Here is a 72,089-nt window from a genome sequence, read left to right on the forward strand (position 1 = left end):
GCTTACAAAGCAGTGAGTGCCAAATAATGTTTTATTATTTTGATAGGCTACTCAAAATCAAAATCTCAGGGCAAACATTTAGTTGTCATATTATCCAGAGATGCAAAGTCAACATCATGATGAATGTTATAAAAGAATGTTTTGTTTATGAACCCAAAACTTTATGCAGTACACACACTTATTGTCTTGACTTTACCCTTTCAAACGTTTCTAATATGTACAATTTAGGTCCAATATTATGTACCTTATTATGCAAAGTACAAAAGTGAATCATTTGTACAGCTTTTGTAGGGGAGAGCGGGGCACAAAGTAACGCTTTTTGACTTTCTCAGTTTGTGTAAATCTACTTATAGTTCAGACTCAGAGTATTTATTTTTTCCCACATTCATTTCCCACATGTCTACTACAATTATGTGTTTTTGTTTTATCAATACAGTGTATACTTTTTTCTTGATATACCCCGAAAGAATGGAAGTGAAATGTGACAACATGCCCCATAGGTGGGGTACATTGTAACATGTGCAGGGGCACATTGTAACATGACCATATGACAGCTTAAAATGTTATCTGATCTAATAAAAAAAATATACAAAACAATCTAAAATATTTTCTAAATAAAATACAATTAAAAAAAAAAATTCTTATAAAATAATGGCAATTTTTAATAATTAAATATAAACTCATTTTTGAGTTTTGACTACGAACACATGAAAACACAGCTATACAACATAGTTCAAAACAAATAAATAATTAGTAATTTCTGAACATTGACTCTCAGTCTTTATTCACCTTTTTCTCACGTTTTCTCAATAAAATTAATAAACGTATAGAATATAATAGCATATTTCTAATAGGGGCACATTGTAACGCAGTGTTACAACATGCCCCCGCCTGCACAACTGGGATTTAAACCCTGCTAGTGTCTTCTGCTAGTTAGCGGAGCATTAAATAACTATCTCAACTGTTAAATAACATCTTGGAGATTAAAATAATATCAGATTTGTCTTATTTAAAATAAACACAAAAAATAGAGATGAAAAATTAACTTAAGTAAGAAATTTACTTTTGCTATGGTTTAATAAATGTCTATGAATATCTTCCAAAATAGAAATAATTTTGGCGGATTTTTTTTTCTATGTAGTGTTGATATGGCAACTAGTAAATACACAAAGTTCCGTCATCCAAGCATGTGCGGAAGTATTTAAAACAAGCGTGTTACAACTAACCCCGCGTTAGGTTGTGCCCCGCGCTCCCCTACCTTTTTTCTCTGCGAGTGTATGTCTTACTATTTCCTTTAATTGTTAAATCATCAAAATCTATATATTAAAAGTTGGATATATATAGCGTATGTGTCCTACTTTACTGCGATCCCACAATGAATAGCATTTAATTTCAGAATGTTGACTGTAAATCATTTAGTGAACCTCTCCTATTAAGAGATTGTAAAATGGCCTAATGTTTACTTTAAATTGTGACAACACATATAACATTAAAACAGGAAATACGATTAATTTTATGAGCAACCCTTTTCACATTTCCGGGTTTCTCAGAAGCAGAAGTCGTCATGGTTGGGTAAACTTCTAACGGTGAATGAGAGACTAGCCTACATTAAATATATTTTTCGTGTTGCAAATTCTATTCTATTCTATTCAAATTCCAATTTGCTTAAATACCCCCCAAAAAAACAACAACAAAAAAGAAAAAAAAGAAGAATAAAAAATAGAGAGAGATCGATAATGGCAGTCAGAACAGAAGAGAGAAAGATGCCAAATTTACGCCACTCCCACAGCCACTGTTTTTTATTTATTTGATGTAAAGGTAATATAAAACAAAGTATAGTGTTATCAATGTAGGCCTACATACATAAAAAAAAAAATTTAAATATAAAAAACTTTGCAGGAATTATGATGATGACCGTTAAAACGCGTCGTCACAGTCTGTGAAAAAGGTCCAACGTTGGGTTTAAATTTTAATTAATAAATTAAACCAACAGTTATTTGACCCAAACATGGGTTGAAACACCCAGCACATTTGTTATATGTGTTCAAATGAGATCTGAAATGATCTCCAGTTAATTTAAGTAGTATATATTTTAAAATATGTTCCTTAAAAAGTACTAAACGATTCGAGCCGACAGAAACTTTTCTCTGACTCAACGTCAAAACTCCTCCCTATCAGCAATCACACACCACACGACCACGAGCAGGCTGAAGATACGGTAACGGAGCTGTAGTAGTAAGCAACCGGCCAGCAGGAGAGAGAGAGAGAGAGAGAGAGCGAGAGACACCGTCAACAAACGATCACACGGAAGAGAGAGAGAGACCCCCGCTGAACACGCTCACAACAGAAACACGGATAGACAGGAGTGTCCGCTCCACATCACGCACTCATGGCACTGTGTAACGGGGATACCAAGGTCAGTAAACCGGCCTAAGCATGGCTCAGAACCCAAACTCTTCTGCCCGTCCTTGTGCGTATCACCGGTTCTCGCTACCGGTTTTCCCCGTTCACACGCGGCCTGTCTGCGCTGGGAAACTTAAAGCGCGCGGCGACCCGGCTGATTTTCCTACTTTTATTAATGCGCATTTGCCCTTATGGATGATTTATATGCTCGGTCTTTGCCTACAGCACTCTACCGGCTGATGTCGTGGTGCTGGATGTGATATTACTGAGAACATCACATGCCCCGGGCGAAGCTCGCAGCGCGCGCAGCTCAGCTCGCGCATTCGGTTAGCCGGGGCTCGAGCGCACAAGCTAATGCTAGTTAGCCTCAATCAATGTGACATGCTGAGCTTCCACTGCTAATGGGGTTTTAAAGCTGTGGCTGAAATCAACAGCCACCTGTGAAACACCTATGAGTTTCATGCAGCTGCAAAGCATTTATCGCGTTTATCACTGTGAAAAGTTGAGCTGTTCTGTGTTAACATGCTAGTGTGAGTGTGTACAGGCCAGTGCATTTCCATACTGGAGAGGGTCATGTTTGCTTTATTTGTTTTATCTTTGCATATACATGACTGTTAGTTAATGCCTTCACTCTTTCAAGTGTTTATATAAATATTGTTTTGTTGCGTTTTTCCGGCATTTTATACTCTTTTGAGTCAGTTATAAAGTGTTGTTTTCTTGCGCTCGCAAACCACGTGGGAGCGTTTCGTACTTATAAACTATAGTAAGAGATACATGAGTTCGTAGTGCGTACACTCTGTCTTTTCTGAAATTATGGCTGATCTATTTTTACCTTAGGGTTCTGAGTTCAAATTGATCATACTTGATACTATACAAGTATATACTCCATATTTGGAGGCCATAAAATAATAAAGTAAAATGTGTAATAATAATAATAATGATGTAGAAATATTACCAACCATAGGCAGTTTTTTTTACTTTAGAAAAAAAGTAGTGTGGTTTATGCCAAAAATGGCCAGTATGATATCTAAATAGTAGGCTGTAAATTTTATTGCTGATTGAATAAAAAAAAAATATATATATATATGTGTGTGTGTGTGTGTATATATATATATATATATATGTGTGTGTGTGTGTATATATATATATATATATATATATATATATATATATATGTAAATTTATATTTACAAACAAATATACTACAAAATAAATATATACAAAATGTGTATGTGTGTGTATATATATATATATGTGTGTGTGTGTATATATATATATATATATATATATATATATATATATATATATATATATATATATATATATATAAAAATTTATATTTACAAACAAATATACTACAAAATAAATATATATAAAATGTGTATGTGTGTGTATATATATATGTGTGTGTGTGTGTGTGTGTGTGTATATATATATATATATATATATATATATATATATATATATATATATATATATATATATATATATATATATATATATAAAAAAAATTATATTTACAAACAAATATACTACAAAATAAATATATATAAAATGTGTGTGTGTATATATATATATATATATATATATATATATATATATATATATATATATATATATATATATATATATATATACAATTATTTATTATTATTTTTTTTTTTGTGTGTGTGTGTGTGTGTGTGTTGGTACTTTTTAATTATGTTTTAAATTATTAAAACATTACTAAAGTTTTTAATTATGGCAAAATATTGGCTGATTAATATGCCACATGCCTAATATCACACATTTTTAAGAAAGATTGCATTCAAAACATTGTGTCTGCATTAAAGGGGTTCTATTATGCCGTTTTTGAAGTCTTGATTTTGTTTTTTGGGGTGTATTAGAATATGTTTTCATGCTTGTTCAAAAAGCGTATTATTTTTCACATAGGCCTATTTGATATTTTTACAGCTTCTCCTCTCCCCAGTCTGGTTGACAGGTCGTTTTCGATGAAGCCCCTCCTTCCGAAATATTAAATGTGCTGTGATTGGTTTGCTGGCCAGTGTGTTGTGATTGGCACCGCGAGCTCTACTCGGATGTAAATAGTGGCGTAAATTTCAAACAGTTTCGAGCCTGATTCAGACCCTGACAATGTTAACGAACAAGCGGATCGTGCTGAACGGATTTGAAGCACAGACTTTGACATGGACAAACTTTTTCCGGGGTGGAAATCTTCTCTTCATCTTCTCTCACTCTTTTATTGCGTGTCCCATGGGTGGAGATTATTTAAATGAGGAACATTATGACTTCACAAGATCCGGAAAAAACGCATTGTAGTCCAAATGAGCCGTTCGTTGTCGTTCTCGAAAAGTGGATTCTGTTAAATAAAATCTCTCCGTTTGAAGTGAACTTTGAGCTTTGTAACCTTGCAGATCTTTTTTTATGCACAAACAGCAACATAATACACAAACTAAAGTGAAAAAGTGAAAAAGCATAATAGGACCCCTTTAATTCACACACTGGTTGTGTCCGAAAACTTAAAAATGCGTTCAAATCTAATGTCCTCATCTTCATCTCATCGATTTTGAAGGCAGAATAAATGCATCCTTCGCTGACTTTTGATATCCCACAATCCTGTGCTTTCCATTTTGTGACAGTTGAGCTAAAAAATAAAGATGGCGTCTGAAAGTTGCGTTTGTGTGTACAGTAAATGTATGTTTTTGACCAACGTTTTCCACTTCGGATGTCATTTCTAGCGGATGTCATATATATTAGCTCATTTATCACCAAAGCTTGCTCTATTTTGCTGTAGATCATTAAAAAGTTACACTGCCTCAGAAGTCATCAGTTTCGTGAGGTGCCTTCGTGCGCAAACGCTGCCTGCATTGCCAACAAGTCAGCTGCCTAAGTTTTCGGACGCAGCCACAAAGTGCAGGGTCAGGCTGTAACGGTTATAGATGCATTACATGCAACATTACCTTCCTGGGAGTCATGTGACTACATTTATCAGAAGCAGCACATCTGTAGTCTCCAGTCACATGCAAACATGTGCCTTTAAATGCATCCCAAATTACATTAGTAGCGTTTTATTGCCTAACATGGGGACTTATGTAACACGTGTTCTTCATTGTGTATCTGCAGCTGGATATCGTGGGAGAGCCTAAAGATGGTTTGTGTTCCTACGAGGGTGCCGTGGTGATCCTAGATGCGGGAGCGCAGTATGGGAAAGTGATTGACAGGCGGGTGCGCGAGCTGTTTGTCCAGTCTGAGATTCTGCCTCTGGAGACGCCAGCCTTCGCCATCAGAGAGCAGGGTTTCAGGTGAGCCCATCCGTGCCAAGTCTTGTCAGTAGATGCTGTTCGGTTCTCATGTTGAAAAGTGCCATGGAAGCCTAATTGAATTGCAAAGCAGACATGTTTGATATGGTAACCGACAGGCTTTAGTATCTGAACTAACACTGTGAATCAAAGGCTTTCTTCCCTTTAAATGCAGAAGACATCAGAATTATTAACCATCATTGCTTGAAGCGCAATTTTTGAAGGCACTGTTGGAGACTGCAAACTCTGGAAGCTTGTTTCCGCCACAGAATAAAACATTTTAAAAGATAAGTGCGACTTTTTATCTCACAATTGCGAGTTTACATCTTGCAATTCTGACTTTATTACTCAGAATTGTGAGATATAAAGTCAGAATTGCGTGAAATAAAGTTGCAATTGCTTGTTATAAAGTCAGAATTGCGAGATATGAAGTCAGAATTGCGTGAAATAAAGTCGCTTTTTTTCTTACAATTGCGAGTTTACATCTCACAATTCTGACTTTTTATCTCAGAATTACGTGATATAAAGTCGCAATTGCAGGTTATAAAGTCAGAACTGCGATATAAAGTCGCAGTTGTGTGTTAAGTCAAAATTGCGTGATATAAAATCGCAATTGCAGGTTATTAAGTCAAAATTGCGTGATATAAAGTCGCAATTGCGTGTTATAAAGTCAGAATTATGAGATATAAACTCGCAATTGCGAGAAATATACTTGAAATTCTGACTTTTTTTTCTCAGAATTGCATGTTTATATCTCACAATTCTGACTTTATAATATGCAATTGGGAGATATAAAGTCAGAATTGTGAGATATAAACTATTCTGAGGTAAAAAAAAAAGTCAGTCTTTTTATTCCTTAGAATTGGACTTTATATCTCACAATTCTGAGAAAAGATGTCAGAATTGCGAGATATAAACTCGCAATTATGGTATAAAGTCAGAATTGCGTGATATAAAGTTGCAATTGCGAGAAAAAAACTCAGAATTCTGACTTTATAACACGCAATTGCGACTTTATTTCACGCAATTCTGACTTTATAAAACGCAATTGCGACTTTATTTATTGAGAAATAAAGTAAGAATTGCGAGATGTAAACTCTCAATTGTGAGATAAAAAGTTGCAATTATCTTTTAAAAGGTTTTATTCTGTGTGAAACAAGCTTCCATACAAACATATTTTGTTATTGTACAGTTATAATCATCCAGCTGCTGCTCTTTTAAAACCAATTCTAGAAATGTGTGAAACACCATTCGGTAAAGATAAACCGTCATAAGTCAGTTTGTCCTTGAGAGAACACAGTGTGAGTTCACTGAGTGCCGTGCGTTCCCCCTGTGAGAACCTAAAAGGAAACAAAGCTGATGTTTTCCTGAAGCGGTGAACATTGAGACTGAGAGAAAGACAGAGAAACCCACAAGTTGGAGAGATAAGTGGATCACATGATCTGGCCTTTGCATTAGAACTTTCCCAGTCTCAGTGATTCGACAGTCACAGACTCTTTCCATCTTTCACAGCCATTTGATGTTTTTGTAATTATATTTTGGTTAAGATAAATTGGTTTATTATCAGTATATCAAATTATTGTCTGCTATGTTAGGGCCATTATTATATCCGGAGGACCGAACTCTGTCTATGCTGAAGATGCGCCCTGGTTTGATCCGGCCATATTCACCATCGGGAAACCAGTTCTTGGAATCTGCTATGGAATGCAGGTGAGAAACAAATTATTAATATTATTAATAATACAAATTATTATCATTATTTAGTTTCAAATTATTTTTTTTATATTTTATTATGAATGATAACAATAAAATCAAATTAATGAAATGCACTACCAAATACACTAGTCAGTAAGATTTTTGAATGCTTTTGAATTCTCTTCTGCTCACTAAAGGTGCATTTGTTTTATCACAAATACAGTAAAAACAGTAATCTTGTGTTTTCTATTGTTATATATTTTAAAGTGTAATTTATTCCTGTGATCAAAGCTGAATTTTCAGCATCATTTCTCCAGTCTTCAGTGTCACATGATCCTTCAGAAATCATTCTAACATGATGATTTGCTGCTCAAGAAACATTTATGATTATTATCAGTGTTGAAAACAGTTGTGCTGCTTATTATTTTTGAGGAAACTATGATGCATTTTTTCAGGATTGTTTGATAAACAGAAAAAAAATTAAATAGAACAGCAATTATACGAAATAGAATATTACGTTTACTATATTATTATTATTATATATATATAATATATTATTATACTAGAATATTATTTTTGTCACTTTTGATCAATTTAATGTGCCCTCGCTGGAAACAAAAATATTAACAAAACAAAAACAAAAATCCTACTGACCCCAAACTTTTGAATGGCAGTAGTTAAGTTCTACAAAAAATTTATAAAATAAATACACTTAGTATGTCACAACATATTTTTATATATATTTGTATTAATGGACAAGGTTTCTCCTGGAATAATTGTAGAATTTCTATCATATATTAAAGTGAAAGATTATATGTAATTATTGTTATTATTACTGTTGTTGTTGGTGGTATACATGTATGTTTTTGTATATTGATTATTTTTAAGACAAATTATTGTTAAATTATTGTAAACAATGTATTGAAGTCATATTGTAATCATAGTTATTTTTTTTTATTAAAAATAATGTTGATTGCCATTAATATATCCATAACTGCTGATGTGGCGATAAATCATAAATAAATAAATACAATTAGTGTTTTTTAAGACAAATTATTGTAAACAATGTATTGAAGTGATATTGTAATCATAGTTATTTATTTAAATTAAAATGTTGATTGCTAGTAATATATCCATAACTGCTGATGTGGCGATAAATCATAAATAAATAAATACACTTAGTGTTTTTTAAGACAAATTATTGCAAATGTATTGAAGTGATATTGTAATCATAGTTATTTATTTAAATTACAATAATGTTGTTTGCCAGTAATATGTCCATTACTGCTGATGTGGCGATAAATCAATAAATACACTTAGTATGTCAAAGGCTAACTGTTTTTCTGTGTCCGCCAGATGATGAATAAAGTTTTCGGAGGTACGGTGCACAGGAAGAGTGTGAGGGAGGACGGTGTCTTTGACATTGCGTTGGACAATTCCTGCTCTCTCTTCAGGTACGCGTCCCTTTATGATGTCAGCGAGCAGGTTTTTGTGCTGTCGTAAACAACGCCCCCCACGGAGAAGTGAGGATAAATATGCAATATCTTGTGCTGAAACTCTTTTGTGTGTTTCAAGGGGGTTGCAAAAGGAGGAACCCGTTCTGCTGACACATGGAGACAGTGTTGACAAAGTAGCAGAAGGATTCAAGATTGTTGCACAGTCTGGAAACATCGTTGCAGGTGGGTGGACCTGAGGACTTCCTGGACGTGCTTCATATCCTAAAAAGGCATTCCTGAGCGTGCTTTGTTATTGCTTGTGAGTGTTTGTGGTTTAAGACATTTCCCGCGTCCATCTCTGTCTCAGGCATTGCTAATGAGCAGAAGAAACTTTACGGCACTCAGTTTCACCCAGAGGTGGATCTGACCGAGAGGGGGACGGACATGCTACGCAACTTCTTGTTTGAGATTGCCGGCTGCAGCAGCAACTTCACCGTACAGAACCGTCAGCAGTCCTGCATCAGGGAGATTAAAGAGAAGGTGGACAAATCCAAAGTTCTGGTATGTACCGTCAATCCCTTCAACCTGACATTTAAAACAATCATTGGTCAGTTATAGACCCCTTTTCAGTTGGTAAACATGGTGACGTTTTTTGTGGGCGGAGCTTAGGTGGAGGCAGAACGATCCCTCTGGCCGCTTCACTAACATTAGTTTGCAAGTTTTGTTAGCTTGTTTTTTAACAATGACTGGAGAAAATCCGATTTTATTTTAAAGGTCCCGTTCTTCGTGATCCCATGTTTCAAACTTTAGTTAGTGTGTAATGTTGCTATTAGAGCATAAATAATATCTGTAAAATTATAAAGCTCAAAGTTCAATGCCAAGCGAGATATTTTATTTAACAGAAGTCGCCTACATCGAACAGCTCGTTTGGACTACATCCGTCTACTTCCTTCTTTAATGACGTCATTAAAACCGTTTTTTGACTAACCTCCGCCCACAGGAATGCTCCCTCAACTCTACTGGCGCACTTCTAATAACTTACTGTGTTTACTCAGCTCTTACGGTGATTTTCTGAAGTAAAACTGACGCTTCATCTTTTGTGTGATGTACAATAAACTTTATTAAACTCATCAGTATATGTTTGATCATCATTCAGACAGCAGACTTGTAGGCTATTAATAAATAATGGATACATACAAGCAGATGACAAATACGTTATAATAACCGTAATTAAACTACTAAACTATACCTGTTTCATCTCTATACAGCACTTTGACTCTGTAGGCATTATTGTCCGACTCGAAATGAACACCGTTACTGAGAGTTTCTGATATTATCATCATTCCATGAGATGAGATTGTCCTGAGAGACTGTGCGCCGAGCTTGTGAAGCTCCGCCCCCTGTGCCGTCCAGCAGCAGCTCATTTGCATTTAAAGGGCACACACTAAAACAGCGCGTTTTTCTGAGCCCCAAAAAAATGTCAATTTAAACATGCTGTAAAAAATGATCTGTTGGGTGTTTTGAGCTGAAACTTCACATACACACTCTGGGGACATCAGAGACTTATTTTACATCTTGTGAAAAGGGGCATAATACGGGACCTTTAATGTGCAAGGTCACTCACTGTCCAGGACCGCTTGATTGTTATTTGCAAAAGTTCATTTTAACGGACATCCCAAATTGGCTGACCCGGCATACACGCTCATTCAATGGATGATCTATAACTGTACTAAATGGTCACAAGACTTGTGTGGTAGCCTACGATCCGCAGTTCTGCCAAGGCCAGACAGAAGACGACAATGTAAAGAGTGACATTACAGTGCAATTTTAATGATGTGAATATTTTCTAGAAATAAAAATTCCAGATACAGCATATTAATTTTTTAACTATGTATTTGATTACACTTTCTTAACAGGTTCTTCAAAAAGTCTACTAGTCACAATCAATCAAAACAATGTATACAATCATAGATGATTCACAAATAATCATGATAATTTAAAAAACATTATGCGATAAAATTTCAAATTGGAGCCTGTACTCCGTCGATTCTTGCACCCAACAACACAACAAGATGACATTTAATAACAATAATAATAATTTAAGCTCCTTATTATGTAGCCGAATCTGTGCTGGTTTGTATTGGCCGCCTCCAGTTTTCCCTTTGTTTTACCGTGTCAATAACTGTGACGTCGGCTCAAAATTGGTCTATACAGGGCTGTCACTTTATGTTCGAAAATCGATTGCACAATCGATCGGACCAACCAACACAAGTTTCGAAAACAAAAATAGGGGATCGATTTTAACAGCCTTCTCTCGGAGCTCGTCCAGCTCGTCACGATACACAAACGCAAAGGCTCTGACAAACACACATAACAGCAAATTACACTTCTGCATAATGTGTCTCTTTTTACAACAAAACTGAATTCTGCCGGTATTCAGACAGTCTCATGCATAAAGATACAGATTTGGGCTACGGTCTACAATCGCCTTCGTAGGTGAAATTTATTTGACATTTCTAATCATAAACACAGCCATGCTGAAGACTGCAGTAATGTTGTTCATTGATGTTATGGCAGTCCATTCTGCTTATTGTTTTCCGAGAATGTTGCACTCCTGTTTGTCATTGTGCACGAAACTTCATGCCAATAAATCATCAGGAATATTTGCTGATTTGTGCCAAGCGCCCCCTCTTTACGTTCGTCCTAATGCCTGTTAGTTGTCCGTGGATTTGCCCATATTTGGCGTTTAAAATGGAAACGTCTTTAGACATGGAAAATCGATTCAATGAACACTTATGTCTCAAAAATCGAACAGGATTTTTTCACAAAACTGACAGCCCTAGTCAGTTACAGGTGAAGTGGTAACACTTTATTTTAAGGTGACATAAGCACTATTCGCCCGGGATTAGTATTATCTGGGGACCTCGTGTGATTTAGAAATTACCCACCCACATCTGTGTGGCGCATTCGCACAGGATAACCGAAGCCTGTGATTTTACTCGAATTTACTGACTTATCTCCCGGATATGATGTTAATAGGCTATTGCTTGTCTTATTATAGGTCTAGCTGAATGATGTATCATAAACAGAAGAACGTTCCTTACCACATGTTGCTATACATGTCATTCATCTCCATCTTTAGCTCTTCTTAAGGTTTTCAGCTTTCTCTTTCTGCAAATTGTGTATCGTATCATGGTGTATAGCGATATGACCCAGCACCCAAAATACTATCAAAACACTCCAACACAGCCTCCATTCTTCAGGAAAGATGGATAAAAAAAAGCACACAGAAAACAAAAACCTTGAAACAATTATAAACGACCCCGCCAAATCACAGAGATGGCGATTCGCACGGGACTAATATTATCACCGGACCTCGGTGTTCGGCGAAATATGGTTTGGTCATTTGCGGGGTGAATTTTTACTTTACAAATTACAGACATGGCCGATTCGCACGGGATTAAGATCACAGACAACCTCCGCAATTATTACAAATTACTAGAGGTCACCAGGTAATGCTTATCCCGTGTGAATAGGGCTATAGTTACTACATGCACTTACTATAGTAATAACAGTAAATTATGCATAATTACAAGTAACTAACCATAAACCAAACCTTAACCGTAACTCTATAGTAAGTACATAGTAAGTAAGTACATAGTAGTATAGTAAGTACTCAGTGGTTGTTTGAGCAAGTGCAATGTGTCAACGTCACCTTAATATAAAGTGTAACCCTCTTTGTTATGTGGACCGATGGCAGATGGGAGCGTGTCTCAAGAAACTTTCATTGCACTAAAATCACTATATGTGATCGCAAAGATAGTGTTGTTATTGTTAACTAAAGCTATTAAAAATCAATTTTTGACTGAATAAAATATAAATATTAGATAAAAAAACTTAAACTTAAAAAATCCTGCCTTGGCAACTAACTGAAATAACTTTTAAGTTGAATTTACTAAATCTAAAACTAAAATAAAGCTTAATTGGATTTTCCGAAAAAGTCAGACATGTCTGTCTATATGCAAACTGAACAGAAATCATTCTCTAATTATAATAATTAACAGACTGGTATTGAGTAAAAGCTTTGATTTTAATTGGTTAGTGTGCGTGTGTGTGTGTGTGTGTGTGTGTGTGTGTGTGTGTGTGTGTGTGTGTGTGTGTGGGGGGGGGGGGGGGTACTGTTATTGTGGGCTCAATACAATATTGATCTTCCTTTATCTATTAAAGGCCTTTTTGTTTGATTGAAGGCACATATGTGATTAGTGCCATAATACTCTAATTTGTCTAATTCTCTGTTAATTGCTGTTGCTCCAGGCTGTGTGTGTGTGTGTGTGTGTGTGCGAGAGCAACTAATTAAAAATGCCAATTAGTTACTGCTCTTTCCTAAAGCAAGGTGATTTCCTCTCTGAGCTTCTGCCAAGTGGGTCTTCTCTCTAGAGAGTGAACTGACGATTAATATTGGATTATAATCTATTAATGTACATAATATTATAGCAAAGTCATCTCTGGTGTACTGTTTATTCTGTCTATTTGAACACTTGTGTCTATTGGATGTCTTGTTTACAGTTACAGACCAAAGTGAGTCCTAAATCATGATGTGTGTGTGTGCAGGTGTTATTGAGTGGTGGTGTGGATTCCACCGTGTGCACGGCCCTGTTGAATAAAGCCCTGAACCAGGAGCAAGTGATCGCTGTTCACATCGACAACGGCTTCATGAGAAAGAGAGAGAGTCAGAGTGTTGAGGAAGCCTTGACTAAACTCGGCATCAAACTCAAAGGTAACATTCAGAAGATTCCTTTTGGTTAAATTAATTAATATATGTATTACATTGTTTATTCATGCATTATTCAAATGTATTTATTGCATTTTATTAAAGTCTACTTATTAATTTAATTAATATTTTTTTACTAGAAATGCACAATACCAGTTATTCAGAACAATATCTCTCAATAATCTGTCGCGATACATTTAGGAGCATCAATTTATTGCCATTTATGAATTTTGTGATAAAATGGAAGTAATTTGAAAGCTAAGACTCCTATCAGAAGTAACAGAGCAAAAAGCTCTTTTTAATTATTGGATGGGAACATTATGCAAATAATGCACTATTGTCGCATTAACTTCGACAGCATTAAATTCAACACGAGACATTTTCTTTACACACAGTACGAGTTGCAGTCTGACATGTTTTCCATCCCCTTTTGATTGACAGATAATTGGCAGTTTTTAAACAATAGTGAAAATAATTGCTTTTGTCGGCTGATGATGATTCTTGCCCGATACGTCGGTGCATCCCTTCATTTTAACTTTTTCTGAAACACACATCAGTGTAACTATAGCATCACTCTCTCTGCTTCACAGTTGTAAACGCAGCACACACCTTTTACAACGGCACGACGACCCTGCCAATATCAGAAGAGGACCGCACGCCCAGGAAACGCATCAGCAAAACACTCAACATGACCACCAATCCAGAAGAGAAGCGGAAGATCATTGGGGATACATTTGTAAAAGTGTGTAGCTCTGCTTTTGTAGATGACTATCTGTCCGGCAGTAACTGAATTGATGTCGTCAGATGGTCTTGTAATGATATTAGTGTAGGGATCTGTCGACTTCAGTATTGATTCGCCTAAAATGTCTTGTGTACACATTAAACAAGACTTCGCCTGGAGAATAAACCTATTATAGAGCTATTATAAGTCTCTTGAGTTGCGAAGTGATCTGAATGTGTAGTGGACTATAATATGAGCAAGTATGGAGCAGAACAGTGAGTCCTGGATGTGCTGTCTCTCACAGGTGGCGAATGAGGTGATTGGAGAGATGAATCTGAAGCCAGAGGATGTGTTCTTGGCGCAAGGAACGCTCAGGCCAGATCTTATCGAGAGTGCGTCTCACCTTGCGAGTGGGAAGGCAGAAATGATCAAAACTCACCACAACGACACAGAGCTCATCCGCAAACTCAGAGACGAGGTAAAGATTTAACATCAGCCAATTTTGTGTTGTGCAATGGTGCCAACATGGCGTTTGCAGGTTCGAGTCCTGCCTGCAACATGTCCTAATGCAAGGCAAACCTGTCTTTCCTCATTAATGTCCTGTAACTCTCCATTGTTTCATTTCCTAATGATTTTTTTAAATAGATAAACAGTGTATTTATAAATGGTTAGATATTTGCATGTCATATTATTAGCATTTTACCAAAAATCAAGCTCAAATGAAGTTAAAAGGTTTTTGATCCATGAATGTCAGACATATGGATTTTGTCCTGTCATTAGAACGCAAAAATTTCATTGGGCGCTCAGTTTTTTCTGTCATGTGTCCAAAAACTAAAAAGATTTAAGACAGATTGACTATCGACAACAAATGCTGGACTAAGACACTCTTCTCTGTTCCTCAAATACTTAAAACATTAGCCTTTATATAATAGTGTTTCTTGAGTAAATAAAACACTGTATTTGTTCAAACAACCAGTTCTTTATTTTCCCTCGTTACACTTCATTCACGATTTGACTGACAGGTTAAGAATCCAATGGAGTTACGAAGTTTAGTCACAAGCTCTTTTTAATATTTTTCATTGGTTAAATATTTGAAAAACCCACAGGCAGGCATAAAGGGTGACCAATAGTAATGATTTATGAAAAAATAAAGAATATGGAGAGGTTTCTACCTGACTGCGATGATAATTTAACTTTTTAAACAGTGTTTTAGCATTAGAGTGAAAAAATAATAATTAAAATAAAATATTCTTTCTCCTCACCCCTCCCCTTTAGCTTGGTAACTGTATACTCCTTAAATTTCTTTAGCTCTGATGCATGTGAATTATAATTTTTAATTTTATATTTTTACATTTATGCAGTTTCTTTTGTCCATATAGGTGAACTCAAGCAGGGAAAGTGTTTTTATGTTGTGTTTGGCTGCAGTATATTCAGAGCCCCTGCGGTGTGACAGAATAGAGGCACGCGATAGGGCGTCTCTTCCTCTTCATGTTGAAGAAACTGTTCATAACTGTTATTTGCTGATTCTTCTGAACTCTTCAGGGTAAAGTAATCGAACCACTGAAGGATTTCCACAAGGATGAAGTTAGAGCACTAGGTCGAGAGCTGGGACTCCCTGAAGAGATCGTCTCCCGACACCCCTTCCCTGGTAAGACCATCACAAACCTCCAAATCCCTGTTTTTGTATTTGCTTCACTTCCACTAATAAGTAGTTAAAACAAATTGCATTAGTTGTCAATTTTAAGTGTACCTTTCGGATGTACTTCATACGCCATGTTGTCATTATCATGTGACCTACCAGCGTCAATTATGTCGCTTTACTGTCATTCACAAGTCATTATAATCATATAATTAATCAAATCTACAAAGAGCATTCCCACATTTTATTTAGCAAGGATGCATTTCATTTAATAATTTAAAGTGACTAAGACTTTTATAAAAAAAAAAAATATTTTAAAATAATGCTGTTATTTTGAACTTTCTATTTAACCAAGAATCCTGAAAAAATGTGTTATAGTTTCCACAAAAAGCAGTAAAAGCATTTACAATATTGGTAATAATCAGAAATGTTTTTTGAGCATCAAATCTTTATTAGCATGATTTCTGAAGGATCATGTGACGCTGAAGACTGGAGTAAAGATGCTGATCAGCTTTGATCACATTACAGTTTAAAATATATTCACATAGAAAACGATATTTCACAATATTACAGTTTTTACTGTATTTTTGTTCAAATAAAAGCAGGCTTTGCAAGACTTCTTTCTAAAACAAAGATCTTACTGTGACCCCCAACATTTTTTAATGCAAGTGTACATTTTGAACGTTTCATGTAGCGATTAACGACCTCTGAAATGTGCTTTGCTGAGACTGTGTGTGATGTGTTGCAGGTCCGGGTCTGGCCATCAGAGTGATCTGTGCTGATGAGCCTTACGTCTGTAAAGACTTCGCCGAGACCAACAACGTCCTGAAAATCATCACAGACTTCTCCGCCATGGTCAAAAAGGTGTGTGTGTGTGTGTGTGTGTGTGTTTAAACATTGTTTCTTGTTGGCTCTGACCTTACATAATTTATCTTTTCAACTTCATGGTGCAGTAAACGATTTCTGAGAAACACTGTTGATATCTGAAATCTACTTCTTCCGATTATATTCCTCTGACCTTTCTCTCCACCCTCTTCATGAGTGGACACGCCCCCTATTGCTGATTGGCTAAAAGAGTTTTGTGGTGCTCAGTCTGTTTGGTCCGGTCCACTTTGTTTTTTTTCTCCTATTTACACAGCCAGGACTATGTACAAACACAGTATTTTTTTCAGAACAGACATCTAGCAAGCATTCACAAAACTGTTTTGTTTTTGTGTTGATTTGAGGCGTTTCTCAGAAATCGCTCACTGCGCCTTTAACAGTAAGTTTTCCGATTAAGTTGAAAGTGGACACTTGAAAGCACACACAGTCGTTCCTTTGGATTATAAATAGCATGCTATAAAATATCAATCCTTCTGATGTTAATCCATCCAGCCTCACACCCTTCTTCAAAGAGTGAAGTCATGCATATCAGATGAGGAGGAAGAGAAACTCATGCAGATCACCAGCCTTCATTCACTAAATGCCTTTCTGCTGCCAATCAAAACTGTCGGTGTACAGGTAAGCCTTGTCATCCACCAGTACTTTCAAACATAATGAGCATAAGAATGATTCACATTATTTTATGTTTGTTGCATTGAACAATATGTCTTTCACTGGCACTGACACATAGTGGTGTGCATGCAGTCTCACTTTTCAATTACAGATGGTATTGTAGAATTGCACTTAGAGTCAGCCATGATTCATTTATTCCACATGCAAACAGGGCAGGACATGGTGGTGACTCTTTCCATGTCAAATTAACTCGCTTTTATGAGGTTACTATTTGACTTGAGTCTTAATCACTGATCTATATAAAAGACTCGGTTGCTTATTACGTTCTAAACTGCCGGCAGGCAAATTCTCTGGCTTTTAACTAGCATGTCAGTGTGCATAGGAATTAAGTGTTATATACTGATGAGCCAAAATATTATGACCTGTCACAGATGAAGCAAGATCTCCTAACAAGACCACATATTAAGGTCTGGGTAAATTAGATGGTAAGCAAAAAAATCAGCTCTCGTACTCAACAGATTGTTATGGCAAGGCGACTGGGTTAGAGTATCTCTGAAACGCCAAGGCTTGTGTGTTGCTCTTGGTGATTTTTTTAAAATAGTTAAACACCGTGTATTTATAAATGGTTAGATATTAGCATGTCATATTATTATCATTTTACCAAAAATCAAGCTCAAATGAAGTTAAAAGGTTTTTGATCCATGAATGTCGGACATATGGATTTTGTCCCGTAATTAGAACGCAGCAATTTCATCAATGTACAGGTTTAGAAAAGTTCACTGTTGCAATGTGGGCGCTCAGTTTTTTCTGTCGTTTGTCCAAAATCTCCCAAAAAAAGATTTAAGACAGATTGGCTATCGACAACAAATGCTGGACTAAAACACTCTTCTCTGTTCCTCAAATACTTAAAACATTAGCCTTTATATAATAGTGTTTCTTGAGTAAACAAAACTCTGTATTTATTCAAACAACCAGTTCTTTATTTTCCCCGCGTCACACTTCATTCACGATAGAGGCGGAGTTATGAGGTTTGACTGACAGGTTAAGAATCCAATGGAGTTACGTCTAGTCACAGGCTCTTTTTAATATTTTTCATTGGTTAAATATTTGAAAAACGCACAGGCAGGCATAAAGGGTGACCAATAGTAATGATTTATGAAAAGATAAAGAATATGGAGAGGTTTCTACCTGACTGCGATGATAAACGCCAAGGCTTGTGTGTTGCTCTCGGTCAGCAGTGGTGAGAGTTTACCAACAAACCACAAACCGGTGACCAGAACCCAAGGCTCATCGATGCACAAGGATAACGAAGGCTATCCCATCTGGTCTGAGCCAACAGAAGGTCAACACTAAAGCCGCTTTCTGACCAAGTAGTTACAGGAACTTAGTTCTAGGAACTGTCCACTTCTAAACAGTTCTAAGAACTACTCTCCCCCAAACTCGGTTTTGCTGTTTGCGTTCGCACTGGCCAAGTGGCCATAGGAACTGGTAGGAGGGGTAAGGGAGTGACGCAAGCACGGCGACTTTTATTTTGACGGCGCGACAGACCTTTATTTTGGCGGCGCTGAGAACGCCAGAGCAAACAATGCTGGCATTCTCTGTGTTTATTAGTCTAACAGTGCTGTTTAACATGTTATTAGATAGAACTGTTATAGAAAGTAGACAGTATATAAAAAAAAAGGTTATTAGCCTATGCCGTGTGGTTGATGTCCAGTGTTGCTAGCTGGGCAGATAAACATAATCATGTTTGGCTTGGTCCCCTCAAAGTTGCGTTGGATTTTCTCTTCAGCGTAAAGGTTTAGAGACCCATCTATAAGCCGCTTTCCGACCGGAGGAACCTTTTCACAGTTCCTAGAACTATTGGCTAAAGTACCCGGATGTCTGCGTGTTCGCACCGCAGCAACTAGGAATGATTTTAGTTCTAGGAACTCCATTTGGAGGAACTAATTTAGGTCCTACTTCAGAGTCGGTCTAAACCAGCACTATAGGAACTACCCGTGACGTTAGTGTACGCTGATTGGCCGAACGCACGCGGAACACCAGCACCCGCCATTTTTAAAACAGCTAGAATGTAAACACACAGATTATAGCCTATATATTTACTCCAGAAACTAACTATACAAACATAGAAAACAGTGATAGATGGGTCTCTAAACCTTTACGCTGAAGAGAAAATCCAACGCAACTTTGAGGGGACCAAGCCAAACATGATTATGTATTTCTGCCTAGCTAGCAACACTGGACATCAACCACACGGCATAGGCTAATAACCTTTTTTTCATTTACTGTCTACTTTCTATAACAGTTCTATCTAATAACATATTAAACAGTACTGTTAGACAGATCGCTAACTAATAAACACAGAGAATGCGAGCATTGTTTGCTCTGGCGTTCTCAGCGCCGTCAAAATAAAGGTCCGTCGCGCCGTCAAAATAAAAGTCAGCGTGCTTGCGTCACTCCCTTACCCCTCCTACCAGTTTCTATGGCCACTGGGCCAGTGCGAACGCAAACAGCAAAACCGAGTTTGGGGGAGAGTAGTTCATAGAACTGTTTAGAAATGGACAGTTCCTAGAACTAAGTTCCTTTAACTACTTGGTCGGAAAGCGGCTTATCACTGTTTTTCATGTTTGTACAGTTAGTTTATGGAGTAAATATATAGGCTATAATCTACGTGTTTACATTCTAGCTGTTTTAAAAATGGCGGGTGCTGGTGTTCCGCGTGCGTTCGATCTATCAGCGTACACTAACGTCACGGGTAGTTCCTATAGTGCTGGTTTAGACCTAGCCTGACTACGTCAGACTTCCTACTTCCGCTCAATTTCATTTCGCTTCTGTAGTCAGTCTGAGATAGCAGCCTATCTTTCAGTTTTCCAGCGGCCTTCGGATGGCCGGGCCAATCAACGTACAGAGGGCGGGCTGAGAGCCGTGACGTAGACGCTGATTGTACCGTGGATGCGTAGATTTACTTCACATAATCTGCAAAAATCGTTCACAGCCATGTTTACTCCGGTATTTTGCTTGATGGTTTTGTTTTCGCATCATACATGTGTTTACAGTGGAAGTTAGATGCGGCTGAGCATGCGCAGAACACATGCCATGACCAAACGTCATGTGATTGGCTTACGGGTAACCAATGATTTTAAACTTCAGACAAGCGCCCCCTAGCAAGAGAGAAAACACTTCTCTGTTATGCCATTCCAGACTCTGTCTACGAAGCAAAGCGAAGTAGCAGAGTTTGGTATTACCAGGCTTGTTTAGACCCTACTCTGAAGTAGGACCTAAATTAGTTCCTCCAAATGGAGTTCCTAGAACTAAAATTGTTCCTAGTTCCTGCGGTGCGAACACGCCGACATCCGGGTACTTTAGCCAATAGTTCTAGGAACTGTGAAAAGGTTCCTCCGGTTGGAAAGCGGCTTAAGTCACAAAATTTTAATGATAGCTATGAGAGGAATGCGTCACAACACAGTGCATTGCACTCTGTGTCTAATGTGTAGCTGCAGACCAATCAGAGAGCCTACGATGACCCCTGTCCAACACTGCTCACTTGTTTCAGGTTCAGTTTATATCGTCTCCAAAACAACAAACTCTAACTCTGTCTGGAAGACAGAATGACCTGTCTGGCTGCATAGCAACAAAATGTCAAAATTTCTGTGGTTAGCCTTTCAAACATACTCTTTCATTCCACATACACACACATTCTTGTACATCTATCTTAATGAGGACATTCATTGACACAATGCAGTCTCTAGCCGCTTACCCTAACCTTACCCATCACAACTAAGTGCCGAACCCTGACCCTAAACCGACCCTTAACCTCATTATAACCTTATCCTTAAAACCAAGTCTTGACCCTCAAACAGGCCTTTAAAAGTGTCCTCACTTTACTCTCTTTGACCTCGGTCTAAAACTCAAGATACAAGTACACACACACACACACAGTGTTGCTTATTCGCTCTACTGCTTTGTTAAATTTTGATGTTATTTATAGTTCTGATGAGAATGTCAAAGAGCTGTGCTTTCAGTGCAGGACAGTCTGTATCATATCAGCATATAGAGTGAGCGTTCCTCTGCTGACATGTGCACGGCTCATGATGTTTGTATTTATAAACAGGTTTTCAATCCTAGTGCTAGAGGAGGCTGGTTTACTTCTGTTCTCACTCACTGGTCCAGACAGAGCCGTCTGCGTCTCGCCACATTGGCTGATGATGCATGGCTGGGTGTTCCTCTTACAAACAGCCGTCTCCTAAACCACGGCTGTGCTAAAATTACCCCGGTCTCCAGACTCTGAGCTGGGACATGCTGACACACACGGGGCCAGAGAGTTTTAAATACCGTGCACTGTATTTATGCATGTTGTTGTTGCTAATGGTTTATAGTTAAACAGTTGGTGTGTCTTCTCCACACTTCTGCACAAATGTTTAAAATGGATATTTTTGTCTTTTCTGAGATGTTGGGCTGAACATGATTCCATATGATCCGTGTGTACAGGGCGACTCCCGGTCGTACAGTTACGTGTGTGGGGTGAGCAGTAAAGAGGCTCCTCACTGGGATTCACTGATGTTCCTGGCCAGACTCATCCCACGGATCTGTCACTCCATCAACAGGTAATGACACATCCGTATGTCACTTTGCTCCACCAACCATGTTGAAGAACTATGGGAGTATTCATTGTCCCCTCATATCCCACTGTCTCATCCACCCCTTCATTGTCCTTAATACTTTTATTTAGAAAGGATGCATTAAATTGATCAAAAGACATTTATTATGTTACAAAAGCTTTCCGTTATCAAAAAAACCTGAAAAGAATGTATCATGCTTTGCACGAAAAGATGAAGCAGCACAACTGTTTTCAATATTCATAATAATCATAAATGTTTCTTGATCATCAAATCATCATATTAGAATGATTTCTGAAGGATCATGTGACACTGAAGACTGGAGTAATGATGCTGAAAATTCAGCTTTGATCACAGGAATAAATTACAGTTTAAAATATTATTAAAGTTTCACAATATGATGAATTTTTTATCAAATATCAAGAGAATGAAATCTTTTTTTCAAACATATTAAAAAAGTTATTTATGTGTGAAATAGTCCTTTAATATGTGTCTTTAAGGGATAGTTCACCCAAAACAGAAATTCTGTCACCATTTAATCACTAGCCTGGTTAAAACCAGACTATTATGGTCTGGCAAAGCTTCATTAATAACTCATTTCCAAAGGGGCGTCACCAACGGACGTCACTCAAATGCCTCTAGGCGCAATTGGCTAGACCTAAAACCAATCAGAGCGATCATCATCGTGTAAAGCCATATGCTGCGTCCCAATTCGCCTAAGTTACACTATGCCATAAAAGTACGTACTCTTTTTGTGAAGAAAAGGTATTTACTTTTGAATGTGTAGCAAAAAAGTAGGCAAGCTTTGGGACGTACTACTTCGTCATCTTTATCGGACGGATCTAATTAATATGTCTTTATGTCGTTCCAAACCCGTTCATCTTCGAAACACAAATAAAGATATTTGTAATGAAATCAGAAAGTTTTCTGTCCCTCCATTGACAGCTACGCAACTACCACTCTGACGCTTCAAAAAGTTAGGGTTAGGGTTAGGGTTAGGGTTAAACTAATCCATATGAATTGAGTGGTTTAGTCCAAATTTTCTGAAGGGACTCGTTCGCTTTATATGATGAACAGATTTAATTTTAGGCTTTTCACATGAACTATCCCTTTATTATGTTTTCTGACGATGTCCCTCTTGTGTCCCTTGTTCATCTCTTCCTTTGCAGAGTTGTTTACGTCTTTGGGTCACATGTTAAGGAGCCGCCCACTGACATCACGCCCACCTTCCTGACCACTGGTGTCCTGAGCACGCTGAGACAGGCAGATTTTGTAGCACACTCCATTTTAAGGGAGTCCGGTAAGAGATGGCTGTCTCCACTGTCTGCTTTATTATTGTCATAACCTTTACATGTGTAAACACTCCCACCACAGCTATGGCTACTGCGAGCGCTGTGTAAACACTTGCACCACAGTTACGTCTCGAGGGGGAAATCTGCTTGGTTATGGACAACAAATGTCAAAGACAACAAATGTTACTGTTGTTCTGTTTTTATACCTATTTAAAGTTATGATTATCATCTGGTGTGAACAGGCATCCAAAAAAAGTCCCACACTGACAAGCCACATTTTTTTTGGATGCTTGTGGACTTGTGGATCTCCTCCATAATGATTCTGTGTGGCAGTAGTATCTACACATGACATCATCATTGTCTTTTTCCCATTTTATGACGGGTGGCAACCAGCATTAAAGGAATAGTTCAGCCAAAAATGAAACCTATCCCATGATTTACTCTCCCTCAAGCCATCCTAGGTGTATATAACTTTCTTCTCTCAGCCGAACATAATCAGAGTTATATTAAATAATATCCTGGCTCTTCCAAGCTTCATAACTGCAGTGAATAGTGTCTTTAAAAAGCGCATCCATCCATCATAAAAGTAATCTTTCTGCCGAAACTCGACTCTCTTGTGAACTATAGATTATAAAGTTTTAAATATGGATATTTTTCTTACAGAAACCCATTGCTTCGCTTCAGAAGGCGTTTATTAACTTACTTTTATGATGGATGGATGCACTTTTTGAGCTTCAAAAACTTGGGCACACTTCAATGGCATTACAAAGCTGGGAATGGCCAGGATATTATTTAATATAACTCTGATTAGGTTCCGCTGAAAGAAAGTCATACACACCTAAGATGGATTGAGGGTGAGTAAATGATGGGATCATTTTCATTTTTGGGTGAGCTATTCTTTAAGGTGCAATACCTCCACTTGCTATGTTTGCATGTCGGCTAGACTAGATTGTTTATGTACACATCACTGTTTATGAATGCTGTTTATATACTAGCATAACCGTTCTGTATTGTGCTTTATATCCAGGCTACTCGAGTAAAATCAGCCAGATGCCAGTCATCCTCACCCCACTGCACTTTGACCGTGACCCGCTTCAGAAGCAGCCGTCCTGCAGACGGTCCGTCGTCATCAGAACCTTCATCACCAGCGACTTCATGACCGGCATCGCTGCGACTCCAGACAACCAGATCCCTGAAGAGGTGAGAGACCAGATCCTCCATCCACACACTAACTAGGACTGCGCGATATCTGGAAAAAACTTACATTGCGATAAATATTGCAATATAAAAACAATTTCACCAGATGATTTGAATAGCTCTATATGAAAATAATTGATCATTCTATTGGAATGAATATGTGTAGAAAATTATAAACAAATTGCAAGCATAGCTAAATACAATAAAAGAAAGATACAATTGAAATAAGCTGTGGTTTATGTTTTTCAGGTAAATCTAACAGTGTTCAGGTACAGAAATTGTATAATCAAATGTAAAATAACAGTCTCCACTGTGTGAATTAAATATAACTAATATTATTAATTAATACAATTTATCAAAAGTCATTTTCATTACTGGTGACACAAACAGCTCATGTACATTAGGCTGCTGTCCCTTTAAGACGAATGCACGGACCTATTATAAATTACACGCATCCGTTTCCTTTCTCAATTGTTTACAACACATAACCAACTGTGTTTACAAGGATACTCCCCGAGACGGGCATTTTGCGTGCACGTGTCTGTTTAAGCTCAAAAGAAAGAGAAAGAGAACTGAATTCGGCGTTCACGAGTCTTCTCGCTCTTCATGCCTGACTCGACACATGCAAATTATAAACTTTTACTCTATGATGGTTAAACTTTGCAAATAATCCGCGAATCCCATGCGTTCTGAATCCGGGTACAGCTGGCCCGTACGGATCATCAACTAAGGCCCCATTTACACTTCATGGTTCAAGTGACCCAATTCAGATTTTTTTCCTCTCATGTGGCACAGATCGGATATGACCGGCGAACGTGTAAGCAGGAAAAAAGCACATGGATTCCGACACAGTGGAGTTATTTTTTCTCCGCCTTACATGAGCAATGTTTTGCTGGCCTTTGAAAATAGAGCGGAAAGCAAAACACTGGATAATCATTTTGCATTGCATATCGTGCTGTTTTACTTCCTTTTCCGGGTCAGAACGTCTACATTTGAATTGTTTCGGCAGTGTATAGTGTAAATGCAAATATATCGGATACTGGTCACTTTTAAAAGATGATGTAAGCGCGTCGTCAGCAAATCGGAACTGGGCATCAAGACCTGCAGTGTAAGTGCAGCCTAAGATGCCTATACGTCTGCGATGTGACTATTGCAGATGCGCACATCGCGATATCAATGCTAAAACGATATATGCCTGATATATGCTCTTGATGCCTGACTCGACACATGCAAATTATAAACTTTTACTCTATGATGGGCAAATAATCTGCGAATCACACACGTTCTGAATCCGGGTACAGCTGGCCCGTACGGATCAACTAAGATGCCTATACCTCCTGCGATTTGACTATTGACAGACTGACAATAGTCAGTAAAGTCAGTATCCACTGTACGTCTGACTGACTGCACTGTATTCTTCCTTTTGATTCTAAACTGAACTTAAATTTTTTTTTTTTTTTTTATTCGGGACAGTGCACATTAATGGACAATCAAACATTTCTGTAGACTGTAAATGAGCCAGGTTATAGCATAAATGCTAATTTTCACCTGTAGTCCCGAAATGGCTCTGAGAATCGGGTAAGAGAGAAACATAAACCACTTAATTGGGGAAATTGAAAGATGCAAAATAAGATACACCGGTGTTTTGCCAAATGAGAAGTTTATTCTATGCATCATCTTTTTACTACTTTAATTAATTTTACTCTAATTCATTCCTTTTAGAATTGCTTTTATTTTGTGCTTATTTTCTATGCAAATCACTTAGAATTGCCATAGTGTGAAATTCCAATTCCTTTCTATGTAAAGCACCGTTGAATTGCCATTAGTGTTAATTTCGTCACCTATTTTTAATTTAGTCTTAGTCTTAGTCTTGTGCCAAATGTCCTTGTTAGTTTTAGTCATATATTTAGTCATTCACATATCTTTTTTTGTTAGTCAAGTTTTAGTCGACTAAAAGTCTCGTCATTTTAGTCTAGTTTTAGTCAAAAGAAAACTCAAGGTATCTTAGTCAAGTTTTAGTCGACTAAAAGTCTTTTAATTTTAGTCTAGGTTTAGTCAAAAAAATTTAGTCTTTTTTTTTAATAACACATTATTACTGAGATTATTACTGATAAACATTTCAGTAAAAAAAAGTGTTTCACATATCTCAAACATTGGTTAAATGTCATAATTACCTGACAAAATACACTTGTTGAATGATTTTTGTTGAATGCAAATGTTAAACGTGTCTGGTTTACAATTTCTGATTTAGGACTCGAGCTTGACTGCACATCACGTTTTACTTTATTGATACTGCTTTTAATCGTAATGCAACGGACCGGTCATCGGGACATAAGCTGTCATGTACAATAAAAGAGCCTGCGCAGCGACAGGAAATATGATTTAACACATAAAGCCTGCCTAGACGGTGGACTTGCGCTCAGGATTTGTTTTTTGTTTTTTTGAGCGGCGTGTGCGGACGAATTCTTTCTACGCACACACTATTTTATTTCTTGATAACAGACCGGTGCTAACTATAACACACCGTTGCCATGAAAAACAGAGCGTTGCCATGAACACACAGGATTCTGTAGAGACCGTAGAGACGGAGCGCACTATTTTCTTTAGCGGAAGCAATACAATCATTTTTAAATCAATAAACTCCTTTTTAAATCATAATTTTGTGTCAAATTATTGATTTATTTGGTAGGTAGCAATGTAATAAGCGGGATCCGAACTCGTTCTGAATATTTTAAAGGTGTAACAGCTGATGAAAAAGCAGAGACGATTGTAGACGAAAATTAAGAGAGATTTTATCTTAGTTTTTATTTTATGCAAAACATTTTCGTCTCGTCTTTTTTCGTCAACAATAATGCATGTTAATTTAGTCTTAATCAGCGTTTTTGGACAGTGGTGCAGTCTTGCCATCGTCTCGTTTTAGACATGAAAAAAAAGGTCGTTGACGCACATATTTCGTCTCGTCTCGTCTGACGAAATTAACACTAATTGCCGTAGTGTATGAAATGTGCTTTATAAATAAACTTGCGGATGCACACATCACGACATCGATGCTAAAACGAAATGGTTCAGCCCTAACACACACCCTCCCTCCTTCATTCCCATCCACTAACTCGTGCTCCTCTGGCCACAGGTGGTGCTCAAAATGGTCAACGAGATCAAGAAAATCCCCGGCATCTCGAGGGTGATGTACGACCTGACGTCCAAGCCCCCGGGAACCACCGAATGGGAGTAGAGCTGTGGACTCTTGTACCTTCAGATTTCTCCTCGTCGACTCCTCTTCTACCTCCCCCTCTCCCGGTACTGTAACATTCCCCCCCGAACCCCTCGTCTCCACTCCCGCGACCCCTTTAGGCACGCCGCCCTGGCATTGTCCCAATGAGACCGGAACATTCCCGACAATGGCAGGTTGTACTGTGATCGGCGCTAAGCTGACATCGCTACTTCAGTCCGGCCACTTTTTTTGGGGTCGGTTGTAATATTATTGGTATTATAATTGTTGTTGTTGTTATCCTCTTCACTGAGAATAATGATGATGATGCATTGGATTAGTTTTTTGTATCAGCTCTCTGTGTTTAATGCATTGTGACAGGTCACTCCTCCATGCTTTCTGTTGTTACAAGGCGGTCTTCTGTCCATGTGCAGCACGACACCAACAAAACCACCTTCTTTTTTTTGAAAGCAAGCCGCTTTCTGCCTTTAAACGCTTGTTTTCTCTTTCCCAGTGTTGATTTGGGTTTGGATGTGCCACCTGAACTCCTCTATGGAAGTGGCAGGTGAAGATTAGCAGTAGTAGTTCTTTAAACCGTGACCAATCGAAGTTTATTTGCCAAATACAGATGAGATCAGACAGCCGCTCTTCACGCTGTGGACGGGTTGGTTCATCACAGAGGTTTTGCTGTGAAGGAGACTCCTCAATCTGGAGGCTTCCTGAAATTTGTGCCTGTTTTCTTTTTTTTGGGGGTTACTTTGTTTTTTCAGGGATGTGACTTTATTTTATGCTGCATTATTTTCTTCTCTCATTTCAAGAAAAGGATTAATATTAACATTTGAATAGTGCTAAGTGTAATATCTGATGTCTGCATTTTAAGTGAGTTTGCCTGGGCTGGTCTTATAAACGCGTAAGATCAACAGTGTACTTATTTTCACCAATAAAGGCCTTGGTATTTTTTGTGCTTTGTAGAGCAATAGTGTTTCTGAAGGCAAAGGAAAAGAGATTTACGGAGGGAGGAAGAATAGGTGATTGACGGAAGTTCTCCAAGTCCTTTTTGGGCTAAGTTGGGCTTAAATGAATTTGAACGTTGGATCCTCCCGTGTGTGTGTGTGTGTGGCCTCGTTTTTAATATTCCGCTCCTTTAACCGAAGGGTGTTCTTGTCTGTATAGAGAGAGGGCCGCTCAAAAGGCGATCGGTGTCCGACCCTCTGTCTAATTTATGATGTAGAGAATTGTTGTGAAATGAATTACATGCTCGGTATTTATTGTCTTCAAAGATTTCGTTTCAAAACCTTCTGTTGTCACGATAGCAAAAAAAAACTCAATGCAAGATGAACTTACTCCCTTGTCTTAATTGCTCTTAATGTCTTTTTCTCAGTGTCACATTTATCATGTGTATATTTTACTTGTCTATTAAAAATACAACTAACAAGTTAAGTGGGTAAACTGCAATATTACATATATTCAGTTTAATTTATGCAATTCTATGTTGACCCCCCATGCCTCTTTTTTTTTTTTTTTTTTTTTTTCATGTCTAAACATGAACAATGCTGTTTTACCTTAGTATTGTGCCTCAGACCAAGCCACCGCATGCAGTTTGAAACTGATATTTGTATAATGCAAACTGAGCTTTAATAAAGAACTCTGTGTTCAGATTTCTCTCATCACAAGATCATTCATTCATTCATTATATATTAATTGCATTTGATTCATAAGCTGGGATAGCTAATTAGAAATAGCTGAAATATCTAATACTAGAAAATATGGTGGAAATCACATTACAAATAGACCTGTACAAATGAAATTATGATGCTGCCATATTTTCCCCATAATTTGGCTCCAAATCTCAGGTGAAAATTATCTTTTTTTTTTACCATCCTCCACAAAATAGTGGATTACTCTGTAAATATTCATCCACAGCATTTCACATTTTGGCTTTCATCACTATTAATTTTTGTCTTTCTTAAGAAGAAATAACAAAATCAAAAATTTTACTTTCCAAAATGTCTCAATATTCATTGTCATGCTCACAGCAACCAGGAATCAGTCAGATCAGTGTTGATTGATTCTATAGACTATTATAGTGTTTATTATTATTTTGAATAGCTCCCAAGTTCTTTTAAGGTTTTCATCTATTATTTAGATTTTATTTTGGCTTCATTTCAGGTCACAAAAACTGTCATTTACTATGAAATCTGGTCATTTACTGGCTGTTTGTGTGTGGAAAATGAGTTTTGTATCTCAGTATTGAGGTTCAGCACGAGCTCAAAAGCGCCCGCTAGTGGACAGTCACTATTGAAGCCCATAATATCACGCCTTGCATCTTAATCCAAAGATATTTTACATGCATTCTTGTTTTTGCATGTATCTTTATTACAATTAGCTGAAAAAAAAAAGTTTTTATAATCAGCATTTCATACAACAAAAAAATTGCTTTAAATATTTAGTCATCTACTCTGGCCGCTGGTGTAAGTAATGTAATAAGTGTTAAGTTGTGCTTTATCAATTGCTCAAATCTATTAGGAAATTCGGTCCCGCTTTATATTAAGTGTTATATAAATGATATTTAGCTAAACCCTGTACAAATATTGATATATGATTAACTAATAATTTGATACAATGCATTTACTGTGTACATGCATGGTTTACATTGTGCTTTTGTTTTTAAACATTACAGCTGTAATTACAACACTGTCCATTCCATTAAAGGGATAGTTCACCCAAAAATGCAAAAATTCTGTCATCAATTACTCATTTACTCAGTAAATGACAGAATTTTCATTTTTGGGTGAACTATCCCTTTACCCCACCCTTAAACCTAACCACAGCACCAGACCAAAAAGTGAGGGTGAAGTCCAGTAACGGGACACTTTTCGGCTGCATTTAAATGTCTTTGCACATTTCCCAGAATGATCTTTGATTCAGGTCTTTATGGTTGATGTTGAAAATACATCAAAGTTTTACTCTTTAAACCCAAAAACTGTGAATTTAAACGGACACAGATGAGGACATTTGACATGTTCTGTTAAACCACTGAAGCGTTGAGAGCAGATATTGTGTAACGTGAGGCTCTTGTTTGTGAACTACAGTGTGCTTGTGTGTGTTTCTCCCGTTCACCTGGGAAGAGGGATCAGGTGTGTGTCGGACATGTAGTGACAAGCACATCCACAAACAGCCAGATCCCAGAGGAAAGGAAAGATACAGTCTGAAGCGTGTGATAGAGCTAAACGACACCAGCGCTGTCCCTGAACGAGCTGAAGCATGCAGATCACACACTCCCACAATGAGCTGCAATTAAAATGTTTTCAATGTTTGAAAAAAATGTTCACAGATGTTTCCCTTAGATGCTCTTGGAGAGACAGATACGTCTAAAGCGTGTGAGGGACTGACATCAAATATTAACAAAAATCATGCCATACTGTAAGTGCTCTGAGTCAAAAGCAAACAATATACATTCCAGTTTTCTAAATAGATAATCTATCTAGAGTTTCTTCACAGAATACACAAACATAATGAAACAATGTGATTGTCAGATTTTTGTTAAACACTTTTTTATGAATTATTATCTGTCTAATCTATCTATTTTTTAGTCTTTAATATGGTATTTTTCCACAACTCTTTTTTTTTTATGTTGTCCATTTGCACTGCTAAATTTGGGGTCAATAAGATTATTTAATTATTATTATTGATTTATTTTTTGTTGAAAGAAGTGTCATGTTTATCAAGCCAAAGTTGCATTTTTTTTTATATACACAAATTTAAATAAATAAATAAATAAATAAATAAATAAATACTACTGTGAAATATCATTACAATATAAAATAAATTAAACAGAGTACAAAAGAACAGCATTTATTAGAAACAAACTTTTGTAACATTATATGTCTTTATTGTTATTTCTTGATCAATTTAATGCGTCCTTGCTGAATAAAAGTAGCCTATACATTTATTCTAAAAGAAAAAAAATAAACTACAACATTTTTTACAGTAGTGTATGCCAAATACTTTAATAAATATATATATTACAATAATAAATATAATAATTATAATAAATATACAAATAATATAAAATAGCTGTATAATGTTAGATTATATGAACCCATTACTAAATAAGCCTAAAATTCAGCATGATGAAAAAGAGCAAAACACTTTTGATGTTTGTGACTTTCGGTGGCGTTCGGCCCCTGATGTGAATCCGCACTGATCAGAGTTTTCTTATGCAATCTTCAGACCCAGGAGAGATGATGGCAGCTCAGGCGTTGCTAATTCATAGTGTGTGTTGAGCCTCTCCAACACAAGCACATCAAAGCTGCCTGTCTTTTACATGATCTTCCTCCAAATATGGATTTAACCGGATTGAGCTCCAAAAGACGGCTTTTGTTAGTTTTCTGTGTTAGTTGTTTCCTCTACACATCCACCGATGCCGAGGCGAGCTGTAAACTCAAGGCCAAGTTCAACCTCCAGGGTTATAAAGAGGTGGTGAAACGGACAGTGGTTGTTGGTGGCATGTTTCCAGTTCATCAACGCCTGGTTTCAACGGACGTCAACAACACCATCCCTCCAGAGTCCTCCGACTGCGAGGGGTAAGACACTAGCTTTAACATTTTACAAGAGAAAACTCTCATTATCAGTCGATATGCGATATGTGATGATGTGCACTGCCACGTTAAGTGCATACTTTTTAATTGCTTGTCGTTATTTCAGAAATGTATTGGTATTATTAACGAAAAAAGATGAATTGCAAACTATTAATTGTATTCTTGCATCTTAAAGATCATCATTCATCATGCAAAATTAATTAAACTGTAGTCTAAGGAATAATTACAGTTTATCCTCCCGAGAGACCACTTTTATGTTACATAAACTAATCAATGGAAAATAACTTGTTGCACAATGCCAATCAACCTGACTGGTACAGTGTAGTGGTAGAAGTTGGTATTACATGTGGTTACACTTTATTTGGTCCACTTTAGACATTTATAAGTAACTTTGCAGCAACATATCAACCAACTCTCTTAATTAATGTTCTATTTATTAAAACCAAGTATGAATCTCATCAAGTTAGTGTTTTTACATTTATTCCAAAAATTATATTTAAAGAAAGTAACAATTTAAACAATATATTTTATTTGTGAGCTAACGTTCAGCTGTTCTTTTTAAAAGTAAACTTATTTTCATCAGTCATCAAGCTCGGTAAACACTGGTCACAGACACGAAGATGTACCTTTAATTTCCCCAAGCTGATGCTCACTAAAACCCCACAGTCATCGTGTTTTCAATCCATTTCAAGTTTGATTTTGACGTGACCTAAAGCAGTGATATCTGAATGGGTGAGTGGTTTACTTACTTTTTTATTAGTCTTCCCACAAACACAATCATTTTCTTTATTCAGGCCGATTCGCACGAAAACAAGAGGTGTGATTTGTGGCACGAACCAATCATAACCGATTATACCCAATCACAGCTATAGACGATCACAGCGCATGCTTTAGGGGGTCTATTAACCCTTTCCTCACCATTGATGGAAATTTCCGGCTTTCTGTGTTTTCATAGAGAGCCTAAGTCCCTCCCCTTCCGGTCGACCACCATGGGACCTTATTTCGGAAAAATATTGTATGGTAGTCAATGGCGAGAGACAACAAATATTTTGATCTCGTTTGAATAGTGCTGTGTAATGTGTAATTACAAAGACTACAAACCCAAAAGGCGCACATGTGACGTCATACCTTTTCTCTCAATGAATGAAGCTAACTTTACTGAAGCTAACGTCTGACATTTTTCTATAGTCTTGCGTTATAATCGTAACGTAACGTTACGAGTGTTTTGTACCAGACTGCACACATACGAGCAACGGTGACGTACATAGTGCGAGACGAGAGATGTAGTTCATTGAGCGATTTTCACATAAAACTAAACGTTACTCTTCTGTTTTATGACAAACTGCGACTTTCTTGACTTTCATAATTATCTTTTAAATTGACAAACATCATATTTGTAATTCAGGGTACAGTTCAGATGGAATAAAAGATAAGTTGTCTTTCGCCATTGACTACCATACATATTTTTTCCGAAATAAGGTCCCATGAGCCGGAAGCGGAGGGGCGGGACTTAGGCTCTCTCTTGTTATAGACCTTATGTAGCCCCGCCCCTTTTCAGCGCTGTGCTAGTTGTCTTTTGACTTCCGGTCTGTATTTTCACAGCGATTCTGCGTGTTTATTAATGAACGGCTCGTTTTAAAATCTTCCCGGTCTACTGACATTTGTTAAGACATCTGCTTTAAACATCACAGTCCTCATGATAACTTTCGTTAACTTTACATTAAGTAAATCCTCTTCAAAGGCTAATTACTCCTGGACAGCAGCGCCATAGAAATATACAGAGCGACCGGAAAACGAAAGTTAAAAGACAATGTTCTAAAGATGGCGGCGCCCTCGTTTCTCTGGCGCATAGTCTAAAAGTCTACACTTTTTTAAAATACATTTTATAGAAAAAAATGTTTTTTGTTGTTGTTGTTTAAACGTAGAGCATCACCTCTTTCTTTTGATATATTGCATATTCAGATATTCATACAACAAAATATTTTGAGGGCCATGAAACTTTCATGATCAAAAATGCTGGCGGTGGCTGGAAAGAGTTAAAAGTCAATAGGCTCAGGGGAGGCAAGAGAGACAAGGCGTCCCGCTGTAACTAGATTAGAAAAAATGAGTGATTTATATACTTTTTAATGTCACATTTTGTAATATTTGCATTGTTTTATTTTTGTAATATCGATTATTTCCTCATCCAATGTTTTTTGAGGAGGCACTGCCTCCCTTGCCTCCTCGGAGGAAACGCCCCTGAAGAACGTCGGTTCAGGAGCATCAAAATAAAGCTTTAGCAGATATTAAGCATACGATCTACTAATACTCTAATGACTGTTAGCTGACATGGAGTTGCAAAGTTACTTATATAGTTAGTAGAATGTCTAAAGTGGACCAAGTATCCTCTGTTAAATAGATCTATATTGGAGAAATAAGGAAGGCCAACATTAACATGAATTTAATCATAATTTGATTATATATACAAGATATAAAAAGCAAATGCATTCAGTTTCATTAAATCTAAACATTTCGCTCACTTAATTGAATAATCTGAAATGAATCATCACTCTAACGTGTGAATTCCCCCTCAGCTTTAACTTCCGCACTTTCCGCTGGGCTCAGACGATGGTGTTCGCCCTGAACGAGATCAACAAGAGAACGGACCTGCTCCCCAGAACTGAGCTGGGGTACGTCATCTATGACTCCTGTTTCACCATTTCCAAAGCCGTGGAGGGAACGCTGACCCTTCTGACGGGCCAGGACGAGGCCGTGCCGAACTACCGCTGCGGGGACGGGCCTCCTTTCTCGGCCCTCGTGGGCGCCGGAGGATCGGATCTGTCCATCGCCACTGCCAGGATACTCGGACTCTACTACTTCCCACAAGTACCTTTCATCTAGCACTCTATTTGGGCAATGACATAAGATAACCCTCATTTTTAAGGTCAAAATCTGTTAATTTATGAAAAACACATAAAATGCCATGACTTTAATACATTTCTGAATTAAAAAAACATGGTAACACAAAAAGGCTGGGTTGTTTTAACCCAATTTTGGGTCAAATATGGACAAACCTAAACGTTGGGTTAAATATTTAATTAAAAAATTTAACCCAACGACTGGGTTTGTCTATATTTGACCCAAAATTGGGTTGAAACAACTCAGCATTTTTTAGAATATAGGGTCAAATTCTCACTATATATCCTAGTAATATGATATAACTACTAGTCGCTTATTAGCATGCATATTACTTGGATATTGGCTGTTTATTAGTACTCATAAAGCACATATTAATGCCTTATTCTGCATGACCGTATTCTACATCCCTATATCTAAATTTAATAACTTCCTTACTAACTATTAATAAGCAGTCATTAGGAGTTTATTGAGGCAAAAGTCATGTAATAACATTTTAAAATGACATTTATGATTTATTACTTAAAAAGAAACCTCATTTAGTAGAAATGATAGAAATTATTATTATTTTAAATGTATTATTTTAAAGCATAAATTTAAGCTTTTCTTGAAAATGGGATAAAAGCTTTTCAAATCTGTGTGAAATCAGCATGAATAGAAAGAGTATAGGCCTATATATTTCTAAAAATATGATTTTGATCATTCATGTTCTTGCCTATTTATAGGAATAATTTTTTACACCTTATAGTAAGAATTTTAGCAAGAAACCCAACCACAAATGCGTCTGAGTGTTAAACCGAGCCTGGTTTGTCTTTCCTCCTCCCTAGATGAGTTACGCGTCGTCCTGCTCGGTTCTGGAGAGCCGGTTTCAGTATCCCACCTTCCTCCGCACCATCCCGAGCGATGAGCACCAGTCCGTGGCCATGGCCAAACTAGTGCTTCACTTCGGCTGGACCTGGGTGGGCACCATCGCGGCCGAGGACGATTACGGGAAATACGGCATTAAGAGGTTCAAGGAGGTGGTGGAGGAGGCGGGAGTGTGTATATCCTTCTCCGAAACCCTTCCCAAGACCTCCAACCCGGAGGCCATGCAGCGCATCGCGCAGGCGGTGGTGGAGTCCACGGCTAAGATCATCGTGGTGTTCTCCTCGGATGTGGATCTGAGTCCTTTATTGGAGGAACTGCTGCTTCACAACATCACCAACCGCACGTGGATCGCCAGCGAGGCCTGGGTCACATCGGCCGCCATCTCCCGCCACCCCGACATTCTGCCCGTCCTGGGGGGAACCATCGGGTTTGCGGTGAAGCGTGCCGATATCCCCGGCCTGAAAGAGCACCTTCTGGCTGTCAATCCATATAATGACACTCTGGCTGAAGAGTTTTGGGGGATTGTCTTTAACTGCACTATGAGTTATAAGCAGGTTTTGAGAGGCATGAGGAGATGCACTGGAGAAGAGATGATAGACAAGCTGAATAATACATACTCAGATGTGTCTCAGTTAAGGATCACGTATAACGTGTATAAGGCTGTATATGCCGTGGCGCACGCCCTACATAACCTCGAGGTCTGTAAAAATGAAAGTAGCCCGTTTGATAGCGGCACATGCCCTGACATTAACGCATTCGAGCCTTGGCAGGTATGACACACACACACACACACACACACACACACACACGTTTAGTGTACATGCAACCAAGTAATCCATTAGTAATCGGATTGACGGCTCAACCGGACTGAAAAGCCTTCATGTAAACATGAGCTGAGCTCGATCCGAATTAAATTTCGATCGGATTGGAAGTGGTGGTTCATCCTTTTCTACTTTTCTATTTTTAATGCGTGATCAACTCATTTACTCCCATTATGATCAGAAATCGATCAATTTTAAGTCTGCTGTTTAAAACAAATTAAGAACCAATGTAAGAGAATGGTTGTTCAAACAGCAGGAAACTCTGTAGTGCAGTGTGCATATATGTCAAAAAATCTATTCCACTTTAAAGCTTGTGACGTATAAACGCGCACATTAACCCGATCACATGTTTATCGTTCATGTAAACACTTAATTAATTCCGATTGAAACAAAAGTTGCATGCAAACATAACCTTGTACTTTTTAAAATCTACTAATTTATAACCTGTATGTGCTCTGTGTTCAGCTCATGTACTACATGAAGAACCTGAGATTCACCGTCCCTCACACCGGAGAGGAGATATTCTTCACTGATGGAGAAGTGAAAGGCTTTTATGAAATCTTAAACTGGCAGAGTGATTCCGACGGAGAGATCACATACACACAGATCGGTTACTATAACAGCACGGCACCGGCTGACGACATGCTGACTATAAACAATGCCTCTATCATATGGAACAATGATGTTCTCGAGGTGAGGATGTGTAATTTAGTCTGATTATAAATGAGATTATATAGTAAAGAATCTATCTATCTATCTATCTATCTATCTATCTATCTATCTATCTATCTATCTATCTATCCATCTATCTATCTATCCATCTATCCATCTATCTATCTATCCATCTATCCATCTATCCATCTATCCATCTATCCATCTATCCATCTAACGATCTATCTATCTATCTATCCATCCATCCATCCATCCATCCATCCATCCATCCATCCATCCATCCATCCATCCATCCATCCATCCATCCATCCATCCATCCATCCATCTTGTATTCGACTGTACCTAAAAAATCCAGTACAATGTTTTAAAGTAATCGACGGTTAAAGTCTGACTCTCATTATTGCGTGTGGAATCGTATAGAAGATAAACTGAAGAACGGGTTGTTTGTCTCGTGTCCCAGACGCCTCGCTCTGTGTGCAGTGAACGCTGCCAGCCCGGCACCAGGATGGGTATCCGGCAGGGAGAGCCGGTCTGTTGCTTCGACTGCATCCCCTGCGCAGACGGAGAGATCTCAAACACTACAGGTCATGACTTTATTCAATCAGTCTTTACTTTTAATGGTTCCTTATTTTCTATTTAGTCATTTTTAAAGGGTTAGTTCACTCAAAAATAATAAGTCAGTAATTAATCTCCCTCATGTTGTTCCAACCCCGTAAGACTTTCGTTCATCTTCAGAACACAAATTAAGATATTTTTGATTAAATCTGAGAGCTGTCTCACTCCTCCATAGGCTTCTCTGTAATCAACATCTGCCATCCCAGAAAGTTAGTAAAGACATTGTTAAAATAGTCCAAGTGACTACAGTGGCTCAACCTTAAGTTTATCAAGCGACGAGAATACTTTTTGTGCGCAAAAAAAAAGACTTTATTCAACTCTTCATTTTCTTCTGTGTTTCTCTGAGTGAGTTCACGTAGTGTAACAGGATGAATTTGTAGGAAAGAGAAGATCCAAGGCACTCTTCTTCAAAATTATTTAAAAAGCCTTTATTTAACTGGCTATATCATGGTAGAAAATGTAAAAGACATGGGGAAAAAAGCAACCCACGCGTAGCGGCACAAACAGCCTTCTTCAGGGTGTTTTTCCTCCATGTCTTTTAAATTTTCTACCATGATATAGCCAGTTAAATAAAGGCTTTTTAAATAATTTTGAAGAAGAGTGCCTTGGATCTTCTCTTTCCTACATTTATTTGAATTTCCGACCCCAAAGAGCACCTTCAAACACTTTTTATTGAACTCCCTGAGCACTCTGGACATTTTTTTGTCTTTCTAATATCTTAATCTGTGTTCCGAAGATGAACGAAAGTCTTACGGGGTTGGAACAACATGAGGCAGAGTAATCACTGACAGAATTTACATTTTTGGGTGAACTAACCCTTTAATAACTCTTCCAACAGATGCACGAGGCTGTATCCTATGCGACGAGGACTACTGGTCCAACGCCAATCATGACGAGTGTGTGCCGAAGATCATTGAATTCCTGGGCTTCTCCGAACCTCTCGGGATCACGCTGATCGCCATCGCGGCGTTCGGGGCTCTGGCTGCTATTGTAGTCGCGATCATCTTCTTGATGCACCTCAACACACCTCTGGTGAATGCCAACGACGCTCTGCTCAGCTTCTCTCTGCTGCTGGGTTTGGTGATCACCTTCCTCAGCTCCATCGCGTTCCTCGGGGAGCCTCAGATGTGGTCGTGCATGACCAGTCAGGTGGCGTTGGCTGTAGGCTTTGCTCTGGTCCTCTCTTCATTAATGGGGAAATCTGCTCTGCTCATGCTGAGAGCCAGAGCTGTAAAAGCGGTCAAAGCTGCGACACGGGCAGCAAAAGCGGCGGCGGCGGCTGCCGAACAGAGTCCCGACACTGCCGTCTTCGCTCCAGCTATTCCTCAGAAGAATGACGTGGATCCCATACATCCCAGGCACCAGAGGGCGATGATGATAGTGGGCACCCTGATCCAAGCGGTGGCTTGCACCGTGTGGCTGATCCTGATGCCTCCACACCCCGTTAAAAACACAGCCGCCCAGAACATCAAGATCATCCTGGAGTGCGACACCGGAAACATCATCTTCATCTGCTCCATCTTCGCTTATGACATTCTTTTGGCTCTGCTGGCCTTCGCTTTTGCTTTTGTGGCACGGAAGTTGGAAGACCACTTTAATGAGGGCAAGAGCGTGACCTTTGGCATGCTGGTGTTTTTCATCGTTTGGATCTCCTTCGTTCCCGCCTATCTGAGCACGCGGGGGAAATTCATGGTGGCGGTGCAGATCTTCGCTATCTTGGCGTCCAGCTTCGGCCTGCTCGCGTGCGTCTTCATCCCCAAGTGCTACGTGCTGCTAGTCAAACCGGAGAGGAACAAAGAGGAGATGATGATTCCTCGACCCAAGTCACGTGACGCGGCCGTTTCGCTCGCCACCACCAGCAGCGCCGCTAATGAAGCCACTGTGTCCACTGTGTCCACTGTGTCTCTAGATGACTGAAGCCACTCCCCAAAAACGATCTACCATGTCACTCTGAAGCCTTTTTATATCGGACTCTGCCATATTTCACGATTTTACATTAAATTTGATCTAAGACAGAATATGAATAACAGTAAAGGACTTTTAAGGGGGTTGCATCGTACTTACCATTTTATATGATGTCTATGTATAATCCAATTTAGTTTTATGAAAATGTTTCACCATCTCTAACCCCTAGAAGGATGCTTTTATTTATTTATTTAAACTGCAAAAAGTTGACATGCTCTGCAGAATTAATATCTGACTGTGGGTTTGCTGTCAAGTACAGGTTTTTTTTACATTCCCATGTTTTCATTTGACATCATAAATCTGTGGAGGATAATTTTTGGAGCTTAGTTATATACCATAAAATGTTAATAAGCAGATGCTCAACCTGTAGAGGCAAACAAAAAGTCAAAATATCAAACTTTTGAAGAAAGTCGCAACACTCATAATGATGAATCCATGTAAAACATGATACATAATTGAATTGAATTTAATAATAAATATGAAACCATGAATTCCTTTAATGAGAGGGCATTTTGAGAGTTACAGGTTTCATATTATATACACTAATTATATATATGAAATGGTCTGGGAAAATGTTATTATTATTATTTTATTTATTTTACACAACAGATACACTATAAAAGAGAGGAAAAAGGCAAATAAAGGGAAAACAGAAAAAAAAAGATTCCTCATGATATGAGCCCTTTAAATGAGCACTCAGGGATGTTTTTATGACTAGTGTAGCTTAGCTGTTCAATTACATGCAAAAAAATGCATTGATTTGATCTTTAAAAAATAAAACAAATCTTTTCAGAGACCAATTTTAGTCTTAAAAGCATGGCAATAAAGAGGTAAATGTGATGCTGAGGTCTGCCAGCAGGTGGAAGCAGTGAAAGTTCATAAACTGAGATCTCTGCGCTGGAGATGACACAGATTAAACTGTCCTAGTTGTTCTCAGTCAGTTGTTATATAAAATAACTATTGTAATAGTTTTGCTAACATACAATGAAGTCTATTTTTGAGAAAAAATCTGTAAACTGCTGTCAATTTATTTCTGAATTTGAAAATGAATTTTCAGATTTAGATTAGACTGGGTGTGTTTTAGATAAATATGGGAGGCACAATGGATTCATACACAAACTGCATCTAATGTGAACTGGTTAGTGCTACACTTCATTCTGAACAGGACTCCACTAAGATCTTCACTCATAAACAATACTGATTATGTATTGCTTTGTCTTTATCTTATTCATAAAATAAAGTTACAATAAACTACCAATGTCCTTTTTTAATATACTTTTTTTTTGTTACCAGACAGAGATTTGGTGATTAAAACCTCTGACAGTTCATGCTTTATAGAACCAGTGATGTGACTAAAGTTTATTAGCATTATTTTAGATCTGTTACAAAATTTCTTTGCTCAAAATGATCAAAATTTAAATAATGAGTCAATACATTATTAATTCTTCTCCAAAACGTGTCTTTGTCCTACCCTGATTCACTATGGTAAGTTGTGTTTATATTTCAGAGCTGTCGGGATGGTTTTCGCGCGAAATTGCGTAGCCTAAATACGTCAGATGAATATCTCTCGTTATATCCGTAAATAGAGAAAAGTTGCTCGCGGAGGAGCAGCTAAATCTCTGAACTCTGGCTCTGGGGAATCACCCGTTTTAAAAGGACATTTGGATAGTCATTTAGGTAAGAAAGTCTTGAAGGATTGCTGGGAATATGAGTATAAAAAACTAACAAGCTTAGAACGGACTGAGGGACAATTATGCGCTTCACCCTCCTATCCAGTAGGTGGCGGGAATGCACCATTTAAGACTGTCTGCCAACCGACACACACCAGATAAGAAGAATAAACAAAAAGAGAAAGCGACAGAGCTCTTAATAAAACAAGAATCAACATTGGTTTGGCTCTTTGGAGATGGTGAGAACTGAGGGATTCGAAACGTAAAAGAGAAACGTAATTAATTATTAGTCGACAGGTGAGTAAGATGTTGTATTGAACAGATAATTTGCCATATGTAGCTCTCTAACAGTTCACTGTAAAGCATTATCTATTGTGAAGGTTCATATTCATCCGCGCTGCAGTAACTCAGAGCCGAAGCACAACCAAAACAATGTTTCAGGTTTGTTTTTTACCGCTAGCGTAAAAAGTTACAAAGTGTACCTTTAATATGTCTAACATAAAATAGACACAGCAGAGTAAAAAGTCTCCAAATATGAGGATTTAAGGCAAAAAAAAGTTGAAAGATTTTGAAAAATAAATTTAAATACTATATGAATATTGAATACTATATAATTATTAACGCTGAAAAACTATCAATGAAACTTTTTTTAACCCTTTTCAAATTAGAAAATTAGCTAAATACAAGGTTTTTCACACTTTTGGATCAAACTACTACTACTACTGTACTACTACTACTGTTTCAATAAAGACCAAAAAAAAAAAAAAAAAAATACCATTGTTGCAAAATCCTTGGATGCACAATATTTACAGTGGTGTGTCAGAGAGAATGAGTCTGCATAGTTCACTTGATGCCACTCTAGATGCTTTGTGGAGTGATGATATTCTTCTATAATTGGACGTGTAACAACACACCGTCAGTGAGGAATAGCCCAGCGTGCCTGAGGAAGACTTGTTTAGTCTATGTGTGTGTGTGTGTGTGTGTGTGTGTGTGTGTGCGCCTGGGTAACTGGATGTGGTGTAAACAAAATGCTTAAATAAGGTCTTGACTCTTGACAGAAAGGCCAAGTGGCCATTCATCTCTGGACTGACCACTGAAAACACTGAGCAGTGATAAAGCCTGTCAAGGTATGATTTTAATAATTCATCAGGTCTTTGTGAGCAACTCATTAAAGGGGTGAGATTAATAATGGATGCAATCCAGTGGGAAGTGTTGGGATGCATGCGCATGCTACTATGGGTGGGCTTCATGCCAGGGGTTGTCCTTCAGTTCACAGGGTATCTGCTGGGTTTCTCAGTCTGTCAGATTACTGAACCCTCTCAAAGGAGGACAAAACTAAAAGGTTGAGGTGTGCGATCGGGGACTTTAAAACATACTTGCTAAACAGTTTTCAGTATCTTTTCACACAGTTTCAAAAAATGTATTTTGCGCAATGCACTAAACTCTTTCATTTTTAAACCCTTTTCACACTCGTTTAATGGTTGGCTGATCAAATAGTTTATATATAATTGTACAGTTTACAATGAAAAATGTTATTTTGTAGCTGATGATCAAAAATATATAAATAAATAAACCCCCTAGCCAGTCGCAAGGGCACCTTTGTTATATTTTATAATGACAGTTAAAAATAAATTCAATAACCATCCATCAAGCTCAAGTACTTTACCAAGATAATCAGCATAAACAGATTGTCGTTTTACTGACAGGAACTGCTGAGAGACTTACGTTATTTCTCAGAGCGTTGTATTTGTATGTTTTCCAGGTGGGGTAAATATCTAGATAAAATGGAGGCAGACCGAGATATGACAGATGACTCTGACAGATGTCGCAGAGGTTCAAAATTGCCCTACAGGTGAGCAAAACTCATGATCAGATCTAACATCTGCTGCAATAAAGACTGAATATTGAATTATTATTAATGAATATTGTTGAGCAAACTCTCATAGAGCACCGTTATGATGCATTATAGCAATATGCATTCCTGAAACATTTGGACATTTTCTTTTTGGGATGCTTTTCCCAAGAAAGCTGATAATTACATTCCTCTGCTGTCATGGTAGATTAGTGTTTAAAAGAGTGTGTGTGTGACCAGCAGGAGGAGCTGCCCAGTGATGGTCATCTTCACTCGCTCTTCTCTCATTGTTGCTGGAGTGATGTGATGTGATTTGACTGTTGGATGGCAGTCATTTCACTCGTTTCTCTCTCTTTGAGACAAACTGACTGAACAAAGACTTTTATGTAAAGCAGCAACACGTCATATTAGATTACTGAAGCTGTCGAACACAGTGACAACAGTAAACATGGGAGAAAAATATGGGAAAGAAAGAAAGGGGGGTAAAACACACACTGTCACTTTATCAGCTTGTAGCGTCGGCTTTTGAATCACATATTGACTTGTAAATCAATCCCGTAACCATTTTATGGATAAAAAATAAATGGAAGAATTTAAAATAAGATCTTATTGTAAAGTATTTGAACTATTTGCAAATAATATTTTTATTTAAAAAAATGCACACATTCACTTTTAATCGTATGCATAATCTACCTAAAACGTCTCTGTTACGTTTCTTGTCTCTTATTCAATTATCCTATAGGTAAAGTCATGCTTGTAATTTCAATAAGAGTCATATTTTAAGCTATGTATTCTACATTGCAGTGGCATTAAGGGTAGTTTAAAGGACACATGGTTCAACTAATGAAATAAAGGCTATAAAGCTTTTTGTTTTATTGAAAATGAAATAAAACCTTAAGTAACAACATAAACCATCAAAATTTTACAAAACGTTATAACTTGATTCGATTGCATAGAACTAACATGATTCAAGCATGCATCTAAGCTAAAAGAACAGGCTAGTATTAAGCTAATATGACTGAATTATGTTAGGATAACTTAAAAAGAGCGTGTCCAATTTACTTCATTAAAATACATCTCATTATACTGAAACCATGTGTAATGTGGAACCTATATAGAGCCCCTAAAGGGACATAGCGATGGAAAAATAGCTAGTTCTGGCATGAACTCTAGATGGCGCAGGCTGACAGGTCCTTAACTCATTTGGTAGCGATCACATCATTTTCTACATATAGTGCAGCTGATTGGTTGCTGTTGCATCAGTGGCCAATGAGCTGTGCGCAAATTAAAGAACACACACTCAGCCGGATCATTTCCATAATGACCAACGCAATCTACCAAGAACAGCGCAAATTAGCATCTGGTTTAAGACATGCTTTTTTAAGGAGGTAACTAATGGTGCAAATACCTGTAAATTGACTAGTGTAAATCACCTTGCATGATCCATTTAAATACTTTCCTCCCAACAAATGCATATGCAATAATGTCCGCGCTAATTTTTCACTGTGTGTCTTTAGTAAATCCTGACAGTAGCTTTTTTTTAATGCCAAAAGAGGGTTTGCGCTGGAGCGAGCTGTTGGTAAATCTGGCCCCAAATCATTGTTAGCTTTGGACCCTGTGTGAAACACTGCAGAGTGAATCTAAAAGTGTGTGTGGAGAGAACTGGAGCCTGTGAACAGCTGTTGTGTCTGGTTAGAATGGCATACTGAGTAATTAGACACCAGATTGTCAGGAAAGCTTTGCCACACAGTGGCTGAGAAGAATCTGTTTACCATTCTAGAGTGGAAGGACAGCTCATCTCATTCCTGGCTCCTTCTCTTGATCTCTCATGCCTAGTTTGGGAAACTGCTGTGTTTTTTCTGCTCTGCATATCCTCTAGAGATAAAGCCGTTCCCTTGGCTCCTTTAGATAAGAGGCAGTCATCACACCCTTTTTCATTTTAATCTTCACCCTTCACAACTGAAATAAAATCACTCGGCTGAATGAGAGCCCTTGGGACCAAGACAATTATGTTTGAAGCTCTCCTGGCTGTGACTCAGTATTATTTGGCTTGATGAATTATATCAGACTGAGTGACCTTTTCGACCCCCATTCACAGTGTGTTAAAGAGGAGAACACGACCAGTCATTTCAATGCCAAACTACCATAAGTGTTAGTCTCAGAGCAGATGACGAATCACAGTCAATGGAAAGAAAATGGATTTCAACACCCCATTTTCAGTCTGGAAATTTTTTTATAATCATGTCTCAAGTTATTTCTCACTCATGATCTTTCATTCCTTCTATCCTGTTATACTTCACTGTCTCTTCTATCTCAGCATTGCTTAATTTCCTCTCCCATTCATTACAATGTTAGAATGATGCATTTACTCTCAGGATAAAAAACATCTTTTAATATAGTACTATAGTAGGATATGAGACCATATACTGTAGCTGTTCTGTGCAGGATTGTACGTACAGTATTGTAGTTTTAACTAGAAGCTAGGACTCGAAGTCAGGTCGGCTTGTGCAGATCTGCGGCATTTGTATGATATGTGGGTTTTTGTGGCATGCAGGACGAGGCCGAGAGCCTTGGGAACGGAGCGAGTTTCTCATTTTGTGACCTCTAAAAAAGTATAGTATTCAAATGAATGTGTGTAGTATGAATGTAATGAATTCATTCACCATGTTGTCATTATCATGTGACCTACTAGCATCACTGCGATTCAGAAATCCCCTCCTGTGGCTTCAGTGTCCATCGTAAGCACAATTCAGAATCTAGTAGTAGGTCATCCGGATAAATTTTTCCTTTTTTTTTTTTTTCTTTGAGTACTGTGAATTCGAACATACTACTTTTGTCATATACTGCTTTTTACCAACTATATAGTAGGGAAGTATGCAATTTTGGATGCAGCCTTACTTGTGTGCAATAGCAAGTGCAGTTGATACGGTTTCCTATGCAGTGACGTTAGCCAATCATAACAGTGGACATTTACTGAGAAGCCTTAAAGCTCCAATATGTAAAACATTGACCACAAGAGGGCGCAGTTTCCAACAATAACAAAGGCGAAGCTTGATGACGCTATGAAGGAGGTGACGATGGGAGATGTCGTTTTTAATGCGTTTTCACCATCTAGCGATGTATCTAAATGGAATTAATGAATCATGATCACGGATGAGGTAATTTATTCGTTTTTGTATTACCTGTATGTCTGATCGTATTATTTTATGTCATCATAATTAATGAACTGCAAGGAACGTGAAATGTTATGCTATATTATCCCGTTACAACTTACAGCTATTTGTCATTAATTCATATCTATTAAAATCATCTTTACTGTAACTATTACGTTACTTACAATAAAAAAATTTGATTTGCTTACCTGTCTATCAATACACTCGCGAGAGCAGAGTCTCTATCAAGTCCAAGATTGTCGCGCAGCTCTCTCCATCTCGAAAACGCCTGCCGATATTTATCCGGGTTTTATTCCTCCGTTTGTCACACAGTCTGCGTGTATCCGAATATGGACGCTTTCGTTTTGTTGTCACCTCAATACTCGCCAAAGAGTAATCGTGATCCATAACAGCTATAACCATACAGTCTATGGCAATCAACGCTATAACCACCACTTCCGCATTTGACCATGTGATGTTCCGGTGTGGTGTAATATCACATGGTCCACACCGGAAAAAAAGGATAGAGCGGACATTGCGTCACTGAGAGGCGACATTTCTTTTCCGGGACGGACAGTTATTTAAAATCAGAATTTCTCTGAAATAAAAAATCTTTGGAGACTTTTGAGATATTGTAAGTACACAACTGGAGGAAATATATCACACTGTGCAAGTTATTTTCGGAAGTTTTATTACAAAATTGTTACATATTGGAGCTTTAAAGGAGCGCGCCTTAAAAACTGGTCATTTCAGACAGAGGGACTATTTATAATAGTTTTCTCCATATATATATATTATATACAGTATATAATGAGGTTTTCACAAAAATTTGTTCATTAAGCCCTCGTCTAGCGATCCCAATGCTCCAAATATCAATCTAAAAGTATCTTTATTTGAACGTTTTCAAAACATCTGATGTGTAACATTTATTTTAGATCCGTGCAGTACAATATGTCTTAATATAGGCTGTCTGTTTATTAATGTTAATCAAACAATTGTGGTATCATGGAAAAAATAGTTGAATATATATTTTTTCTGTAGATATACACACAGTGTGTGTGCCAAATTTGGTGTAATTACCAGAGATTTTAAGGTATGGTTGCTTCTCGCTCGTGATTTTGTTTTGGATCCTTCAGAAAACTTTAACTCAATCTTTCTCAAAATTGACTTTGCTGACTCTATCAACTTCAAACAGTTGCAGCTCAGTCATTTTTTGTCTGATTCCAACAAATCATACATCATTTTGAATAGAGAATGTGAAAATAACAATAACTAATTTTTGAAAATTTGCTCATTGCAACTCATTTTGCCATATATACATATACTGTATATATATATATCGTTATAACTTTATTCACATTATAAGTGAACATCATAATTTAAAATAAATAAAAAGTCATGTCCCCTTTAAGATATTGATGATTAAACTCAAATCACAGCTCCTGCATTAAAGGGAAGCCGATTCCTAAATTCTCAGTTTGTCCAGCCATGATTCTCTAGAGGCCGTAAAGTCCGACCTCTGTTCCTCTGAACGACAGAATCACGTATCCCATCTCTCTATTTCAAGGGCCACTTTAAAAAGCCTCATGAGAAGTAACAGATATATTTTCCGCAATGATGTGGAAGTGATTGTGGAAGCTGGAGCTGAAGTAGATTTATTTTTATATTATTTTAGATTGGTCTCTAGGGCCATATGCATTTTCAGAGCTGTCTGTTTGTGTTTTGTTTGCATGTGCGAGTGTAATTGTGATCTATGTTATGTTTGCTGTCATAGTAACAGGCTTTGTGATAGAATTTGAGCAATGGCACAGCAACTGTAGTCAGTGTCAGCTCTGAGACACCGGGTGCAGAGGTCGCGACCTCTGGTGATGGATGTGTGGAGGCGTAAGTGTCTGGATACTGGTCACAAGTACTTTCACCTCTGTCCCCATATGAGTGTTCCTGTGCATGAGTGTCTAAGCTTTACATTTTCAGCTTATTGTTTCACACTCACCCGTAGCGTGAGATATGTGAGTGACAGCGTTCGGTCCAAACACTGACCCAATGTGCTCCGGTTTCTCCTCCACGTCACACCCAAGGTCCACTCGACCGGGTTCTGGTTTCTTCAGCTTCTCCTTCTGCTAGCTCTCACTTTTCATCTTGCAAACCACTTTGCCCAAACCAAAACCCCACACGCATATACTCTTAACCCCACTCATCGGCCAGACCAGATAGACGTTACCTGTATCAATTATTAAGCCTTAAGAATAGCACTCATCTTTGGAAACGTGACCCGTGAGATCAGGGCCTGTGGGGTGCGGAAAATATCTGAAAGAGCGGCATTGAGTTACTCTAAAAATTCATATTTGATTACCCATTAATTCCTGAGGTGATATCGGAGCTTATTGCGTGTAATGTGTGTAAATATCATATTTGCTATTGTGAACAACATGCCGTTTTGTGCTAGGAACTTGCTCGCATCTCATCGCTTCATTTTTTGCACTTTTGCTCAGTGTTTTTCTGCTTGAAAAAGTTATCAGCTTTGACACACCTCTGACAGGAGCTTTGATGGACTCGGAGAACATCGATCACTCTTGTTTGGTGCCCATTGGCACGCGTATGCTGGCACATTGCTGACATTGATTAAGAGAGCCTGTCTTGGGACGTCCTTCAGGTGAGAGACTTTCAGGTTGCTTTCAAACTCCTCAACTCAAGCGTGAAATAAGGTTTCTAAAGTACTTGAGGGAAAATTTTAACAACTTTTTTTTTTTGAGGAAGGATTTATTTTTATGCTGATTTTGGTGGCAGGGAAAGACGCTTTTCTGAGGAAGCAAGCAAGTAATTTGTTGAATGATGTCCTTATTAATCTTGTCTGGAGCATGCATTTATCAGGCAGATTACACATTAACAACGTAAAAGGCATTTAATTGCTTTTTTAAAACATGCTAATGATACATTTTATTTTTTCTATAGGAAGCAGATGTTCAGGTGTGTGTGTGTGTGTGTGTGTGTGAAAGTTAATAGGTTGCGAGGCTGATAATGATATCGTCACAGCACCAAACCTGTATCCTACCAGCTAAACCGCTGGTCTCATGACGTGATAGAAATGGTGCAAAGACCCGAAGGCTATATTTGCATCTATGTTTAAATATAGATAGTCAGTGTTTAAAAAGGTTAGCATTTGAAATGTTGTTTGTTTGGTGAGTGTGAGCTTCATCAGAGCACCTGTCACTCACTCTGAGAGGAGATTATGAGATATTGTTGGGATCTGTGAAAGTAGAGCCTGTGAAATGGCTTGATGATGGCAATTATCTTTCCTGTCTTTGTTGACATATTTCCCGTTGAAGCAGGACACTCTTGTGGGACATATCGAAGGAATTGCTTGCCCTGTAGTCAGCTTATGCTCGTGTTATTGGGATGGGACGTTCTTATTGTAGACCATTTTATTGGACAAAAATGTGGGGTGCGTGATATACAACGTCATTCATAAGTTTGAAGTTGGTAATTAAAAAAGAAATGCTTTTGAAGGAAATCTCTTCTCTTATGCTCACCAAGGCTGCATTTATTTTCAATTTTCAGCATCATTACTCCAGTCTTCAGTGTCACATGATCCTTCAGAAATCATTCTGATATGCTGATCAAGAAACACTTCTGATTATTATCAATGTTGAAAACAGTACTGCTTCAGAATATTTTTAAATAAATATTTAAATATTGATATAGCGCTTTTAACAATATGGACTGTTTCAAAGCAGCTTTACAGTGATAATAGGAATGGCACAAAAAATGGCTTTTTGTGGAAACCATCTTTCCCCAGGACTGCTTTATGAATGGAAATTTCAAAAGAGCATAATTTGAATTAAGTAATGTTATAACATATTAGCTATATAAATAAAGGTGACCATTATAAATGTCTTTACTGGCATTTTTGACCAATTTAATGCATTCTTGCTGAATAAAAGTGCTAATAAAAAAAAACAAAAAAAAAACACTCAGACTGACCCTAAATATATCAGTATTAGTTGATAAATTATATAATTTTATTAGTAAAATAACTCAATATACAGTATTTAAGATGACAAATTATAGCCAAAGGACCCATATTATTTCTAGTTGTTAAATACAAATTGTTAAACACAAATAAATTAAGATGTAAAATCCATAAGTTTATTTTTATTTTCCGTCACGGCACACAGGCAAGAACTTTTTAATTTCTTATATAAGCCATACATGGCATCTTATAATTTTACCATATTTTAATGGTTTATTTCTTTATTTTAATGGTTATTGTCAGAATCTCCATCTCTAAATAAAATGAGTTTGGACAGACTGTACATTTTCTCTGCTAAATGTTCATTAATCATCTTTTAGTTCACTTGAGTATACGGTATAGAATAGATGACACTTAAATCTAAATCTTACGCTTTATACAATACAGATTGCTTCAGAGCAGCTGTACAGGGAGAAACAGGACAATAATGATTCAGTGGGTTAGGGTTAGAGTTCAGTCTGCTGTAAAGCAGCTCTAAAAAGACGATTTACAGTCATTATTCAGGGGAAATCAGTTCAGAGATCAGTTCAATAACTGTGTAAATCAAATTCAACGATAAACCAGCTCTGGAGAAAACGGTGATGTCATCGTCCAGCTCATCCAATAGTGTCAGGACAAATGGACTAACAGCTGTAAATGATCGTGATTTAACGGTCAAAGACTGTAAAAATGCTACAGTGAAAACTGTTAATTGGTTAAAGTTTCCGTTATACGGTGAATAACTGTGATTTATCTAACCGTACATTTAATGTAATTAAAATACCGTTACATTTACAGTTTTGGGAAGTGAAAAAGAACAAGTCATTGTATAATTTACAGTGAAAAACCGTAAATTGACATTCCCACAATTCCCTGGGTGACACTTCACATGAAACAACTGTTTCTTCATAGTTTTTCTTAGTTTTTTCTAATCAGTTGTGTGCATTAGGGTTTTATGTTACATGTAATGTTGTTAAATTAATGTTTATTGTATTTTCAAAATGTCATGTGTGTTAGCATGATGGTGTTTAGTGTTTGTGTGAATGACACTGTGAAGCTTCTAGTATTATCTTTCTTAAGGAAAAGCTGCTTGTGATGAGCTTTGATTGATCATGTGACTCTCGTTACTGCTGTGATTGGTGGTTGTCAGTGTATTACAGTGGCACAAAACAGATATTAATGCTTCAATAGGTGGGTAAATTAACATTATATCAGATACTGAAATAACAGATTTTCACTGTAAATTTAAGGGAAGTTTGTAAAACCGAAAATGTTGCTACCGTATTTTTTTACGGTAAATCTCTGGCAACCACAGCTTCCATTTTTTTACCGTAAATTTAACAGATTTTTTTTTTTTTTTTTTACAGTTCCAGTTTTGATTTCATATGATCTTCAGTAACATTAGCTAGCATTCACTTACACCCAAGCTTGGTGACTTTATCTTCTGCCCTACCCAGCCCTACAGCCGGACCAAGAGCTCAGCCAGATCCGGTTTCATCCTCGGCACGCAGGGAGGTTATAAGAGAGGCTGGAGAAAAGATCACAAACACACACACACACACACACACACACACACAGAGAGAGAGAGAAAGAGAAAGAGAAGGAAAAGAAGAGCGAGAGTGAGTGAGTGAGTCAGGAATCTACTCCTCCTTTAATTGAGCCGTTTTACTGAGCCTGAAGCCAGACTCCCCCGGGCTCCACAGACGGGACGGGGCCCTGCCGGCCATGATCGCGGCTCGCAGTGGTTCGGTGGGTCGCAGGGGCCCCGAGGAGCCCTCCAGGCACCGCAGGCAGTCGTCAGCTTCTCTGGCAGGGCACCGCGGGCACCGCAGCTCTCAGGAGAGCCGAGATCATGCCCAGCTCCGGCAGGCGGCGCTGCTGCGGGTCAGGAGAGCGCTGCTCATCAGGGAGATGGAGACCAGCTGGTACCTGAAGCTGTGTGGACGGGCCAGAGAAGATAGTGTTGCGTATGAGACCGGCATGCCGTACCGGTGAGTCCTGAACGCAGAGCGAAGGGCAAATGACGTGTTTAGGGCTTGTAGCGTCAGATGTGAGATCTTAATCTGTCTCTCTCCACATGATTCTTCATACTGTAAGAAAACCAACATTATTATTCAGATTAGTCACCCTCATTTTATTGCGAGACTCCAAGACATATGATAAAAGGTTAACAAAAATGTACTGTTGATTAAAATGCTAAATTTGGTGTGTGTAAATGAATAGTCTTGGACTTGTTGCTGAAACCCAAAGCACAGGACAATAGAAACACCAGAATAACAATATTCATGATTCTGAAGCTGAAAATATTGAATTATTTTAGATGAATAATGCTTGATCTCTGAGCAAGATAGATATTTGAGATTATCAGGACCCACAAATATTCCCCCGTTGCATTATACATTATATTTAACATTGTATATATACAGTTGCAATTTAATGTAGTACTGACACTAAAATGTTCATTTTGGGTGAATTATACACAATACATATTGTCACTGTAGTCACATTGTCACATGTTGCATTTTTGTTTTTGTATTGCGATATATTGTGAAACGACATTTTTATTGCTGTTGTGTGTGAGTGATGCACAAAGCAATGAAAACCTGAATGTGTGTTTTAGCGCATACATTTTAATAAGCTGTTGCTGACTGATATTTGTTAATTAAAAACAAATCGGTCGGGCACTGCAATTATTGTTCGATCAAATTTTTGTGAATAAAATGAAAATATGCATTAGACAAAGATAGAATATAAATGCATTTTTCAAGCAAAGATAAAGTTATGAAAATGCTTCGCTGACCCTCCCCAAATTGGAAGTAATGCATAAAATCTTTATCGGTCTCTCTAATATTGTAAGAAAACAAACACAGAGGGGTTCTGATGTGTGTGAGTGATAAGGAATGAAAACCTGAATGCGTGTTTTAATAAGCTGTTGCTGACTGATATTTGTTCATTAAAAACAAATCGGTCGGGCACTGCAATTATTGTTCGATCAAATTTTTGTGAATAAAATGAAAATATGCATTAGACAAAGATACAATATAAATGCATTTTTCAAGCAAAGATAAAGTTATGAAAATGCTTCGCTGACCCTCCCAAGAGTAACAAAGCATATACACCACCACTCAAATGTTTGGGGTCAGCACGTTTGTTTTAAAGAAATTAATACTTTTATTCAGCAAGGATGCATTAAATTGATCAAAGACATTTATAATTTCAAATAAATGCTGTATTATAAACTTTCTAATCATCAAAAGATCATCATGGTTTCCACACAAATATGAAGCAGCGCAACTGTTTTCAACATTGATAATAATAATAAATGTTTATTGAGCAGCAAATCAGCATCTTAGACTGATTTCTGAAGGATCATGTGACACTAAAGACTGGAGTAATCACAGGAATAAATTACATTTTACTATATATTCACATAGAAAACTAAATTGTAATAATAATTTACAATATTACTGTTTTACTGTATTTTGATAAAATAAATGTGGCTTTGGTGAACATTTTTAATTTAGTGAAAATTGTACTGTACCCAAAATCTTGAAGAGCATTGTACAGTAATATGGAAATATAAAGATGAAATGATTACCCAGGCTTTAAACTCAACACTTATTATTATAATAGCAGGTCATCCCTGTTCAGTCTCTACTTCACAAGAGGTCATTGACCGGAAAAAGGGTTGAAGACCCCTGATCTTTTCTGCAGTTATTCTCGGCTGTCCCGTGTTTGTGTGAATCATAATTTGATAATCTGTGGGAAAGCATGTATAAACATGATCTCTATTCTTAGTGCACGTCTTCTTTCTGTCTTACTTTCTGAGTGATAATGAGTTATGTTGAAACCTGAGCGTGCCAGCACAGCAATCCTTACACTTTCAGGCCTTTGACCCTCAAGATCCATGAATATCCCACATTCTCACCTGTGCGCATGCTGACATCACACTTTTCCCACAGGAGAAAAGAGTTCTCTTTAAAGGGATAGTTCACCCAAAAATTAAATTCTGTCATCAATTACTCCACCTTCATGCCGTTCCAAACCATTGAGACTTTCGTTCATCTTCGAAACACAAATGAAGATCGAGTCTCTTCAGAAAATTTGGACTAAACCGCTCAATTCATATGGATGAGTTTTATGAACTTTTTATGAACTTTCTGAAGCGTCAAAGTGGTAGTTGCGTAGCTGTCAATGGAGAGTACAAATCTGGCTCAGATTTTATTAAAAATATTTTCATTTGTGTTCCAAAGATGAACGAAAGTCTTACGGGTTTGGAACGACATGAGTGTGAGTAAATCATTTTTGGGTGAACTATCCCTTTAATAGTTATTTCTCATAGACCGCAATGAGAGCCAGTTGAAAATTCTCCATATTAAAGTCAGCAATCATAAGAGATTTCAATATAAATACAAACATTTCTTTTAAGACCAAATTATCTGAGCTATTCTCTTCACATTCATTTATAGCTGTATCAACATTAGTCTTATTTGTTTCAATTTAAATTTTTCCTAAGGGATTCAACAAATAGTTCATGATACAGCAGTGGCTGGTTTATTAAATATTCCCCGCCATAAATGCCAAAACTGGGAGTGTTTGAGGGAATTTTGTTTCTAATTCTCTTTTGGGAAGTTTGTTCCACCCCAAATCCTTTCATACATAGTGTTCATCTGTCTTTTACCTCTCCTGGCAGCCTGACCTCAAGCTGATTCAGCTTTTTATGTCTTAAAGAAAATGAAGCATGCAGAAAAGGCTAATGGGTTTGAAGCCGGAGGCCCACAGCTGTATTATGTGAAAACGCTGGTCGCTTTTATTCTATTTCTCTTAAAGCTGAAAACGTATCTGCTGAAATGGGTCTCGAGACAGAGAGAGAGATGCATGGTGTATAGTCTTATCATGTTTCATGCTAATTCACCACAGCTTCATAATTACAATGACAGTGTCACGCTGCGGCAAGGATGAAGCAGAGAGAGAATCCATATGCAAGCATACTTTTAATAAAACAAACAGGTAATCCAGGCGGAACACGGAACTCAGGACATGAACAGGTAACAGCTACATTAAACAACGACCGACAACCAACAACTGAAGCACAGAGGTTTAAATACACAGACAAACAAGCTAAACAAGATAACAAGGGGTTGTGGCTAATTAGAAACACCTGGGAGAACTAATAAACAAGAAAAACTACAAAGGACTACAAAACATGACACAGAACAGGAAATAACAAAAGTGCACACAAGACAAGGGAAACACAGGACAGGAAACATTACATAGCCCCCACCTAAGGAGTGGATTCCAGACACTCCGAAGAGAAAAAAAAAAAAAAGGGTCCAGGAGGGTGGTGGGTCTGATCCGGGGGCGGGACGGGGGGCTAGGCCCGTGGAGCGGAAGAGGGCCTGAAGACTCCGGCAGGGCAGGCGGCCAGGGCGGAGCAGGCTGTGCAGGCGGCCAGGGCGGAGGCAACCCTTCAGGCGGCCAGGGAGGAGACGACCCTTCAGGCGACCATGGCACAGGAACAGACACCGGCTCAGAGGAGACCATCTTGTCCGAAGACACCGGCGTGGAGTCAGCCATCTTGTCCGAAGACCCCTCGGGCGGCCACGGCGGTGAAGACCCCTCGGGCGGCCACGGCGGTGAAGACCCTTCGGGCGGCCACGGCGGTGAAGACCCTTCGGGTGGCCACGGCGGAGAAGACCCTTCGGGCGGCCACGGCGGAGAAGACCCTTCGGGCGGCCACGGCGGTGAAGACCCTTCGGGCGGCCACGGCGGTGAAGACCCTTCGGGCGGCCACGGCGGAGAAGACCCTTCGGGCGGCCACGGCGGTGAAGACCCTTGGGGTGGCCACGGCGGAGAAGACCCTTCGGGCGGCCACGGCGGTGAAGACCCTTCGGGCGGCCACGGCGGAGAAGACCCTTCGGGCGGCCACGGCGGTGAAGACCCTTCGGGCGGCCACGGCGGTGAAGACCCTTCGGGTGGCCACGGCGGAGAAGACCCTTCGGGCGGCCACGGCGGAGAAGACCCTTCGGGCGGCCACGGCGGTGAAGACCCTTCGGGTGGCCACGGCGGAGAAGACCCTTCGGGCGGCCACGGCGGAGGAGAAGACCCTTCGGGCGGCCACGGCGGAGAAGACCCCTCGGGCGGCCACGGCGGAGAAGACCCCTCGGGCGGCCACGGCGGAGAAGACCCTTCGGGCGGCCACGGCGGAGAAGACCCCTCGGGCGGCCACGGCGGAGAAGACCCTTCGGGCGGCCACGGCGGAGAAGACCCTTCGGGCGGCCACGGCGGTGAAGACCCTTCGGGCGGCCACGGCGGAGAAGACCCTTCGGGCGGCCACGGCGGTGAAGACCCTTCGGGCGGCCACGGCGGAGAAGACCCTTCGGGCGGCCACGGCGGAGAAGACCCTTCGGGCGGCCACGGCGGTGAAGACCCTTCGGGCGGCCACGGCGGAGAAGACCCTTCGGGCGGCCACGGCGGTGAAGACCCTTCGGGCGGCCACGGCGGTGAAGACCCTTCGGGCGGCCACGGCGGTGAAGACCCTTCGGGCGGCCACGGCGGTGAAGACCCTTCGGGCGGCCACGGCGGTGAAGACCCTTCGGGCGGCCACGGCGGAGAAGACCCTTCGGGCGGCCACGGCGGTGAAGACCCTTCGGGCGGCCACGGCGGTGAAGACCCTTCGGGCGGCCACGGCGGTGAAGACCCTTCGGGCGGCCACGGCGGTGAAGACCCTTCGGGCGGCCACGGCGGTGAAGACCCTTCGGGCGGCCACGGCGGAGAAGACCCCTACAGGAAATAACAAAAGTGCACACAAGACAAGGGAAACACAGGACAGGAAACATTACAGACAGTAAGCATTTATAAAGAACTAGAAATATTCACTTTGCATTTATTAATGAAAAATTGTAGTACATATTATTCTGAAACATGAAGCCAATACCTAGCTCACTTTTTTGTTGCCATTATTCATTATTGAATGTATTAGATATTGTTTTCTTTTCCAGGCGTGTTTATGAAAGTGCAGCAAAATAAGACTTGGTATAGTGCATTAGTCAATTACTTTTTTTGGGGTCATGTTCATGATTTTATTTGTTCATTTACTCACAGATTATTCGGTTTTTGGGTGAAATGTTGAATTATGTTTTGTGTTATTAAGCCTGTATTGTTCAGGAGACATTTTGTTGCTGATCTTAATTTCTTGAGTTTTAATACCTGCAGGGGAAAATCAATTAAAGGCAATTAAGGATATTAAAGTGGTTGCAGTGAGAAAATTAAACTTCGATAGGGGAGATGGATCTGCTAAGTCTAATGACAGTTATTATATCCTTGCTTTACAATTACATTTTTTTATTAGGTGGATGATGCACTTATCTCAAGTAAACATTCTTTTTAAAATAAATTAAGAAACAGTGGGTTTCATTAACTGCACATATGCAAAATGTGTGCGTGCAATCTACAAATGTTTTCATGAACAAATCATGATTCACCAATAACGTTTGTACTAAAACAACAAATGGGACAAAAGGGTTACACTTTATTTGAATGTACACACTATATTAAAATGTAATGCAATCTTAATTTTGGGAATCTGATTACGTATTCAAGATTACTTGTGATCAGATAATCATACCCAGCACTGCTGATAAATTATTTTAGTCTTTTGTTTGGATTTCAGTGACCTAGAAACACTGGATACGGAGTAGACTGGATGTCTGGATATAGATTACCAGTTAACGATTATAATGACTCACTTTCTTTTAAACTACAGAGGAATTCTGCCAAAGTTATCTGATCATTTTTAGTCTTTTATTAATAGTTTTATGTTTATGGCATGCATCCATCAGCAGTGCAACATACATTTCTTTCTTCTCAAGCTAATATCCTGCAAGTGTTCAGTAATAATTAGTCTCACACAGATCAGATTTAATAAGAACAAGAGCTATGAGTTTGCAGGACATAGATGACACCACCAGATTACCCTCCCAGTGGCGTTCTCATCATTTAATCCTAATAGCAATGCAGTTGCAGACAATTATCTTTAATGGCAAATAACTATGTGAGGCCTGTAAGATTCAACTCTCCCGCATTTATGCATCTCAAGCACAGGCGCTCATCATTTGTGCTTTAGAAATGGAGCAGAAATGAATGCTTAAACAGGGACAATGAATGGCCAACTCATAAAAAGAGGGTCCTGAATTGCCTTGGGTGTCTTCTTGGATATAGTTTATTGCTGTGGTCAGATATTTGTTTAACTAACTGTATTTGTAAGTAGCTGTAATTCTAAGTCAATTTTCTACATTGTAGTGCAAATTTCATGTTTCCAGTCTTTTTCTTCTCATATATAAAGTTCTTATTGTTTATCAATTTTTAAATGTAATGTCTGATATGCATATTTGAACGCATATTTCATCACTGGACTGTTTCCACGACAAATATAGGCACAATACCAAATGATTTTGTCTCATTATAACAGCGGAAACAGCTTAAAATACTCCCATCTTTTACGGTCATATAAGAGTAATACATCATTCGAAACTGTAAAGGGTCTATTTTTATTTCTGAACACTCACATTAAAACAAAACATTGTGCTTTTGTAAAATAAAAGAAAACAAACAGGATTCCGATTTCTGCCGTCCCGGTTTCCTTTCCTTGAAGTTTGCGGAGCGCGTCACAAAAATGAATGGAAACTCAGCGTATAGGCTACTAGCAAGCTCTTGCGTGCCATCTGAACTCTTGTTTTGGTTTGGTGTAGATGGCCTCTTCTTCTGCACGTTTTCCTTTTGTGGCTGTTAGCAAACACTGTTGCATTTCCACGTGCGCCCCCTTCTGGATTGGAGTGTGGATCGCCTGTGATTGACTGTATTCGTCGTCTGACTGTATGCACTGAACCGTGACGGTTCAGGACAAATACATGTTACACCCCTATTGCACAATAAACATATTCGGGGTGATCAGGGATTAATCCAGCTCTGGGTTTATGTTGTGATGGCAGAGAGTAAGTTATTTAATCTCATTCATGAACTCTGTGCTCTTGGGAAAGTCCTGCAAGTGTGAAAATTCATCCGGGTTATTTATAGGACTCCGTCTGTCTCCTAAAAATAAACAAACAAAAGCATAACTGACACCTACACCTCTGTAGATGACCCGTTTTCCACCGCCGCTAACCCTGAATGCACACAGCTATCCATCAATGCTTCGCTGTGGACTTTTCTGTCTCTCCTAAATTGGCGATGTGTGTATGACTTTATCAGAGTCTGTCAGTGAGGGTGTATGGATTACAGTGTGTGTTTGTTGGCTCGTCTCCATGGAATTCTGCCTGGGATGATCAAGCATGCTGATAAATCTAGATATGGGAAAGAAAGTCTTCATGTCTGTTCCAGAGAATTGTGGGAATGAGATGATGTCAAAGTTGTAGTTCCAGCACCAGCCGAGGGTCAGAGGTCGACTGTAGACTTAGGTTTACAGTATCTGTGGAGGCATGAAAAAAGTAGGGGATGAACGAGTGAGGGAGGGATAGAGAGAGAGGTGGAGCGACAGAGATGGAAAGGGTGGGAGAGCAGGGGGAGGGAGGGATGGAGGGAGAGTTACAGGCAGGGAAAATGTCCCAGATTCCCATGGTGTTTATTAGAGAGTGAAACCAAGAGTCGATCGACTGCAGTCAGATGTGTAACTGACAAGACGGTGAACAGAGAGAGATTCAGTCAGAGGATATTCACGGGATTGTGGGGAAACTTGACTAAGGAAGACATCAGGTTGTTTTGTGGGATAAGCACTGAAGAAACAGGAGAAGTTTGTTTCCTGAAGGCCTGCTTGGACAGTGTATGGACGTGTCTGAGAGAGATGTACTTGTATAAAGCCACTTGTCCTGATATCCCCGCTCCAAAGCAGAAGGGTTTGCAGAAGGAGAGGGGTCTGAGTCGCTGTGGGAAGCAGAACGCTGGAGGAAAACTTTATCCTCCGCTCGTGTGCCTGCGTTCCAAATCTCAGGTGGAGCTAAAACATCTGGAGGAGTTCCTCAACGTACACACACTCTCATTACAGGATTCGGTCCGAGCCAGGACTGGCATGGCCTACAGGTACACACACACAGTAAAGCGCAAAGAGTCCTTTACATACACACCAAATCCATTCATTTGATTTCCTCATTTTGTGTTTGGATTTCAGTTTACTTGTTGTCACTTGAATTTATTTAAAGACCTCTTTGAAAGTTGTTATTAAATGAACTTATCAAGTGCTGAGAGTGGGAGGAAAGCGTCTTTTAAAACTCCTGTGACGTGCTGTTCCTCTTTTCGCCCACTTGCGGTTATATATCGTGTTCATCTTCTGAGTGACGTTGCCAGATAGCAGAAGATTTTTTTCATTGTTCTCATTTTTGCTCATTACCATTCTGCACATTTTTTTTTTTTAATAAGCTCCCACAGGGAAATCAGGAACACTGATTGCCCTGAGTCAAAAGCTCTGATTTCTACTGGTATTTTGCTCATTTAGCGGACGCTTTTATCCAAAGATGCTGCAACAGAAGCGATTCATCCTAGGAGACAGTAACTATAAAGTTCCAGAATTGCTTGGAAAACTACAAACATTGCTGTAGATCATTCTAGCGCCTGCTCAAAGAATTGTATAAAAGGTTTGATTTCCCTGATGTGGAATTGCAGAAATCTGCTTGCGCAACTGTTATTTTTGGTAATGTGGTCCATGAAGTTCAGCTGGTGGTCAAACGTCAAAATGTTCCTGGCTAGGGTTGGGTACCAAAACCCGGTACCCAAGTAACCGGTATGTAACCAGACCTTCTTCCACGAGGGGTTTCGCGTAAGGTGATACGTTCTAAAATAACGCTCACCTTGTGCAGGACATGCAATAAATCAGGAGAGGTGTCGTATTATGCTTTCCTGACTACGTCAGACTTCGTACTTCCGCTCAATTTCATTTCGCTTCTGTACTCAGTCTGAGACAGCGTCATAGCTTTCCGTTTTCCTCCGGCCTGAAAACAGCCGGCCAATCAGCGAACAGAGGGCGGGCTGAGAGCCGTGACGTAGACGCTGATTGTACCGTGGATGCGTAGATTTACTTCACATAATCTGCAAAAGTCGTTCACTCCGGTATTTCGCTCGATGGTTTTTTTTCGCATCATACATGTGTTTACAGTGGAAGTTAGATGCGGCTGAGCATGCGCATAACACACGCCATAACCAAACGTTATGTGATTGGCTTACGGGTAACCAATGATTTTAAGCTTCGGACTAGCGCCCCGATGCGGTAAAGAAAACGTTTTTCTATTACGGAACTCCAGACTCTCTCTACAAAGCAAAGCGAAGTAGCAGAGTCTGGTATTACCAGGCTAGTATTTTGCCAGAGAAGGCAAAAATGTGGTCATATTTTTGCAAAAGAAATGCTGAAATGTAAAGCTGGTTTGTAGTGTTATTTAGTGTTAAATTATTGTATTTGGGTTAGGTGTCTTAGGTTTATTGTGAATTTATGTAAATTTGTTGTATTTTTTATTTAGGCTACTTATTTAAATATAATTAAGTATACTTAAATTTGAAAATAATGTTAGATTTTAAGAATTTTATATTATATTTTTTTTTCAATAAAAAAGCCGTTCTTTAATGTCATTCACCATCATTTTGAGGCTCTAAGTTATTATTATTATTATTTATTTTTTTGTAAACCATTTTAAAAGTATCGATTTGGCACCGGTATCGAAAAAACCCAAACGATACCTATTCCTGGCTGACGTGGATGGTGTTAGAGCTTGCTGGATGGCCGATAACAAAGGATTTACACTAGCTTTTATTAGTCTATTTATTTATTAGTGGTTTGATTGGTGGTTTTGGCTGTCCTCTCTGGGGTGAAGAGTTCCCCATGGGTCACAATGCTGGAAAACCAGTGACATCATGAGACAGTTTTGTCACACACGTGTTTCGGACAAACCTATAATAGATAAAACATGGTGGTTATTGACTTCAAGTTGGTGCTCTGGGTTGGAAGTGGACAGATGGTCCGAGTTGCTGTCAAGGAAGACTCTGACATAACAGGGTTGCTCTACTTTCTAATAACATATGGTATCTTTAACAGGGCTGGAGGGCGTATTGGTTCAGCAACAGTGAATTGGAGTGGACTTTAAACGGTCTATTGCACTCTTTTGAGCCGCTTGAATGTCATTTATCATAACTCTCTCTCTCTTTCAGCTCTCTCTACACACAAATAAGCATGGACATATAAGAGTATCCACATTCTTTGAATGTACTCTTTGTATTCATGTTGGTTTCATAAAAGAAAGTTTACATTTAAAGTGTTGTGGTGCAAGTAAAAGTAAATTAAAAAAAATTCCTTACACCTTAGTGTGCATGTTACTTATTATTTGAATAAAAAAATGAATACCATTTATTATTAATACATTAATATCATTACTTTTTTTAGGAGTTGTCACCATATGACATAAGAGTGTCCATGATAGCGCCAATTTCTCTGAATGCACCTTTTGTATTCATGTTGGTTTCATAGAAAATGTTACATTTATAGTGTCATGTGGTGTAACCAGCAAGAAAAAAAGTGTGCACATTTTATTTTTTTAAATGGTTTTTTAAATTCAATTTTTTCCAAAATATATATAATAATTCATTCATAAATATCATCACTTTATTTTTAGGAGTGACACCATATTACATTTTACATGATATATAAGTGTCCACGATAAAGGAGTGGAATTTTCCATAAAAAAAAAAAAAACTAGCTAAAAATCTGCGATTTTTTTTTTTTATCTGCGAGTAAAAATTTACTCTTTGCCTTCATATTGGTTTCATAAAATTTATTTTGGTGTAACCAATATTACATTTTCCTTACACCTTCAATACATGCAAGTATGCACATCTTAATCAAAAAGGTTTTAAATAAAAAGTTAAAAAATATTAACAAGCTGTGAAACATTTTTATAGAATGCTTATCTTCAGGATAGTTGCATCACCCTGACATTATTTTACATAAAATTCGTTTTGATATTTTTGGTGTGGCATTAATTCAGAAATTAAAAATGTGTTCATCATAGAAGAGGTGTATTCAAGTTATTATGTGTATGAATTAAATGTCTTATATTTGCATACATAAATAGACAGGGCCATGTCCCATTTTGTGGCTTGCTTAAACAAGGGTTTCATCCAGGCCACAAGAACATCATGACCTGTCAGTCAGTGACGTGATGTTAACGGCTGACCTCAAACCCAATAAGTCCAATGACCTCATCCCGTTGCACTGTCAAAGTTGCACGTCGATGGCTGGAAACAGTTCCACAGGGAGGTCACAGTGCACTTCCAGGCATCTCAGATCCAAAACACTAACCGAAAATGAAGCATTTACAATCTCTCGCGGCTGCCAAGTGCAGTGATTTACGTCCAAAGGCCTGCGGAAAAACTTTTATAGGACATAACCATAACATCTACTACATGTTGTACATTTATGGGCCAGCGTGGTGTTGCTATACACTTTTATGGACAAGTAATGCTGGTGATTAATATCTGTTTGTCAGTTGAGGGAATGCATTACATAATATTGACTGGAAAGAACTTTGGGGCATAATCTATTTGAGCTATTTTCTGTCATCAGTTCATTTAATTACGACTGCTCGGGGCATTGGGTTGTAGTTGTGGTTTCGGCCTGACTTATGGTTCTGACAGGTCAGTCTAGAAGATACTGTTATTGTTTTTACTACACTGTGTCACTAAATAAAGTAAACTTGTCCGGTTCAAGAAAACGGCCCTACCAAATACACCCACTCTCAATTGTTTTGTTTTCCAATGTTCTCAATGCTTTGGCTTATTCTGTCAAGAATTTGGAGATCAATATTTGATTCTCTTTGTCTTGCTGTGTCTGTCCTCGTAAAGCTTTTGCCGTGTGCATACTCAAGTACAGAAACAAGAGAAACAGCCTCATATCACCTCTCTCCGCCTCCTCCACAGGTTAAATTTCTTCTTGGTCTTGCACGATCCTTTACCATGGCCTTAACACAAACTATGTTAAATGGGCCAGTTTCGAAATCACCAAGAAAGTGCCAGTCACTGATCATTTATTCATCCTGGAAAGCTGATAAATGATTGAGGAACGATCACCAGGTGTCCTCATTAAATACTTAATTGCCCTTGCAATTAGATAAGGGATAAACCTGTGACACTGTGTCTCAAACGGGCCTGAAGGGAGAGGCAGGGTCATGGTGTGCGTCTCAATCAGATCCCTAGTTCAGTGGTCAGGGCACTGATCAGGGAGTCGGCCATTTTAAAGGCCCACTGAAATGCACAGTGGGCCCTATTTTAACAATCTAAGCTCATGGCTCATGGAGTACAAATCCACTTTTACTTGTTTAACGATGGGAAAAATGGTCGGCGCTCCCGGCGCATGGTCTAAAAGGGTTGTCCCTATTCTCATAATGAGTAATGGGTGTGTTTTGGGATTTGGGATTTTTGGGAGTCTCACCTTCCATTCCCTTTAAATGCCCGTTGTGCTCGCGCCATGGCGGATTCGCTATTTACATGACAGAATTTGATAGTGGAAAGACCGAAGCCGTCTCCAGAGCACAAACAGATCTGCTCGTGTGTGAGGTAAAAGTGTGCAAGCAGAACATCTACGGGACAAGCCGGATTCCACCATATCTTTAAATACACACTACACAATAATAATCTTTTACATTGTAATCCTTTTATTTTTAATATTTGGCATGTTTGTGTGCTGCTGTGCATCCCTGTGTGTTTAATAAGCAGAGTGTACGCGCGTTGTGGACCCGCCTATAGGCGCACATTACTAACGCGCTCTTTAAATAACAAAAAAAATATTGCGCCATTGACTTTAGACCAGGTTTAAGTCGGTCAATGGCTCAGTCTATTTCTGTTGCCCAAAAATAGCAACGCGCCAACAATGTGCCAGAACACACCTCGTTTTCAGACCAGCAGCCCATGGGCGCACAAATGCATTTGCCATTTAAACAATGTGGCGCAGGACGTGAAAATGATAACTGCGTCAGGCTGAAACTAGCAAAAAACACTTGCGTCGCGCTTGGCGCTGCATTGTGCCGGGTGTAAGATATGTCATTCAGTGGCTGTGTTTCATTTCGAAGGCCGAAATGAGATTGCATTTGTCTGCCGCATGAGTCCACATTACAATTTAGAGTGATCTGTTATCAGAGGAAACTGTCTAAGTTATGTATTTCACAAATGTACATATACAAAATCACAGTTAGCTAAAAATGTATTAATTTAAACAATGTGATAATTTAAGGCAGAAACAATGAGCTTATTGAGAACTGAGCAAGCATTGATCCATATTGGCGGAAGTGAGAGACTAAGCTTTGAATGCTTATATCTTCTAAATGTGAATTTTGAAATAAGACATCCTTTATGAGGTTGACGTAATTTACACTGAAACAGGAAGGGAACAGGACATATCGAGCAGCTCCTCCCCTTTTTTAAAATAGCCAATAGCGTTTAGTTTTATATCACAGCCCGGCCAGAGCCGTTGAGCTCGTTGAAGCCGCATTTGACAGCTTATGACAGCCACAGTGTAATAGATTCCCCATTTAACTTACTAAAGCAAAACAGTGAACATAATCCTGCTGGGAATGTGTAGTTTGAAAAGTGTGTAATTTTTGTTGGTGCTTGGCACCGGTTTGATCTCTTCTACTCGTCAGTGCTGTTTCTAATGCTAATGCTAATGAGTCTGTCTAACATTTTCTCCTCCTAATCTCCTCCATATTGCTTTAAAATACAGCATTCTGTGCAGAATTCAAATGGGTTTGATACGTTTCCTGGTCTGCACGTCTCGATCACATGATCCGCTCTGTGCTGTTGTGTCTCTGGACCGGAGCTGAAGCGGTTCGTGTGACACTAACGTGAAACCAGACTTCATTCGCCCCAATGGAAAGCAGATTTACACTGTCTGAATCGTTCCCTATCCCCTATATAGTGCACTATGTCTCATTCATCATGTAGAAAATAGTAAAGTGTAAAAAGTGATCAATTTCAGCCGCAGCTTCAGCATCTATTTATAATGCAGGGGGCGGAGCTTTTAGATTCTAGAGAGCATTTGATTGGACAGAAAATCTGATGAGAAGCTGCAGTGCAGAGTGATGTCATCAAAATCATTGATTCATTTTGGTGGAAGTGAGAGAATGTAAGCTTTGAATGCGTATATCTTTTAAAATGTGAATTTTGTCTTTGTTTTGGAGCACACTAGCTAATAAATAACAGTGGGACTAACATATTCATACTAAAAGCCAAAAAACTTACATGTGGACTTTAAAGGGTTAGTTCACCCAAAAATGAAAATTCTGTCAGTAATTACTCACCCTCATGTTGTTCCAACCCCGTAAGACCTTCGTTCATCTTCGGAACACAAATTAAGATATTTTTGATGAAATCTGAGCCTTGTCTCACTCCTCCATAGGCTTCTATGTGACCGAAACTTGCTGGCCCAGAAAAATTATTAAAGAGATCGTTAATATAGTCCAAGTAACTCCAGTGGCTCAATCTTAAGTATATCAAGCGACGAGAATACTTTTTGTGAGCAAAAACAAACAAAAATAACGACTTTATTCCACTATTCATTTCCTTCTCTCTGGACCTCTAGTTGGTTTGCGTAGTGTTTTTGCGTAGCGCGTCTGTGTTACACGTCACCACGTAGGCTCACTATTGGCCGACGCCGGTCATGTGTGTAATGCGTGATGACGTGCAACACAGACGCGCAGCGCAAAAACACTACGAGGCCCAGAGAGAAGGAAATGAATAGTAGAATAAAGTCGTTATTTTTGTTTGTTTTTGCGCACAAAAAGTATTCTCGTCGCTTGATATACTTAAGATTGAGCCACTGGAGTTACTTGGACTATATTAACGATCTCTTTAATAACTTTTCTGGGCCAGCAAGTTTCGGTCACATAGCAGCCTATGGAGGAGTGAGACATGGCTCAGATTTCATCAAAAATATCTTAATTTGTGTTCCGAAGATGAACGAAGGTCTTACGCGGTTGGAACAACATGAGGGTGAGTAATTACTGACAGAATTTTCATTTTTGGGTGAACTAACCCTTTAAGGGCTGTCTTAGTGCACTGAAACATTCGCTCGCTAAAAAGTCCCACAATGCACAGTGAAAACAAGGGAGCATCAATGCTCACATGTTCCATTATCTTCATGTCGCCAGAAGTAGTTGTCAGTGTCCCAATGTGTAGTGATCCAGGGTCCTTACCGGTGTCCGAATTTGTGTACACGACACACTGATTCATGAGCTGGGGAACCGATTGAGACGCACCCATAGATAGACTGTAACAGTCCAACCACGTTCAAACAAGATAAATCAAAACACACTACTAGTTTTGACTGGTGCTTAGTTGCTAATGAAATATTATGTGTTTTATTTAGGGCGTGTTTTATGAACTGGCCTTAAAAGGTGAAGTCTGCAATCCATGCGTCTCTAACAACACCAAACAGAATTGTAAAATTAATCCACACCGTTTCCCCAAACCCTCCCCCGCACATCTTCCATTGTCACGGCCAAACTCATGCCATTGGTCAGGCCAGAAGTTTACATGTTGGGCCGCTCGAGCAAACAGAGCCACAGGTTGTTTTAGAAACAGCTGTCTCTGCCTCGCTGCCCAGACAATTACTTAACTGGCAGCGTTTAAAGGCTCCATTTAAGGGAATTGATTTCAAAACTGCCTCGTAAGCCAACATAATGTCATCCCTAATGAGTTTTAGAGATATCCGAGTGAATATTTAATGACTGCAGTGCTTATTCCACTATAAAAATGTAATAGAAAGTCAGATTCATTGGATTTGAATGTAGCTTAATGACATTCTCTGTATAATGGATGAGAACGCTTTATAGTATGTCTAAACATTAACGTGAGATAAGAGAATATATCATATATACTGTACATTTAGTAGCTTTTACAAATCAAGTAAAATTATACTTTAAATATTCATGCTAAGAATATACATAACATCTATAAAGTTGTCCTCATAGGTTGAATTAATAATTTTGTCATGTACCAAGTTGGTAGGTTCTGGATACAGTCTTTTATAGTTGCTATTATGCACTTTAATAACGCAGTTGTGATTTGATTTTGATTCGCTATAAAAGACTAAATCAAATCGAGAGCTTGTGAATAAAATCTAATGAAGAAATGTGAATTGATACCCAGCCCTGTAAATGCATCAGCCATACCAACTATGGAGAACGACACTAGCGTTCAAAAGTTTGAGGTCAGTAAGATGTTTTTAATACTTTTATTAAGCAACCTATTATGCCTTATGAACATTTATTTCACCATGTTGTATTATATTTTACCATTTTATTATCTGTATGTGTTTTAAAGCCGTATCAGACTCAGTTTAAACTTCTGATAAATGGTTTTCTGAGTGCGCACATCGCTCACAGAAAGCTGGATGTCAGACGGCGCGTCCTGTGAGTATTAAACTAAGATCTCTTTCCTGTCTTATTGCGCTTAACCTGTCAAATACACACAAGGTTATGTCAAAAACACACAAAATTCACTTAAGGCGAGACACGGCAGCCAAAAACATCGTTCAATTTTGATATTTTTGGATATTTGTCTTCAATAACATGTCTTCTTTCAGACTTGTGGTGAAAAAAAAGTCCGAAATACACATTTAGGTCTTTATTTTACTACACTTTGTCTGTTTACGTCTGTAGATTTCTCATAAATTCAACAAAAGTTGGCGTTCTTAATCAACATGTTGCTCCGCGATCGCTGTCTGCTCCCTGTCATCACACACACCGAAAGCTCTCTCTCTCCTGACCATTCTGTCGGATTCAATATGGTCATTTCCTTTTTATCAGCAACCAATCCTGAAAGTAAAAGGACTGAATGAATCTCATTGGCTGATATAAATCTTTAAAGCCCGTTTTCTCAAAATGACTTTTCTCTCATACTCCAAGTCCGAAACCTCCACTTCAGTAGCACCTGTATACACCAAACTTTCCAGTCTTGTACCTAGTTATATTATGAAGACATTTACAGAGGGATTTGTAAATATATTATTCCAAAAAACATGGCGAAAATAATTTTTTTAAGGCTATTGACAGTATATCTGATTTACAGGATAACAAAAGTAGATATCCATAAATCCCTCTGTAATCTTTTCCCCCATCTAATATGTGAACACAATGAAAAAATAATTTTTAACCTGGCTTTATCCAATACACAGATTTCGTTTTTTAAAATATATGCAAATTAGTGCATATTTTATTAGATATTGCCTAATTTGCATATTTAAACATTAAATTACAGAAAACTTGTAATACATTTTTTTCTCATCTTAATGTAGGTAATCAACTGGGAAAGTTTCATGGTGATATCTGCTATTTAAATTTTTTACCCTATTCACCTGTAGTGTCTCGCCTTAAAAACGTGTCTGTGAACGTAAAAAGCATGTGTGTATATTAGATCTGTGTATTAAAGTGACAACAGCGTAATAGACAGTACCGACTGCTATATATGCTGCATACAACATGGTATGGTGACACCAGAGGCTTATATTACAAATTAAAAAAGGGGCATAATAGGTCCTTTAAAGTGAAAGCAGTGTAAAATACAGTACTTACTGCTATATATGCTCTTAATATGAATCAAACAGCAGAAAATCACTCCCTGCTCTTGACTGAATAACTCTAGCAGCTTTAATAAGAATACATTTCTTTCTTGAATGCTGCTGTTAAATGCTCTGTGGAGGAGATAAACATGACGGACTGTGTACAGCTCGCAGAGGGGCGGAGCTTAGCTAATAGGGCGGAGTCCGTCACCCATCGTGGGCGGAGCCTGTGTTATGTGATGTCACATTGCATAGAAACTCGTTCTAAGAGACTGCTTATGATTTATGGGGATTAAAAAAAAGTGTGGGTGAATTTTTACCATTATAAGGTGGTTGTGTACACACACATTTATGTTCAAACACCATGTAAAAGTGAATTTTGCATAATAGGTCCCCTTTAAAAGTGGTAGTAAAGACATTTGTCATGTTTACAAAATATTTCTATTTCAGATAAATGCTTTTCTATCAAAGAATCCTAGAAAAAATTGTGTATAATTGTGCATTAATAATAATAATGATAATAATACGTTTCTTGAACACCAAATCATCATATTAGAATGATTTCTGAAGAATCAAGTGACACTGAAGACTGGAGTAATGGCTTCTTTGAGAATGGTATTGTGTGTGTATGAGTGTGTATGAGAAGTGAAGGATCTTGTATTAAGAACTGTTAATAATGAGATTAGATAGCACTGTCTTTGTCCACTAACAATGCTGACTAGATGTTGCTTAGTAAGTAAAGATGTTGGAGGAATGTCTGCAGTGATGTGATCATGGCATCGGGTTTTAAACACGATCAATAATGCAGCCGTCAGCTTCAGATCACGTAAACCTGGTGGATCGCTCCCTGTCTCTCTCTTTGACATTCCTCTCTCACACTCTCTCTCCTTCTCCATGACTTTATGGGAATAGTCCTTTATTTCTATAACCTCTGACACATAAACACGAGAGCAGATGCACAGACGTTATGTAATCCAACAAGGGACGGACACTGCTGGAGTTTCCCTGTTGTGTTCGTGGTATTTTCCAATCATCTGCTTTGTTAGCTCATTACTATTTCAGCTTTATTAAAGCTTTCTGTCGCTGTTTTGACATTCAAACCTCCTGCATGTTAATTATTAACCAAACCGTCTGACCGTCTCGTGGTAATTGAGATGTTCACACACCCATGACAGGTTCACCTCAGGCGAAGACAGATCTTTCAGAAACCCGGCGTCAGCATTCAACGCTCTTCCACTGTAAAAGAGAAACAGACTTTGCTTTGAACAAACTGAGAGACACAAAATGCTAGAACCCCAAGACCCTTTTCAACATCAATAAAAGGCAATTAATCTTCATAGAGACTCATCAGAAGGTGTGTTAATGAGCAGATGGAGATTGATGAAGGCGGTAACAGTATCTTTTCTACTACCTGCGCAGTGATGGATGTGTGTGTGTGTGTGGGTGTGTGTTATGGCAAACACTGCAGCTCATAAATGAGAGCAGTTGTAACTGTTCCCCAACAGGGGGCGATATAACTCTCAATGGTCACGCTTTACTTGGTTGCATGTACACTGGTGATGTGAGTTTTCACAGTTAAATTGGGAATGCGTCTCATCAGACTGTTAGAAATCA

General features: G+C 38.6%; 3 protein-coding genes across 3 annotated transcripts in view; all 3 read left to right on the top strand.

Annotated features, from left to right (window-relative positions):
* Positions 1-2,183: 2,183 nt before the first annotated feature.
* Positions 2,184-29,444, top strand: gmps (guanine monophosphate synthase). The gene is made up of 16 exons (XM_081373062.1): positions 2,184-2,416; positions 5,527-5,705; positions 7,298-7,412; positions 8,754-8,851; positions 8,973-9,076; positions 9,201-9,394; positions 13,445-13,610; positions 14,195-14,346; positions 14,630-14,803; positions 15,868-15,973; positions 16,713-16,828; positions 17,339-17,464; positions 21,947-22,062; positions 23,244-23,374; positions 24,394-24,566; positions 27,694-29,444. Exons 1-16 carry the CDS (start codon positions 2,390-2,392, stop codon positions 27,793-27,795), a joined length of 2,079 nt encoding a protein of 692 aa, XP_081229188.1. The 5' UTR covers positions 2,184-2,389; the 3' UTR covers positions 27,796-29,444.
* Positions 29,445-32,115: 2,671 nt separating this feature from the next.
* vmn2r1 (vomeronasal 2, receptor 1) lies at positions 32,116-40,164 on the top strand (the record flags this gene model as incomplete). The annotated part of the gene is made up of 6 exons (XM_081372315.1): positions 32,116-32,357; positions 34,946-35,237; positions 36,095-36,904; positions 37,421-37,648; positions 38,088-38,211; positions 39,081-40,164. 6 exons carry the CDS (start codon positions 32,116-32,118, stop codon positions 40,157-40,159), a joined length of 2,775 nt encoding a protein of 924 aa, XP_081228441.1. The 3' UTR covers positions 40,160-40,164.
* Positions 40,165-60,531: 20,367 nt separating this feature from the next.
* The window catches only part of kcnab1a (potassium voltage-gated channel subfamily A regulatory beta subunit 1a), a gene marked incomplete at its 5' end in the record, with an annotated part of 89,633 nt that continues 78,075 nt past the window's right edge, over positions 60,532-72,089 (top strand). Inside the window, one exon of the mRNA XM_081372290.1 lies at positions 60,532-60,964. Within this exon, the coding sequence (XP_081228416.1) occupies positions 60,729-60,964 (236 nt within the window). The remainder of the gene's footprint in view (positions 60,965-72,089) is intronic.

The sequence above is a fragment of the Scardinius erythrophthalmus genome, assembly GCF_964197995.2.
Source record: "Scardinius erythrophthalmus genome assembly, chromosome: 8".
NCBI lineage: Eukaryota > Metazoa > Chordata > Actinopteri > Cypriniformes > Leuciscidae > Scardinius > Scardinius erythrophthalmus.

Excerpts from the sequence above, each read along its gene's own strand:
- gmps (XM_081373062.1), top strand. The coding sequence starts at position 2,390 with ATGGCACTGTGTAACGGGGATACCAAG. Across the intron at positions 2,417-5,526 it reads TGTGTAACGGGGATACCAAG|CTGGATATCGTGGGAGAGCC; the intron begins GTCAGTAAACCG and ends GTGTATCTGCAG. Across the intron at positions 13,611-14,194 it reads ACTCGGCATCAAACTCAAAG|TTGTAAACGCAGCACACACC; the intron begins GTAACATTCAGA and ends TCTGCTTCACAG.